Source organism: Marmota monax, unplaced genomic scaffold (assembly GCF_021218885.2).
Source record: "Marmota monax isolate L192 unplaced genomic scaffold, Marmota_monax_Labrador192_F-V1.1 WCK01_AAM20220418_F8-fsc00463, whole genome shotgun sequence".
Classification (NCBI taxonomy): Eukaryota; Metazoa; Chordata; class Mammalia; order Rodentia; family Sciuridae; genus Marmota; species Marmota monax.
The window spans coordinates 38,272-110,360 of record NW_026692818.1 but is presented as its reverse complement, the minus strand read 5'-3'; the positions used below and the strand labels follow the sequence as shown (position 1 = coordinate 110,360).

Sequence of the window (72,089 nt, the reverse complement as noted above, 5' to 3'; positions counted from 1 at the left end):
TCCATGGAATGTAGCTTCGTGCCTTTTGTGTTGATTCACCATCATATACTTAAATTTTAAATATTATTTCCAGTGCTAATGAATGATTAATAACCTTTCATGGGGCTGGGGTTGTGGCTCAGAGGTAGAGTGCTTGCCTACCATGCATGAGGCACTGGGTTCAATCCTCAGCACCACATAAACATAAAATAAAAGATATTGTGTCCACCTATAAGTAAAATAAATATTTTTTTTAAAAATAATCTTTCATGTCATCAAGAGGAGGACATACCAAAAATGAATTGTGAAATGCTGTCCCTATATAGCTAAAAACAATGTACATAGTTCACTTTCACATAGACATGTGCTCTGGTAAAGTGGGGAAACCCTTTTTTGAGTTATGCATCACATTCAAGGCAATGTTATGTGTAGATTACAGATTGGAATGCTTAAAAAATGCTAACCTGACCTCATAAAATTGACAAACATTAAAAGAGTAATAAAACATTAGTTAATTTATTAAATATATAGAAAGCACCTGAAATGTGCTGGACACTGTTTTAGGTGCAAGGACAGGATGGCTAGGTGCCAGGGGTAGCATGAGGTATGACCGGCACCTGAATTAATTGTATCTCCAACATTTCTGTGCAGTTGACTTTTAATGAATTTGGATCTGGGCCAAAAGAACATATATGTGTTTTCCTCCAATATGCTCATCTGCAAGGTATAGATGCACAATATGTTGAGAGTACTTTAGAACTTTACAGATGAGGATATGAAACAGGTTGGTCAAGGAATATAAGGATGTATTCAAGGGAGTGACTATACAGATGACTCATGGAATTTAAGGTGAGTAAGGAGGAATGTGACTGCAGGAAAGAAGAAAAGATTACTGGATTTAGGGGCTGAAGACTGTCGAACTTAAAATATCAGAAAGAGTAATCGATGAAATCAGTCAGTGGTAGCTAGAGTGTAGGATGCTTGACATTGAGATGATGAAGGGTTGGAATTATTAATAATGACAAAGTCTAGTGTTACAGTAGGAGAAAGTGGCTAAGGTAGGATGAAATGATTATCAGATAAATGAATCTTATGGAAGAGGGTAGGGGAAGTAAAAGATGTTCAAGAAAAGGGGCAAGCATAGTGCCTGTTGGAAAACACTGTGGCACATTGGTGGAACTGAAAACTACCCAGGATGATCAGATCTGAGGAACAGTAAAGGTCAGACTGCAGAACTAAGCCACAGATAGATCCTGGAGGGTTTGTAAGCGTATGTAATTAGAAGATATTAAAGTGTTCCAAATAGAGATGTTATGTTATAACATTTGGACTGTTTCCAACTTTTGAATATTATGAATAAAGATTCTATAAACACAGGTTTTTGTGGGAATATGTGATTTCATTTTTTTTCTAGAAAAAATGCCCAGATGTGCATCTGTTGGTTTACATGATAGGTTCATATTTAATTTAGTAAGAAAGTGACACAATTTTCAACATGGCTGAAGCATGTTACATCTTGGCTAATGTTAAATTTGTGATCCAGTTTCTCTGTATCATTACTAGCATTTGGTGTTGTCACTATTTTTTTATTCTAGTCTTTCTGACAGATGTGTGGTGATATCTTTCCATTATTTTAATTTGCACTGTGATAATGAAAAACGATGTTGAACATCTTTACATGTGATAGTTTGCTATCTGCATATCATTTTCTGTTCATATCTATTTTTGTGTTTTACTGATTGTTTATTGGACTTTTTGTTTTTATACTGTTGAATTGTGAGAATTCTATTGAATATGTGGTTTATGAATATTTTCTCCCAGGATGTAACATATCTCTTTTCAATCTTTTAGTGGAGTATTTTGCAGAGCAATATTATTTTGGGGGTTTGGTAAGGTCATTTTTAAAAATTTACTCTTTATGGGTCATGCTTTTGGCTTAAAGTTTAAGAATTCTTCACCAAGCTCTAGATCCTAAATATTTTCTTCTGTCTTATTTAAGAAATTCATGTTTTCCTTTACATTTAAATATAATTCCAAGATTAACTTTTATTCATTTTATTTATGAAGTAAAATTTAAGTTGAGTTTATTTTTTTCTTTATTCTATTGATATCCAATTGCCTTGGCACCATTTATTCAGAAGACAAATGTTGAATTATTTGGTAATTTTTCAAAACTTGAGTGTATTTGTGTGGAACTACTTATGGGTTGCTCCATTCATCATCCCTTTGTCAATACCATACAAGCTTGATAACTGTAGCTAAATAATAATCTTTGACAATGAGTAAAAATATTTCTTTCAATTTATTCTTTTTCAAAATTATTTTACTTCTTTTCTCTTTTCACATGAATTTTAGCATAATCTTATCTAGCTTTACAAAATATTTCTGGAGTTTTGATAGAAATTACGTTAAACCTGGACCTCAATTTGGAAAGAATTGACATCTTCAATCCATATTGAATCTTTCAATACATGAACACAGCATTTTATTTTTTGACATAAATCTTTGATATCTTTCATTGGTGCTTTGATGTTTTTGGTGCAACTTGTGTACCTCTGTCATTAGATTTACACCAATATTTCAATTTTTTGAGTGATTTTAAATTAAGTTGTATTTTAAAAGTAAATTTATACATGTTCATAGTATATAAAAGGAGATTGAGTTTTGTGTATTTGTCTCAGATCCTGTTATGTTTCTGAACACAGTTATTAGTTATAAGAATTTCAATGTAAATTCCTTGGGGTTTTCTATATAGAGAAAAATATAATATGAAAATAAGTGCCTTTTAATTTCTTTATTTTCTGTATATATATTTTCTTGCCTTGCTACATTGCCTAAAACTTTGAGATCTGTGTTAAAAATGACTGAAGAGAGAACATATTCTTTCCGAATTCCTGATGTTAGAAGAAGGCATTTAGTTGGAGGATTTTTAATAGATGATTTTTGCCAAATTCACATAATTTTCTTCTATTTCTAGTTTGCTGAGAGGTTATTTTTTTAATTTTTGTATCATGAGTGGGTTTTGGATATTGTCAAAAGATTTTCTGCCTCAACTGATATAATTTTAACTCTCTTCACATATAATGGTTTTTAATGACTGACTTTCAAATGTTGAAACAGCCCTGTATACTGAAATAAATTCCAGTTGGCCTGTGTGTGTGTGTGTGTGTGTGTAAGGTGTGTGAGTGTGTGTTTCTTTTTACACTTTTGAGACAGGGTTTTGCTTTGCTGCACAGGTTGATCTGAAAACTCCTGGGCCCAACCATTTCTTCTGCTTCAATCTCTTAAATGCTGTGATTACAGGTATGTGTCAATGTGCCCAGCTATAAGTTCATTTGATACATTGCATTGTTTACTAATATTTCACTGATCATTGTTTCTATTATATTCATTAGAGCTATTGTTTCAATAAGACTCTCTGATTGACCCAGCACTGTTTATGAAAAGGAACATCTTTTTGTCATTGCAGTGTTTTTGTAAAAAATTATATGAATATTTGTGTGTGTGTGTGTGTGTGTGTGTGTGTATTTGCTTTTGGACTTCCTATTACGTTGTCATTTGTTTATTTGTCAATCACTGCACAAGGTCCACAATGTCCTACTTACTATAACTCTATTTTAGATGTTGATCTTGATATCTGATGGTGTGAGTCTCCAGCTTTATTTTGTTACTACAAGGTTGTTTTGGATCTTCTCTATCCTTTGCATTTCCATGTAACTTTTGGAATTTACTTGCCAATTTTGTTTTTTAAAAAATGTTCCAGGGGCTGGTATTATAGCTCAGTGATGGAGCACTTGCCTAGCATGTGTGAGGCACTTGGCTTGATGGTCAGCACTGCATATAAATAAATGAATAAAATAGAGGCCCATCAACATTTAAATTTTTTTTCATGTTCTGGAATTTTTATTGAAATTACATTGACTGTCTAAATTAGTTTTAGAAGAGTTGAAGTTTTCATTATTTTGTGTCTTTCAATCTGTTCATGAATATATGAAATTATTCCTTGCTTTTATATAATCCTTATTTTTTTAATACTCTTTAGTTTTTCAGAGTGATGTTTTATGGTTTTCTGTATAATGGTCTTATAGAGATTTCTGTAGATTAATTCCTATGCATGTGTTTTGTTTTTTTTTAATTTTTTAATATTTATTTTTTAGTTTTCGGTGGACACAACATCTTTGTTTGTATGTGGTGCTGAGGATCGAACCCGGGCCGCACGCAGGCCAGGCAAGCGCGCTACCGTTTGAGCCACATCCCCAGCCCGCATGTGGTTTCTGTTTTTTTTTTTTTAATGCTATTTCTCTCTTTAGGTTTCTGTAGTTTTCATTGTATAAATCATTTACCTCTTTTGTTAGGTTGATTCCCACTATTTTTTTTTAGGATATTGTGAATGGGGTGGTTGTCCTCATTTCCATTTCAGAAGATTTGTCGCTGATATACAGGAATGCCTTTGATTTATGTGTGTTGATTTTATATGCTGCCACTTTGCTGAATTCATTTATTAGCTCTAGTAGTTTCTTTGTCTAACCTCTTGGGTCTTCTAGGTATAGGATCATGTCCTCTGCATATAGTTGATAATTTAGGTTCTTCTTTTCCTATCTTTAAGCCTTTAATTTCTTTCATATGTCTAATTGCTCTGGCCAGTATTTTGAGAACTATATTGAATAGAAGTGGTGAGAGAGGGCATCCATGTTTTGTTCCAGATTGTAGAGGGAATGCCTTCAATTTTTCTCCATTTAGAATGATGCTAGCCTGAGGCTTAGAATAGATAGCTTTTACAATGTTGAGGTAAGTTCCTATTATCCCTAGTTTTTCTAGTGTTTTGAACATAAAGGAATTCTGTACTTTGTTGAATGCTTTTTCTGCGTCTATTGAGATGATCATATGGTTCTTATCTTTAAGTCTATTGATGTGGTGAATAATATTTATTGATTTCTGTATATTGAACCAGCCTTGCATCCCAGGGATGAATCCTACTTGATTATGATGCACAATTTTTTTGATATGTTTTTGTATCCAATTTGCCAGAATTTTATTGAGGATTTTTGCATCTAGGCTCATTAGAGATATTGGTCTGTAGTTTTCTTTCTTTAAAGTGTCTTTGTCTGGTTTCGGAATCAGGATGATGTTGGCCTCATAGAATGAATATGGAAGAGCTCCTTCTTTTTCTATTTCCTGAAATAACTTGAAAAGTATTTGTATTAATTCTTCTTTAAAAGTTTTGTAAAACTCTGCTGTATACCCATCCGGTCCTGGGCTTTTCTTGGTGGGTAGTCTTTTGATGGCTTCTTCTATTTCCTCCATTGATATTGGGCTGTTTAAATTGTGTGTATCCTCCTGACTTAATCTGGGCAAATCATGTGACTTAAGAAATTTATCAATGTCTTCACTATCTTCTATTTTATTGGAATATAGGGTTTCAAAATAATTTCTAATTATCTTCTGTATTTCTGTAGTGTCTATTGTGATATTGCCTCTTTCATCCCGTATGTTAGTAATTTGAGTTCTTTCTCTTCTTCTCTTTGTTAGCATGGCTAAGGGTCTGTTGATCTTATTTATTTTTTCGAAGAACCAACATTTAGTTTTGTCAATTTTTTCAATAGTTTCTTTTGTTTCAATTTTGTTGATTTCTGCTATGATTTTAATTATTTCTTGCCTTCTGCTACATTTGCTGTTGTTTTCTCTTCCTTTTCTAGGGTTTTGAGATGAAGTGTGAGATCATTTATTTGTTTTTTTTTTCTTTTTTTGTGGAATGAACTCCAGGCAATGAAATTCCCTCTTAAAACTGCTTTCATTGTGTCCCATAGATTCCGCTATGTTGTGTCTGTATTTTCATTTATCTCTAAGAATTTTTTTTATTTCCTTCTTTATGTCTCCTGTAACTCATTGATCATTCAGTAACATATTGTTCATTTTCCAAGTGATGTAGGAATTTTTTCCTTCTTTTATCATTGATTTACAGTTTCATTCCATTATGATCAGATAAGATGCATGATATTATCTCCACACTTTTATATTTACTAAGGGTTGCCCTATGGCATAATATATATTCTATTTTTGAGAACGATCCATGTGCTACTGAGAAAAAAGTATATCCACTTGATGATTGTGGATATATTCTATATATGTTGGTTAAGTCTAGGGTATTGAGTTTTATAGTTTCTTTTTTCAAATTTTGTTTGGAGGATCTGTCCAATGGTGAGAGAGATGTGTTGAAGTCACCCATAATTATTGTGTTGTGGTGTATTTGATTCTTGAACTTGAGGAGAGTTTGTTTTATGAACGTTGCAGCATCATTATTTAGTGCATAAACATTGATAATTGTTATGTCTTGTTGGTGAATGGTTCCTTTTAACAGTATGTAATGTTCTTTCTTATCCCTTTTGATTACCTTAGTCTTGAAGTCGATTTTATTCGATATGAGAATGACCACTCCTCCTTGCTTTCAAGGACCATGTGAGTGGTATGATATTTCCCAACCTTTCACCTTCAGCCTGTGTATGTCTTTTCCTATCATATGAGTCTCCTGAAGGCAGCATATTGTTGGATCTTTTTTTTAATCCAGGTTACTAGCCTATGTCTCTTGATTGGTGAATTTAATCCATTCATGTTTAGAGTTACTATTGATATATGGTTGGTACTTCCAGTCATGTTTGATTATTTTTCTTTTTTTAAAATTTGTTTTGTTTCTCCATGATTAGCTTTTCTCCCCCCCCCCCCACTCTCGCTCTACTGAGGTACTTCCCACTGTTGGTTTTGGTTGTTGTTTTTCATTTCTTCCTCATGTAGTGTTTTGCTCAAGATGCTTTGCAATGCTAGTTTTCTGGCCGCAAATTCTTTTAACTTTTGTTTATTGTGAAATATTTTTATTTCATTGTTGTACCCGAAGCTTAATTTTGCTGGATACAAAATTCTTGGTTGGCATCCATTGTCTTTCAATATTTGAAATACGTTGTTCCAGGATCTTCTTGATTTCAGCATCTGTGATGAAAAATCAGCTGTTAACCTTATTGGTTTACCCCTGAATGTAATCAACCTCCTTTATCTTGTAGATTTTAATATTTTCTCTTTTTTCTGTATATTGGATATCTTCATAACAATGTGTTTGGCATTGTTCTACTGTGATTTTGTATGCTTGGTGTCCTGTATGCATCTAGAATTTGTACATCTGTTTCCTATTTTATATCGGGAAAGTTTTCTACAATTATTTCATTCAACAGATTGCTCATTCCCTTGGTTTGGACCTCTATACCTTCCTCTATCCCGATGACTCTTAAGTTTGGTTTTTTATGTTAATCCATATCTTTTGGATGTTTTTCTGGTGATTTCTTACCAGCCTTTCTGAGTTGGCTAGACTCTTTTCAAGATGATATATTTTGTCTTCATTGTCTGAAGTTCTGACTTCTACTTGCTGCACTCTGCTAGTGATACTCTCATTTGAGTTTTTAATTTGGTTTATAGTTTCCTTCATTTCTAGGATTATTGTTTGATTTTTTAATAATCTCTATCTCCTGGTAAAGTTGCTTATTTGCTTCTTGAATCTGTTTATGTAATTCATTTTTGTTGTGTTCTTTCATTGTTTGAATTTGCTGTCTCATGTCCTCTTTAAGATTCCATTCCATCTGTATAAGTTATTCCTTGAGTTCTTTATTTGACCATTTTTCTGATGCCTCTAGGTTCTCCTGTAGATTTAGGCTGTCCTGCATTGTTTGTACTCATTTTCTTCCTTGCTTTTTCATGCTGCTCATGTTATTTCTGATTCTGTTTGACTGCTGAGTTTCTGTTTACTCCTATAAATTTATTTTGGTTTTGTGTATCTCGGAGTCTTTCTTTTGTGATGGGAGACTATGACTAGAGATGATGAATTTTATTGCAATTTAAAGCAGATTCATTTGTTTCATAAAATGCTTATGGATTCTGATGGCCTATAGCGATATGCAGTTTGGTCTTGGGACTTATGTTTAGGTCGAGTGATGTGATGGTATAGAGGTTGGTATATCTTGGCAAACTTGGAAGATTGCTCTCCAGATGAGGGATATTAACTTGAGAATGGTCCAGAGTACTTGGCGGTAGCTAGGGAATTGGTAGCACTATATAATGCCTCGGAACATTTACCTATACACATTTAGTAAATTACACATAAACAGCATCATAATGCTTGGGAGGAATGGAATTAGAAGGGGAGGGAAAAAGTTGCTAAAGAGAATGAGAGTAAACACTAGAATTCAAGAAAACGGGAATAAGGAAATTGAAAAGAAATGAAAAGACAAAAAAGCAAAATAAAAATAAAAATTTAAAAAAAATAAAAAATTAAAAATAAATAAAAAAGTGCAGTCTTTGAGTTTCATTAACTTCTCTTCCAGTAGGTGGAACTATGCCCACCGGGCCAGGCTTCTCCTCTGGATACACAGGAACCAATCCCTGTGAGGTGACTCCTCCTCCCCAACTGGGTGGCTCTCCAATCCTAGGCGCCCAGGGCCTTTCCTGGTCTCCAGTCACTTCCCCACTTTTCTTCCAGCCAGGCCCCACTCACTGGTGATGTTCACCATGAAACTGGCTACACGCTGGGTCTGCTGCTCCCGGGAGCCCTATTTTCTTGAATGACTGGGCACATTCTCTTCTGTTTACCATTCCCCCAGACCCTAAGGTTTTGGAGCATGATGCTGGGAACTGTTAGCTTATTCTGCCTGCCCTCCGGTAGCCACGCCCCCGGGAGCTGGCACAAGAGACCTCTGTTGTCAGCGCTGGTGGCAGCGGTAGCCAGGGGTCAGGTGCCACTCCTGACTCCCTCAGTCTGACAATCACACTTATGGGAGAGTTGGGGGGGGGGCCCTTGAGATTTCCCAGCTGTGTGGAGATGATGGGCCTGGTGGTCACACACTGAAGTCACTAGTTTCAATGAAGCTATTTCCTCCGCCAAATTCTGGTGATGACAGTTCTCTGCCATGGTGGTGTCCAATGCTAAGGGGGGCCGTTCATTCTCTTTGCCGGGTGTCCGATGTGAAGGGTGGGTCCGGTCTGGCTCTCCCAGGTCCCATCTCAATTCTGGGCCCACTGCCTATGAAGGCTCTGTTGGTATCACCTCAAAAGTTTCACAGAGGACCTGAAGAGTTGTTTCTCTATTCCACGGGAGCGTCTGTAGTGCTGAGTTACGGCGGCTTGGCGGCAAGATGCAGACAGCCAGAAACTGCCTGAATTCACCCGCTCCAGGCTCGGTGTGGGTTCTGAGGGGCGCAAACTGCTCGCCCCAGGTCCACTTCAGCCCAGCATTGCCAAGTGATCCTGAGCAAACAACATTCAATTGGTTTAAGACTCCCTTTGCCTGCACAGCTGAAGAGGTCACAGAATTGATCTCCCAGCGCCCACCACCGTGTTGGATCTCAATCCTTATTTTTTTAATATTCTTTATTTTTTCATAGTGATGCTTTATGGTTTTCTATATAATGGTCTTATACAGCTTTCTGTAGATTAATTCCTATGCATGTGTTGTTTTTAATGCTATTAAAATATCATTTAAATTTTATTTTTATTTTGTTGCTAGCATATAAAACATTACTGATTAGTGCTTAATATGTTTATATTATAGCAAAATTCCAATTATATGGGAATATCATGTGTAAAAATGATAGTTTTATTTCTTATTTTATAGTTTAAGGTCTTTTATTATTTTTTTTTCTTGCTTTATAGCATTGGCTGAAACTTCTGGTACAGTATTTGAAGTGATGGTAACATGATTTTTTGTCTCATTCCTGATATGAAACTTTTCATATTTACACATTGAATATGATCTTTTATTTTAGTTATTTTATAGTTCTTCTTTATTAATTAAAGTAATTCCTCTTGTATTACTAGTTTGCATGGACTTATTTTTTAAAAAAGCATGACTGGGAATTGAACCTATGAAGTGTATAGCAATTATGATGTTCTTTTCTTTCTCTAATATGGCTATTGTGTTTATTAATATTTGAATATTAATTTAGTCTTGCATCCTGAAATATATTTCATTTGGTTGTGATATAGTTTCAGTTTTATTAGTATGTATACTGAGTATATATTCATATATGCATTTGTATATATGTTCATATGTATATATATTTCAGAATTCGTTTTGTTCATTTTCATATGTATATATGTATTTCAAGATTTTTGCATTTATATTCATGAATCAGAATAGTCTACAGTTTTGTTTCCTAGTACATTCTTTCTCAAGTGTTAGTCAAAGTTACTATTTCCTTGTAGAGGAAATGCAGAAGGGCTCCCTTTTTCTTTGTTTAAAGGAATTTGTGTAGATTGTATTAGTTTCTTCCCTTTTTATTAGAATTCACCAGCAAAATTTGGACTTGGTGTTTCCTTTTTGGAAAGATTTTAAATAACAACTTCAGCTTTCCATACAGGTTATCAAAATATTCAAATGTTTCTTTTACCTAGAGTTTTTTTTTTTTTTATAAATTATTTTTGTATTGAGGTAATTCACAAATTTCACCCAAACTGTTAAATTGATTGGTAGAAATTTCTTGTAATTACACCTTTTAATTTTTGACACTGATAATTTGTATAATATTACCTTTTAATTTGGCAATGTTCATCTTACTGAGTTTATCACTTTCAAATAACTGTTTTAGATGCATTGAATTTTTTTCTATTGTACTTTTATGTTTATTTTTAGTATTCACTCATTCATTTATTTAGCTTCTTGAAATAAAAATAGACTTTTAAATTTTATTTCATTTTTAATTAGTGCATGATAATTGTGTTTATGGGGTACACTCTGTGATATTTTGATGTATGTATACATTATATAATGATCAAATCAGAATAATTAGTATATCATTCATTTCAAATGTATATATTTTTTAATCTGGTATTTTTTTAAACTTTATTTGCTCAAAATATACAGTAGAGTATTTTTTGATATATTTATACAAACACAGAGTATATCTTAGTTTAATTAGGATTCCAGTCTTCTCGATGCACAGAATAGGGAGATTCACTGTACTGTATTCATATTTGTATATAGGAAAGTTATGTCAGATTCACTCTACTGCCTTCCCTTCATTCCCCTTTATCTAATCCACTAAACTTCTATTCTCTCCTCTTGTTGTTTGTTACCTACCATATTAAAAAGTTATATATCAAATATATGTCTTTTTTATTATTTTCTAATTCCATCATAGTCAAAGAACAGTGTTTGGTGGTATAATATTTTCAAGCTTTTTGAAGATTTGTCTTTTTAAAGACAGCCTATGTTTGATATTGTTCAATGTGTGCTTGACAATCATGTGAATTCTTTTCTTGTTGAATTCATAGTTCTACCTGCGTTAATCAAACATGTAAGTTTTGTTGTTCAGATTTTTACACCTTACTGAACTTTTGGCTGATTCTTCAAGTATAGATGAATGGTAAAACTTATTATGATTGTGGATTTGACTCATTCTTTTGTTGTTATTGTTAAATTTTGAAGCATCCATTTCTTAGCTTGAGGGTTTCATTTTCCGTTGAGTCAGGGGTGATTATTTTCTTTTACAAATGGCAGTTTCCTTTGGTGTTGTATTTTCCATGCCTTTTCTCACCATTTCCCTCTGTGTTTATGCCATTCCTTGTCTTATTCTTGCCAGTTCCTATCCATCCCCAACAGAAATTTCCATTAATTGTGGGGCTCTTTCCTTCTAGGTTTAAAAATTGGAGGCATTTTCAAAGTTTTTCTACTGTTAGAACCTCTCACTATTTTGAGGTTTCCTCTACTACACCCATGACCTCACTGCCATGCTGCAATCTTATGGCTAATGATGCAAATTCTGCTGTCCCCCCCCCTACTTAGAGAATATTTGAATTTTGTGGGCTTTTATGTCCCTTAGTTTCACTGATGGTTTAAGTTGTCAGAAAGGATGTATCTATCTCCTGTGAAAGTTTTGCACCTTAGAAGTGGAGAAATTCCTATTAAATTATGGCTATATTACTGCTAGAACCTGCAATCACAAATTGAATAGCTATTTCCTTTGTATGTTTAAAACTTATCCAAACTCTAATTCTAATGTTATACATGAGATTATGTTCAGGTCCTATATATATAAAAAGTTCCCTTTATCCATACCTGATCTACTCATAATATGGTGCTTGTATTAGTCTAATGTCATTTTATGGATGTACTAGGTATGTTGATCTTCCTTAATTGTGTTTTATGTAAACAAGCTTTACTATTTTTTTCCAGTGCTGGGGATAAAACCCAGGATCTCTGGCATACTAGGCAAGTGCTCTACCACTGAGCTACATCCCATCCCTTTGCTGTTCTTAAACATTACTGATACTGTAGTTCACCCCTAGATTAATTCAAATAGTAAACTTGCTTAACTTAAGCCCCACAGTTTAAAATTAAGCATTAGGAAAATAATAGCTAAGTATTTTTTTTTTTCTCATTTTCTCCCCAGAGTGATGGAGAATGTCACTACAGTGGATGAGTTTCTTTTACTCAGCCTGACCAGTGTTCAGGAGCTGCAGCCAGTCTTCTTTGTGATGTTCTTAATTATTTACCTGATCAACTTGGTTGGAAATGGAGCGATATTAATGATTGCGATTTTGGAACCCAAACTTCACTCTCCTATGTATTTCTTTTTGGGAAACCTTTCTTGTCTGGATATTTGTTATTCTTCGGTGACACTGCCCAAGGTGCTTATGAACCTGCTCTCCACTCGCAGGGCCATATCTTTCCTAGGCTGTATCACTCAGCTACACTTCTTCCACTTTCTGGGAAGTACTGAGGCCATCTTGCTGGCACTGATGGCCTTTGACCGTTTTGTGGCCATCTGCAACCCACTTCGCTACACTGTCATCATGAACCCACAGCTGTGTGTCCTGTTGGCAGCTGTGACCTGATTCATTAGCTTCTTCAATGCTCTGATGCATTCTGTCATGACTGCACGCCTGGACTTTTGCCATTCTCTGAAACTCAACCACTTGTTCTGTGATGTGAAACCCCTCCTGGAACTGGCCTGCAGTAACACAGAACTCAACCAGTGGATTCTTTCTATTTTCACAGGGAGTGTATCCATGGGAGCTTTCTTACTCACTCTCCTCTCCTACTTCTACATCATTGACTTCCTTGTGTTGAAGAACAGGTCCTGCAGGATACTCCATAAGGCTCTGTCCACTTGTGCCTCCCATTTTATGGTGCTGTGTCTCTTTTATGGACCTGTGGGTTTTACATATATTCGTCCTGCTTAAGCCACATCCGTGTGTGAGGACCAGACAGTGGCAATCATATACAGTGCAGTCACCCCAGTGCTGAATCCACTGATAAAGAAGTGATGTTGGCTCTGAAGAAAATATTTGGGAGGAAGCTATTTAAAGATTGTCATTAGCACCTAGGGGACTAATGAGACTTATATCTGTTTTACATTAAGACTTCCATGACTTTACTATAATAAATGATTGTTTATTTGATTTCTGTTTTTCTCTCAGGAATTTGGAGCATGCATTATATCATGCAATGTAGTAAGTTCAACAAACATAGGAATGAATGAACCAAATTCCACAACTCATAAAAGTTAAATTTCAATGTGGTGGAAGAATATAATAAACATACCCATAAGTACACCTTACCAGGGTAATTAAGACCAATGGAGACTATAATAAAGTAGGATGGAAAGGGAAAAATGACAGTAGGTACCTGATGTATAATAAAGAACTTGTCTGGTTTTGTCTTTGGTTCCTAGTATAGGGCTTCTAAAACCCTAGGAATTTCCCAAGTGGCAACAGTGTCTTACTTATACATGAACCACCTGGATCATACTTGTTTTTCCTCATGTCATGATTTGTCATGGGCCCCAGGTTATCTTAGGATGCGGGCTGACCATGCTTGAGTGTTTACCCGTGTCATTGGAGATTGGGGGCTTTGAATCATGGTGATAGTATCCTGACCTTCAGGAGAGGAGGAGGGAGGTTAAAGATTGAGTTTAGCTATATGGTCAATAATTCAATCAATTATGCCTATGTAAGGAAGCCTAAGTAGATACTTGACACTAAAGTTCAGGCATGCTTCTTGGATGGCAGTATTGTCCATAGTTTTGAACACCAGTGTGCCTGAAGGGTAATGTACCTTAACACGACGGGAGGTGTGTGTTTGGGACCCTCACAGAGCTTACTTGATGTATCTCCACTTTGTGTATTCTTTTCTGTTATAAAACTGTAATCATAAGTATATCACTTTCTTCAGTCCTGTAAGTCACTTGAGCCTGTTCTTAGAGACCTCCAAATTTGTAGTCAGATGTTCATGGGTGAGGATGATCATTTATGATCATGAAACCCACATTTATACCTGGAATGAGAACACTCTTTTAGAGGAATGTGCTATAACCTGTGAAATTTGGTCTAATTTCAAGTAGTTGGTATCAGAAGTCATTAAAGTCTGTCACTCTTCTCTCTTACAGACACCCTGACACCCAGGTTAGAGGGACCTCCCCCATATGTGCACATGGGTGTACTCCCCCATATCCATAAACAATCTTAATTCTTCTATACTTTTCAACCATATGTGATTCTGATAATATGATGATGCTGGCCCACTGGTATGAGCTGCTTATTGGTGGAGAGAAACACTGTATTCCCTTAGAGATGCGATTAGCAGAAAATTTGTCAGACAAAAATGGATGAAATTATTGAAGCAAGCAGCAAAGTTGGAATGACAATCTGGGAATTTTGACCTACATGGTTTATGCTAATGACAAACTGATTATGGGAAAATTTCTATGCAAACATTTATGAATATTGACTGCTTGCTCTGTATCAGGAGTGGATGAGCTGAAAGATGTTATTAACTAATTCAATGGAAAAAAATCACAAATTCTTCCCCACTTAGTTTCTAGTCCTGAGCCAGTAATCAGAGTCTCTCAATTGATGGAGATGCAGGGTACTTGTGAAGGAAGACCTGCAGTGCCACAGAAAGAATATATAGTAACAAAATTGTTCCTAGTTTTTGTCCAAAAGAGAGCTTTGTCTGTTTACCTGAATGACTGCACACTTTGGAAAGAGAAATATTCAGATCTTTTAGAAGCTTTGGTTACAAAGCTTTAACCAAGAAGGCAACAGATAGCACAGATTGTTTTTATGGTCCTCTGTTAGACTGGAGAGTGGGTGTTGCTGCATTAAGATCAGGTGATAAAAAGATCACTTTTCTAAGTCCACCTCACAGTGTGTTCACCATTTCCACAGGACAACACTAGCCATTTCTTGGTTTCTGACCATAGAACTGAGTTGCCTATACTTGGTAGTTGTCATGAGTGATTTGGTGAATGCATTATTTTCAGCACTCATTAGTAAGAAGGATCAGAAGTACTTTGTACTTTTTTGAGATGAACAACAGTCCACATTCGCAGTCTTGTCTCAAGGCCATATTAATTCTCATATTAAGTCAGAGAATTAATAATCCAATGGGCTATTGGTCATCTGAAAATTGAGTCAAAAACATTACTGGATTACTAAACATTACTGGACCTATTGAGCTGGAAGGGGTGCAAGCTTTCATAGGAAATATATACTCCACAGGCAGAGGGAACTCTCTTCTAACTGGTGAAGAGTTTCAAAGTGTAGAGTCATCTGGAGAATGTTACACATACTCTTTAATGAAAAAAACAAGTCATGAAATATGGCACCTTCCATAACCTACAGACATTTTTGAGTTCTGGAGGCAGCATAAGTCATATTTAGGAGTACTTTTTTGGCCCATTTATTGGATACTTAGAAGACCATAAATATTGAGTAGAGCCCAGAATAAAAGAGAGATTTTCAGGCAGTCCAGATTCTACACAAGTGACCATATTGCATAGAGTGATAAGATCTAGGAGATTCCACAGTACTAGTATTATCTGTATGGATAAAAATTCCATGTTGTATCCAAGGAAAGACAGCAGGAAGGTTTGATGTTGGTCAGCTGTTGTCTTTCAACTGCCAAGTACTTCAACTTTAAGTGACAAATGGAGTATCTGTGGGGACAAAGAAAGAAGCTATATGTGGGCCCATTTGCATAAGCTATATCTCAGCAAGGTAATGTAGGTACTACTCCCAAGTATATGACCTGAAAGTAGAGAGAACAAGCTTAGCTTTAGTTTCTTCCTACAGGGTTTGTGTTAGCACCAATTTCTGATGGCTCAGGGAAGGTCTGATGTGTATTATAACACTTCACAGCAAGGAACTCACCTTTCTATGTAGTCACAGGTGTTATCAATAGATATTATTACTTTGTTCCTGCTACATATTTGAGAATATAAGAAGGGATGAAAGTACAAGTGGCCTATGACATTATTACTTATTTTCTCTTGGGTGCTTTGTGCCTCTTGCCTTGCAACTTTAAGTTCAATGAAAGTAGAGTTTCTATCTAAGAATGATAATGTTTCCACCAGCAGATACAACATGATTTTCACTAACCCCAAAACTATAGATGTTATCTAGTCACTTTTCACTATTCATATAGTGTATCAGCAGACAAAGAGTTACCATAATAATAATTGACTTTAATTGTAGAGGTGATAGAATTACTACTGCATAGTAGGGATCACAGCAGTATACTTGAAATCACGGGACCCAGTGTTGAATCACTTGAATTTCTGGTGTGAGGTTTAAAGCAAGAATGACAAAAACTAGCATCCATAGAATAATAAGGGAAAAATAAATAGTGGTTCAGGTCCTTTGGATTACAAAAATAATAAAATAAGATGAAAGCGTTGATAAACAGGAGTGCTGGCATGGTTAAGGGAGTTTAAATTAGTGGTAGAAGAGGGAAATAATAACTATCAGTAATGACATAAGGTTCATCTGTAGGAGTGAAGGCTGTCTTTCTACCTACATGCTCTTTTCTGTTAGTGATTTATTTCCACTAGAAATTGGTGCCTTATCTATACTCTGAAGAATAAGTGAAGTTAAAATTAGGATCTTGATATGTCTCTGAGTGATTCAAGTGGAGAATATGGCAATTCTATTAATTCTCTGCCTATATTCTTTCAGAAATTATTATTATTAATAACACCATTTTGCTTTTTTTCTCTTTTACTCTCAATATCCAGTAACTTCATTTTTTTTATCAGAGGATATACCATGGAAAGCCAGAATCTACACTTCTTTTACATCAAAAGGATGGACATGCCTGAGAATTTATCCTCCATAAGAGATAGGCTTTAAATAGTGAGTGACAATGTGGGATATAAAAGCTTCATTTCCTGATAGGACAACTTAGGAATATGACTCAAACTATCACTAGAGGGATTTTGTATAATTTTGTTTTATACTGGACCCTGTATCAGTCTATTTTATCTTTAGAATCTTTCTAAGTTTTCTCTGAAAACATTTGCTAATATATAACTTTCTAAATTTGAACACAGAATGCATCTTGACGTGGCACCAAGTTGATTGTGGTTAGAATGCGGCAGGCGGAAGAAGGTCCAGCTTCATTTCAGGACATGTCTCTATGATTTTTAGTTAAGTCTGTTGAGGAATAATTTACATATAATAATATACCCATTTTAAGTGTACAGTTTGATGAAATTTAACAAATATATACTTTGATGTAACTACCACCTCAATCAATATTTAAAGTATATTTTTTTAAATACTGTGAAGTTTCCATATGCTTCTTTGCAATCAACCTTCTAACCTACCCCCAACAGAACCTCAGGTGGCCACTAATCTGCTGTCATTATAAATTTGTTTTGCTATTTTACAACAGGAAATTTATATTTGGGTTCTTTCCTTCAGCATGATGCTCTTGAGATTTGTTCATGTTGCTACTTTTATTGATCATTTGCCCTTTCTAAATTTTTATACTTTTATTTTTTGTTAGAAAAAGATCTAAGGGCAAAATCAGAGAACCCATAAGTAATAATTGCAGGAAGCAGTTGCCATCTAGAGCTAGGCCAAAAAATAAGGGAAAAAGAGACCTGCAATAAAAATGAAGAAACATGGAGGAGAAGCACTGCAGAGCTAATGTGCACAGCCCTACCAGGGACTGAACCCGTCTTGGGTTGCTCCTAAGGAACTTGGAAGAGTTCCCTGTTGTGATGAGGGAAGCAACAGAAAAATGTAATTAAATTGCTTTCAATCTACTTTTGTCCTCAGAACTTCACTGGTTATTCCTATTAGAAAAAGTTTATGCAAAATCAAATGGCAAATAATGAAGTTTTCAGAACTCAATCCTAAGTATCACACAACATAGAGAAATGTAGCTCTAGAGCACAGAGACTATAGTTAATCAATCATCACAGACTCTTATATTTCACAGGTTCAGGTGTTACCTGACATACTACTGCACCCTGGGAGAAGAGGCTAGGCTCCATTGCATTCATCTACAAACATTTGTAGTCAAATTGGTAGGAAAACAGGTTTTATTCAAAGTTGTCTTTGAAGGAAAATAGAAGAAATATTTTTAATGTTGTTGTTGTTTCAATTTTTCATTTTAGGAATTTTGGGGGGTGAGGAAAGCTTTTGAAAGAGAAGAGGTGGCAAAGTGAGATGAAAGGTAGGAAGTGTACATATGCAGATTTAGTTAGTGTGTATTACGCAGGATAGGACAGGGAGAAATCTCTGTTATTAGCTTCCTTACAGTCCCCCAGGCCAGGATTCAGCCTGTTTAGCTTTCACTTTCAATATGAGGAAGTGACCCTCAATTTTAGAGGGGCCCTTAATTTCAGTCTGTTTCACAGGTAAAGAATAAAGCATACAGAATTGATCTGCAATTCATTAACACTTCTACTCAGAACCACAACCACTTTGGCTCTTTTATCTTTGGCAAAATTAAGATACATTGACAAGATTAATTTTGAGCAGATTAAAAAAAAATTGCAATCTTTCTAGGAATAAGAAAACTTGAAATATTGGTGAGTAAGCAGTGTCTACCACAGTCCTTCCTGAGCTGAAGTGTTTCTCTAATTCTTTGTCAAACTAGGAAAGCAATCCATGCTATTCAAACCACTTTGAAACCAGGCTTCATATCTTCTTATGGAAGGGAAACCAATAGAAAAACAACAACAAAGAAATGATAAGGAAGAGATTAGAGACTTTGATGCTGTTGGAGAATCCAAGGAGCTCTGGATTCTTGGTTTGGATCACACTCTCCATTATTTTTTAAAAATTATTTTTCTATAGATATAAGGTGACATTAAATATGAAAAGCTATATAAAACACTTCTAGTTGAGCAAAGCAATACACTTCTAAAAAGCAAACAGAATAAGGTAGAAGAGTGAGCACTGACAGGTTCTGGATGGTCTTTAGTGGGCATGTTAGTCAAGATACTGCATCTATTGTTTAATAGCTAGCTGGAGCTACACAAGAAGTGGGTATGGCTGGACTCCAGGATGCCATAAAAAGCCACTGAAGACATCTATTGAAGTGGATACTTAGTGAACACAATGAGCAGGGGATTACAAATATTCGGGGATCTTTTGTCCTACATATTTGATCTCCTTCCATAGCAAGGGGGACATGGTCTTGGATTATCCTGAGATTGAAGGCTTAGGATTATCTTCAGTATAGTAAACACTTTAGTACCATTTTGTATGTAACTTATGTTTTTAGGCAGTATTTAGTAATGAATAATGGAATAAAAAACAGTAACATAGCAGGGTCATGTTTTTTTTTTTTTAATTCTCTTTAAGACCAATGAATAATCAAGTAAATTGTAGAAAAACAACAGGTGTACTAACCCTGGAAATAAACAGGTGGAAAGAAGGCCAATTAAAAATATGTCAAGCAGAAAAGTTCTGTGGGGCTAATTCTACTAGGATCATTATAAAGGAAGTATTTATAGCTATGAGTTTCTTAATGTATACCAGAAGGGAAATTTCATTAGTAGCACAGAGGCACTAAAATAAAGTTTGCCTGGTGGTCAACCCCAGCACTCACGTTAACTTAGGTTGGACTTGTGGATGAAGTCCCCCTGAATGAGATGGTGTTGGAATAGCTTTCAGTCTCAGCTAGCAGCTATGAGCATCTCAGAAGTGCTTGAAATATCCACCTTCCTTCAGGCCTGACAGGAGCACCTGCAGGATGGGGTGAAACCACATTCTCAGCACTTGTGTTTAGCATTGCCAAACTTCCCGGTCAGGAAACTGAGAGTCAGGGCCTTCAGGGCATAAAACCTCTGACTCAGGAAGGGCTAAAGACCCTTCCAGATTGCTTTCTGCCATGACAGCCATATTTAGAGTTTCCTCACAGTGTGGTTATGTTAGGCAGAAGATGATTGGATTATGGATATTGTCTTGCTTATGTATGATTCACAGGCATGCCCTATTCGGACCCTATAACAGTTGTGTGCATTCCAAAATAAAAAGAGCTACTGGACATTGACCTGAGGCTTGTCTCCAGCCAGTTCTCTCACCAGCTCCGGGAGTCTATGTGTTGATTATGCATGTCTACCCCTTGCGGCAAGGTAGCCAAGTGACCATTGACCACAAAGAGACTCAGGAACACGTTCAGGATGGTCATCATAACAGTAATTGAAAGGACAAAAACAACCCTGCTCAACATGAAGGAGGAGTTAAGTGTCAGGATGGTGATGATTACAGAAGGTAGACCCCTATTTTCCTGGGAAACATCAAACAGTAATAAATTTGGAAGAAGCATTATGTTTCCTCCACCTGGATACAATTCACTCTCACTTGTGAGTGCTTTTGTTGTTGCCTGAACTTACTTCACTTAAAATAAAATTCTCTTGCTTGGCTTTTTGTGTCTGACTTTACATTTTCTTTAGTTGGAACACAAGAGATGAGACTTGAAGCTTCTTGTCCCCATTTACTCATGACAATTTTGTGTACCTTAAATATAAAATACAATATTTAAAAAAAACAATTGGGTTTGGAATTGGATTCTATTAATAACTACCTGCATAATCTCAGACAAGCTCCTTGTTTTCTGGACTTTTTTATTTTTTAAATAAATGGGGAGAATCCTTTCTCACAAGATTTCTGGAAATACTAACATAAAGGTATTTTATAAAATACAAAGTGCTCTGCGTTGTTCATAAATATTTTTGTTAAAATTGTGACAAAAATTTTTTAAAATATTATTAAGGTTTATGTGATGTCTCAGTCTCTTAATTCTTTCACAAAAGACTATGACAAGGACAAAATTTAGTCAAGCTCTTTTTTAGATTCTAACAAGGAAAGACTTTACTCCAGTTCCCTGTAATACATTTCTCATTTCTGCCTGACAAATCATCATGATAGGCTTTACTGTTCATATTTCTAACACCATTCTGTTCATGACCACTTAAGTAGTCTCTGAGAAGAGAGGATTTCCCTATAACTGTTATATTCTCAGCCTGAGTCCTTACTGGAATTGCCTTTAATGTTATTATTGTCAATCTCACCTTTTGCTACATGTACCTCAAAACCTTTCCAGCCTTAACCCCCTACCCTGTTTCAAAACTATTCCACAATTGTAGCTGTTTGCTATGGCAATACGCCACTCTTGGCACCCATTTCCTTCTCAGTTCATTTGTGTTTCTATAACAAAATCTTTGAGACTGGGTAATTGAAAACAAATGCATTTTTTTTTCCTTCTTCTGTTTTGGAAGGATGGGAAGTCCAAGATCAAGAAACTGGAAAGTTTGATGCGGATGAAGGCTGCCCTCTGCTTGCAAAATGTCACTCCAGAGGAGACAAATGTGTGTCATCACATGGCAGAAAAATGGAAGGGCAAAAGGTATTAGGACTCCAGCCACTAAGGTCATTCACGAGGACTCCACCCTCATTACTTTATTAACCCCCCAAAAGACAACATCTCTTAATACTATAACATTGGGTCTTAGGTTCTTATGTGAATTTTGAGGTGGGGGGACATACATTGAATCCATAGCATATGATAATATAAAATAGATACTATTTGTGCTTATTATATTAGTGTCAGTACTAATATAATAGACCATTCTCAACTAAATATGATATTATTTTGTTAAATTTACAGTAGTGAAATGTCAGGGGCCGCCCTGCACAGGAGCTAAGCACCACCCCCATCAGCCTTGAGTGATGAAGGTATTGAACTGGCAGCACAAGCTACAAGCTGTGTGAGAAGCAAGTGGGCCTTACCTTTGCTGGGCAAGGAAATGCTTCCTCTCTGGGTTTGAGTGTTGCCCAATGGGACTGGACAACCCCCTTTTCTGCCTTATTTGCATGGAATATTCTATGGAATGTCTTTCCCTAATACAAAGAGGGCTTCCAGGTGCACTCACTCTCTTGTTCTCTTGCCTTCCTACATAGAAGAGGACCCCTGAGGTCGCAAAGCCTTCCCAGTTCCACTTAGTGAAAAAGGTACTTCCATGTCACTGTGGTCTTTTCGTGTCTGCCCAAACCATGCAGAGTGATCCTGATTCATTGCTGCTCAGGCTGTGAGTCATAGTGAAAAATGAGAAATTGGAAATATTAAGCATTTATCTTAACGTTATCTTGTCAGTGAGGATGGGCTGGGATTACAAACCTCAACATTCTGATTATAAATGCTGCTCTCCAAGCTTTAACTTTAAATCTGGAGATTCTACAGGAGATAAAGGAATTTGTTTAATTCTGAAGGCACTTAAAAGACATGTTCACAGCAGCCACAGACCACAGCAGAGACCAATTGCATTAAATGCTTTTGTTTCCTAAAATATTAGTGCACTGTGATGCACTGACAGTGGTCATGGATTTTGTGGGAGACCCAGAGCCTAGCAGAGTCTGTGCAAGTAGTTACATTGGAAACTGTCTATTGGGGAGTGGATCATTGTAGTACATTATGGCACATGGCATGGGACCTCATTAAGAAAGTAAGTAGGCAACTGTGTATTAGACAATTATGTGCTACAAGTTAAATGGGTCCACATTTACATCCACAGGGCTGTAATACTTAATTGTTTTCATTGTTGGGATTATTTCCTTTGAAGAGATCAATAATGCCACAACCCACACCAAATTTCTTATTAAAATAATTCCCAGAAGTTATAACTTTTCTAAAAATTCCTTGATGTAATTAACAAAACTCTGGCAATTAAAAAGAACTCTGCCTCTGCAAGGCAGGATAGATAACAAGCAGCTTTTAAAGAATTGTTCATAATAAGATGTCCCAGTGGGAAGCAAGCTCATGACTTACAGAGGATTCCCATGTTTAACAATGATAGAGTTAACAGTTGAAAAGGAAAATAGGGTTTTCAAAACCCTCCTAGGGGTATATTATGTCTCAGAACATAAAAGCTCCATATCAAGCTGCAATCATTATAGCACACATTGACTTCTTTATAATTTATACATTGAGTTTGATCTGTCCTGTCAGATTATTCCCACCCCTTCCTCATACTGGGGATTGATCCCAGAGGCACTTTTTCACTAAGCTACATCCCAGTCCCTTGCCCATTTATTTTTTAAAATTTTAATAGGGAATCTTGCTGAATTGCTTAGGATGTTACTAAATTGTTGAGGCTGGCCTTGAACTGCTGATCCTCCTGCCTCAGTCTCCTGAGTTGCTGGGATTCCAAGTGGATGCCACTGTGGCTGGCTCAAATTATTCTTGTATTGATAAAAAGTCCTATTAGGAAACAGCCTCTTTGTTCCATTGCTTAATTGGGCTAGAGAATAAATTCTATGCATGGAAGTAAACCCATTCATCTCTAGTCAACTGGTTGTTGATAAAGCTGTTAAGAGCATGTACTAGAGGGTAGTTTTTCAATAAATGGTTCTGGGAAAAGTGTATCTTCAAATGAAGTAAATGAAATTATATCCCTCTGTCTTACCTGGTACAATAATCAACTCAAAGTTGATTAAATATTTAAATATAAGACATGAAACTACAAGAAGAACACATAGGAATGTTGAAAATCTTTTGGATATAATCTGAAAGCCACAGGAAACAAAAGTGAAAATAAGCAAATGGGATTATTAAATGGAAAATGTTTCTGCATGGCAAAGAAAACAACACAGTGAAGAGACAACCTATAGAATGGGAGAAATGTTTGCAAACTATATATTTGACAAAGAGTTGATAGGCAAAATATGTAAGGAATTCCAAAAATTCAATAGCAATATTTAAAAAGATTAAAAAATAAGAAATAGACTTAAATAGACATTTCTCAAAATATACACAAATGTCCAACAGGCATATGAAATGTCCAACAGGCATATGAAGTATTCAGCATTACTAGTCATCAGGGAAACACAAATCAACACCACAATGAGACATCACCTCCCCTTCTCACCTGGGTAAGAATAACCATTATCAATCAACTAAAGATAATAGGCCCTCTCGAGAATATGGGAAAAAGGGAATCTGTTCACATTGTTGGCAAGAATGTAAATTATTGCATCCATTATGAAAGAGTGTTGAAATTTCTTCATCAAAGTAAAAATAGATCAACCATAAAAGCCAGGAATCCAACTACTGGGATGTTTCCAAGAGAAATAAATCTATCTGCACTCCCATGTTCATTTCAACACTATTATAAAAATGGAAATAACCAGTGTCTATCAACTCATGAATGGATGAAGTGGTACCTATAAACATCAGAATACTATTCAACTGTACAAAAAGATGAAGTCTTGCCATATGCAACATGGATGGAATTAGAAAAGGGAAATGAGCCAGGTATAGAAAGACAGGTACCTCCTGATCTTACTCATGTGTGCAATCTAAAAAGTTGAACTTACAGAAGTTAACAATAGAATGGTGATTGTCAGAATCTGGGAGGGTATCAGGAGGTAGAGATGAACAAAGTTTATGAATCAGTACTAAATTAAACAGGAGAAAGATGTTCTGGTGTACTATCATATAGTAGGATGTGTATGGATAATAATTATATGCTGTTAATTTCAAAAACCTAGAAGAAAATACTTGGAAAGTTTTCACTAAAGAAATAATAGGGTTTGAGAAGAGAGATTCTCTTTAGCTTGAGAAAACTATATGGATGTTGTAAATTTATGCATCCATAATTACAAAAGTGTCAGGCTAACTTTTTGATTTTTAAGTGCTTAGGTTAATAAAAAACTATATTTAGTCACCATGGAAAATGATGGAGAAAGAAATTAGAAGGTTAGAGTACTCACTCCAGTTACTTTTAAGGTTTGCTAAAGTGATGGAAATTAAATCATATTTTAATGTTGTTTTAATTTAAATAATTTTGATATTAGGAAGGTGGGTATACGCTCATTTATTAGTCAACTGTTGTTTTTTTTTGTGAATTTTTTCTTTGTCAACTTTTCCAGTTTTGTTTTCCTATTTATGCTTTATGAAAGTTCTTCGCAATTTTTGGTAACCCATTATTATCATGGTTTTTGAAAAATACAGTCTTTTAAACTTCACCTTTTAACTGTGGTTATTGTCTTATTAATATGCTTTTGAATTTATTTGTAGCAAATGTTAATCTGTGTGATCAATTTGTTCTATGTTTATATTCTGTTTCTCTTCATACCTGTAAGTTTAATATGTTTTATCATTCTGTTCTTTTTTCTTCTCTATAAATTTTGCATTCTGCTTTCTTCTTTCACCTTTTAGCCTGAAATTATGATTTGCACCTTTTGTCAGTATAAAGACTTTAAAACACTTTAACACTGTAGAAACTCAATTTGTTTCATATGCTATAAAATATGTCTTCCTTTTTAGCACCAATGCATTTTAATAATATTTTATACAAATTTTATTTAAAATTTTAAGTCATCGACTATGTTTTTTTTTATATTTATCTATTCTTAAAACTCAGAATTTCCCCCTTTTCTTCCAATTAAGCTATATTCACAATCTCTTTTAAGTGAGGGTTTACTGGTTTCAAGTATTATGATTTATATTTTGTTTGAAGATATACCAATTATATTTTTTTATTTATGAATCTTTTGGTCTTTGGGCATGGATAGATATTTACTCTCCCTGACTTCTGTTTCCTGTTGTTGCCAATGATCTCAACTGCCCTACTCTATAATCTGATGCTCCTTTGAAGGGGCTCTATCTTTCATCCTGCTCTTAATATTCTTTCCTGCTTCTGTTGTCTTTCTCTGTTTCATGTTTCTCAGGTCAACTCATGCAAATACTATATGCCCCAAGGCTTCAGTTTAAACTTGTCATTGTTTTGGTTTTCAAAATTTCTCTAGGTGATGATCCACGTTGCATCCAATAGTTATTAAATTTCCAAGGCTAAGGCTGTGTCCTTTCTTTCAAATCCTTGTTTTATTTCTCTTTTAGTGAGCAACATAAAGCTCTGCACAACAATTACTTAAACTTTGGAAAAAAAAAATCCCTAAAATAATACAAAAAATTAAAAAAAATCAATACTTTTGGAGAAAGAAAAAATAGACAAAACAAGGTCTCCAAGACGAGATTCTCAAGACATTTATGCCTGGGACACCACTTGTGAGAGTCAGAGGGTAATCAGCTTATTTATTTTGTTGTCAGACCATGAACAAAGCCAAGTCTTGTGTCATTTATTTTTACACTTAATTGTGTGAAGTTCATAACAAGGCTTTGAGCAACTAAAAATCTCTATTAATTCTATTCAAAGAGACAATCAAAGCCTTACAACCTGATTCTTAAAATTACTTAAGTACAAAAATATCTATATATTGCAAGATATGTAAAAAGAAGAGAGTATTTGGATTTCTTTTTCATTCTTTAAGTCTGGGAAGTTTTCTAGTATTATTTCATTGAACAGATTGCTCATTCCATTGGTTCGGACCTCTATAACCTCTTGTATCCCAATAACTCTTAGGTTTGGTTTCTTTATGTTATCCCATAATTCTTGGATATTCTGCTCATGATTTCTTAACGTTTTTGCTGAGCTGTCTATGTTCTTTTCAAGTTGAAAAACTTTGTCTTCATTGTCTGAAGTTCTATCTTCTAAGTGTTCTACTCTGCTGGTAATACTCTCATTTGAGTTTTTAATTTGGTTTATTGTTTCCTGCATTTCCGTTTGTTTTTTTATATCCTCTATCTCCCTATAGAGTTGATCTTTTTCTTCTTGGATTTGTTTATGTTATTCATTGTCAAAATGATCTTTCATTGTCTTAATTTGCTGTATAATGTCTTCCTTGAGACTCCAGATCATCTGAAGCATGTATATCCTGAACTCTTTGTCTGACATTCCATCAGCTGCAGATATTACCTCATCTAATGTTGAATTGACCTGTATTGTTTGTGGTCCTTTCTTTCCTTGTCTTTTCATACTGCTCATGATTCTTTCTAGCTTTGTGAAACTGTTGTGTTAATGTTTTTCCCCTTATATATTTGTATTGTTCTTGTATAGCTCTAAAATCTCTCTTTTGCGGAGAAAAACAATGTTTACAGTTTCCAATATCAACAGTACATTATCTAAGCACAAGTTTTCATTATTAATACATTTATAGTTAGATTCTAAGTCTATAGATATTTGTTTTAATTATTACTTAAGAATATATTCATTAGTTTCATAAAAGGCATACCATATCTGGTGGCATATAGAAAACTTAATTTCAGAAGAAGGATGTTATATTTAGAGGGAAAGGAGTGAGGGTATGAGGTTAAACTAACTTAGCACCTTTGGAGAACTCTAACCAATAGACTGGTTATTTATGGAAGAATGTATAGACTCAACCTCCTATCTGTAGTTAGATAGTTACCCTATGTACAGATAGCAAATTTAGGAGATTAAAGTGGGATAGAGAGAATATGAATGTAAAAAAAAAATAACAAGGAAGAAAAGATAAATAACAGAAGGGAAAGGAAAGTAAGATAGAATTAAAGAAAAAAATGGGGGGAAGGTGGGGTATATGCAATTCCTCTATATTATATTACTTGGTAATTTGGTTGTTCATGCACAGTTCTTGGTTTCACATATGTTGAAGTTGTGGAAGAGACAGAAGAAATGAGAGAAAGAAAGAGAAAAAAAAATCTCTCAGAACACTGTTTTTCTTGCTTCCAGTAGGTGGCATTGTCTATTCCTAGCTTGAGCCTCTGTATTCAGGGTGGTGGGTATAGCCAGTGTGAAAGGAAATGGGCTTCCACCTGTATCTTCCCTACTCTAGTCTCTGAGGTAGAAACCAGGTGACTATACAGTTATTTTTTTTGTGTGTTGATAGCTACAACCCCAAAAAGCTTGAGGGAAATATTTTGAGTTATTGTAGCTAAGGGTGGGGGAGTTGGAAACCAGGTACCTGGATCAGCTGCAGAACTGTGCTGGTAGCCACACCCCCTTCGATGGGTTTTAAGGGTTGATGGGCTTCCTCCGGACTAGCACATGGGGCTGGACTTCCTCCTCCGGTCTGGCTTGGTGCATGCCAGGCGTCTTCCTCCTCCCCTCAATCAATATTTAAAACATTTTTTTTAATACTGAGAAGTTTCCATATGCTTCTTTGCAATCAACCTCCTAACCTACCCTCAACAGAACCTCAGGTGGCCACTTTATCTGCTGTCATTATAAATTTGTTTTGCTATTTTACAACAGGAAATTTATATTTGGGTTCTTTCATTCAGCATGATGCTCTTGAGATTTGTTCATGTTGCTACTTTTATTAATCATTTGTGCTTTCTAAATTTTTAATATTTTTATTTATTTTTTTTGTTAGAAAAAGATCTAAGGGCATAAACAGGGAACCCATAGGTAATAATAATAATTGTAGGAAGCATTTGCTATCCCTAGAGCTAGGTAAAAAAAGAAGGGAAAAAGAGACCTGCAATAAAAATGAAGAAACTTGGGGGAGAAGCACTGCAGAGCTAATGTGCACAGCTCTTCCAGGGACTGCACCCAGCTTGGGTTTTCCTAAGGAACTTGGAAGAGGTCCCTGTTGTGATGAGGGCAGCAACAGAAAAATGTAATTAAATTGCTTTCAATCTACTTTTGTCCTCAGAATTTCACTGGTTATTCCTATTAGAAGAAGTTTATGCAAAATCAAATGGCAAAAAATAAAGTTTTCAGAACTCAATCCTAAGTATCACACAACATAGAGAAATGTGGCTCTGGAGCACAGAGCCAATAGTTAATCAATCATCACAGACTCTTATATTTCACAGGTCCAGTTGTTACGTGACATACTACTCCACCCTGGGAGAAGAGGCGAGGCTCCATTGCATTCATCCACAAATATTTGTAGTCAAATTGTTAGGAAAACAAGTTTTAATCAAAGCCGTCTTTGAAGGAAAATAGAAGAAACATTTTTCATTGTTGTTGTTTCAATTTTCTATTTTTGGAGAGTTTCTGGCAGGGGGAGGAAAGCTTTTGAAAGAGAAGAGGTGGCAAAATGACATGAAAGGTAGGAAGTGTACATATGCAGATTTAGTTAGCCTATATTAGGCAGGATAGAACAGGGAGAAATCTCTGTTCTTAGCTTCCCTCCATTCCCCCAGGCCAGGAGCCAGCCCATTTCGCCTTCACTTTCAATATGAGGAAGTGACCCTCAATTTTAGAGGGGACCTTAATTTCAGTCTGTTTCACAGGTAACGAATAAGGCATACAGAATTGATCTCCAGCTCATTAACACTTCTACTCAGAATCATAACCACTTTGGCTCTTTTATCTTTGGCAAAATTAAGATACATGGACAAAATTAAGATCCTGGACTCCAGGATGCCATGAAAAGCCTCTGAAGACATCTATTGAAGTGAATACTTAGTGAATATAATGAGCAGGGGATTACAAATATTCATGGATCTTTTGTCCTATATGTTTGATTTCCTTCCATAGCCAGGGGGACATGGTCTTGGATCATACTGGGATTGAAGACTTAGAATTGGCTTCAGTATAGTAACCATTTTAGTACCGGTTTACCATTTTATATGTAACTTATGTTTTTAGGTAGTATTTAGTAATGAATAATGGAATAAAAACCAATAACATAGTAGGGTCATTTTTTTTTAATTCTCTTTAAGACCAATGAATAATCAAGTAAATTGTAGAAAAACAACAGGTGTACTAATCCTGGAAATAAACAGGTGGAAACAAGGTCAATTAAAAATATGTCAAGAAGAAAAGGTTTGTGGTGATAATTCTACTGAGATCATTGTAAAATAAGGATTTATAGCTATGAGTTTCTTAACGTATACCTGAAGGGAAATTTCATTAGTAGCACAGGGGCACTAAGATAAAGTTTACCTGGTGGTCAACTCCAGCACTCACATTAACTTAGGTTGGACTTGTGGATGAAGTCCCCCTGAATGGGATGGCCATCATAACAGTTACTAAAAGGACAAAAACAACCCTGCTCAACATGAAGGAGAAGTTAAGTGTCAGGATGGTGATGATTGTCGAAGGTGGACACACATTTCCCTGGCAAACATCAAAACAGTAATAAATTTGGAAGAAGTATTATGTTTCCTCCACTTGGATACAATTCACTCTCTCTTGTGAGTGTTTTTGTTGTTGCCTGAAACTTACTTCACTTAAAATAAAATTCTCCTGCTTGGCTTTTTGTGTCTGACTTTACATTTTCTTTTGTTGGAACACAAGAGATGAGACTTGAAGCTTCTGGTCCCGATTTACCCATGACAATTTTGTGTACCTTAAATATATAAATACAGTACTTAAAAAAAAAAAAAAAAACAATTGGATTTGGAATCTGATTCTACTAATAACTATATGCATAATCTCAGATAAGCTTCTTGTTTTCTGGACTTTATTTTTAGTTTTTAAATAAATGGGGAGAATCCTTTCTCACAAGATTTCTGGAAATACTAAGATAAAGGTATTTTATAAAATACAAAGTGCTCTGCATTGTTCACATAAATATTTTTGTTAAAATTCTGATAATGTTTTATTAAAATACTATTAAGGTTTATGTGATGTCTGAGTCTCTTAATTCTGTCTTTCACAAAAGACTATGACAAGGACAAAATTTAGTCAAACTCTGTTAGATTCTAACAAGGATAGACTTTACTCCAGTTCCCAGTAATATATTTCTCATTTCTGCCTGACACATCATCATGATAGGCTTTATTGTTCATATTTCTATCACCATCCTGTTCATGACCACTTAAGTAGTCTCTGAGAAGAGAGGATTTCCCTACAACTCTTATATTCTCAGCCTGAGTCCTTACTGGAATTGCCTTTACTGCTATTACTGTCACTCTCACTTCTTGCTACATGTATCTCAAAACCTTTCCAGCCTTAACCCCCTACCCTGTTTCAAAGCTATCCCACAATTTTAGCTGTTTGCTATAGCAATAACCCCCTCTTGGCACCAATTTCCTTCTCAGTTCATTTGTGTTTCTATAACAAAATCTTTGGGACTGGGTAATTGAAAATAAATGCGTTGTTTTTACTTCTCCTGTTTCTGAAGGATGGGAAGTCCAAGATCAAGACACTGTAAAGTTTGATGTGGATGAGGGCTGCCCTCTGCTTGCAAAATGTCACTCCAGAGGAGACAAATGTGTGTCCTCACATGGCAGAAAGATGGAAGGGCAAAAAAGTCTTAGGACTCTGGTCACTGAGGTCATTCAGGAGGACTCCACCCTCATTACTTTATTAACCCCCCAAAAGACAACATCTCTTAATACTGTAACATTGTGCCTTAGGTTCTAATGTGAATTTTGGGGTGGGAGGACATACATTCAATCCATAGCATATGATAATATAAAATAGATACTATTTGTGCTTATTATATTAGTATCAGTGCTTTATCTATCTAGACCATTCTCAACTAAATATGATGTTATTTTGTTAAATTTACAGTAGTGAAATGCCAAAGGCCACTCTGCACACGAGCTAAGCAGCATTCCCATCAGCCTTGAGTGATGAAGGTATTGAACTGGCAGTGCATGCCACAAGTTGTGCAAGAAGCAAGTGGGCCTTACCTTTGCTGGGCAAGGAGATGCTTCATCTCCGGGTTTGAGTGTTACCCATTGGGACTGGACAACCCCCGTTTTCTGTAACATTATCCCCTGCCTTATTTGTGTGGAATATTCTATCAAATGTCTTTTCCCTAATACATAGAGAGGTTCCAGGTACATTCGCTCTCTTGTTCTCTTGCCTTCCTTCATAAAAGAGGACCCCTGAAGTCCCAAATCTGTCTCAACTCCACTTAGAGAAGAAGGCACTTCCATGTCTGTGGTCTTTTCATCTCTGCCCAAACCACACAGAGTGATCCTGATTCATCATGCTCAGGATGTGAATCATAGTGAAAAATGAGAAATTGGAGATATTAAGCAACTATTTTAAAGTTATATTGTCAGTGAGGATGGGCTGGGATTACAAACCTCAACATTCTGATTATAAATGCTGCTCTCCAAGCTTTAACTTTAAATCTGGAGATTCTACAGAAAATTGAGTATGAAATCAAGTAATTTTAAAATTCAGCAGTTTTTCCCAGATTATTTAACAGTAGTGAAAAAGACAATCTTAAATTTGTGAGGTTGGAAGTTGTCTTTGGGACAGGAGAAAAACGATTTTTTTTTTTAAATCTGAAGTCACTTATAAGACCTTTTCTCAGCAGCCATAGACCACAGCAGAGACTGATTGCATCATTGCAACAAAAGCTTTTGTTTCCTGAAACATTAGTGTACTGTGATGCACTGACAATGGTCATGGATTTTGTGTGGAGAGCCAGAGCCTAGCAGTGTCTGTGCAAGTAGTTACATTGGAAACTCTCTACTGGGGAGTGGAACATTGTAGTGCATTATGGTACATGGCATGGGACCTCATTAAGAAAGTAAGTAGGGAACTGTGTGTTACACAATTATGTGCTACAAGTTAAATGGGTACACATTTACAGCCACAAGGCTGTAATACTTAATTGTTTTCATTATTTGGATTATTTTCTTTGAAGAGATCAATAATGCTGCAACCCACACCAAATTTCTTATTAAAATAGTTCCCAAAAGTTATAACTTTTCTAAAAATTCCCTGATGTTATTAGCAAAACTCTGGCAATCAAAAAACTCTGCCTCTGCAAGGCAGGCTAGAAAACAAGCAACTTTTAAAGAACTGTTCATAATAAGATGTCCCAGAGGGAAGCAAGCTCATAATTGGCTCATAATTGCAGATGATTCACACATTTTACAATTGACAAAGTTAACTGTTGAAAAGGAAAATAAGGTTTTCAAAACCCTCCTAGGGGTATATTATGTCTCAGAACATAAAAGCTCCATATCACGCTGATAATCATTATAGCGCACATTGACTTATTGACTTATTTATAATTTATACATTGAGTTTGATCTGTCCTGTCAGATTATTCCCACCCCACCCCCATACTGGGGATTGAGCCCAGAGGCACTTTTTCAATAAGCTACATCCCAGTCCTTTGCCCATTTATTTTTATTTTTTTAAATTTTAATAGCAGATCTTGCTGAATTGCTTAGGATGTTACTAAATTGTTGAGGCTGGCCTTGAACTTGTGATCCTCCTGCCTCAGTCTCATGAGGTGCTGGGATTACAAGTGGTTGCCACTGTGCCTGGCTCAGATTATTCTTGTATTGATAAAATTTCCATTAGGAAACAGCCTCTTCGTTCCACTGTTTAATTGGGCTAGAGAATAAATTCTATGCATGGAAGTAAACCCATTCATCTCTAGTCAACTGGTTGTTGATAAAGCTGTTAAGAGCATGTGCTAGAGGGTAGTTTTTCAATAAATGGTTCTGGGAAAACTGTATCTTCAAATGAAGAAAATGAAATTAAATCCCTCTGTCTCACCTGATATAACAATCAACTCAAAGTAGATTAAAGACTTAAATATAAGACATGAAACTACAAGAAGAAAACATAGAGATGTTGAAAATCTTTTGGATAAAATCCCAAACCACAGGAAACAAAAGTGAAAATAAACAAATGGGATTATAAAATCCAAAAAGTTTCTGCCTGGCAAAGGAAACAACAGAGGGAAGAGACAACTATAGAATGGGAGAAATGTTTGAACCTATATATCTGACAAAGGGTTGATATGCAAAATATGTAAGGAATTCCAAAATATCAATAGCAAAATTTAAAAATATTAAAAAATGAGCAATAGTCTTAAATAGACATTTCTCAAAATATACACAAATGTCCAACAGGTATATGAAAATTATTCAACATTGCTAGTCATCAGGGAAACACAAATCAAAACCACAATGAGACATCACCTCACCTCAGCAAGAATAACCAATATCAAAACAACTAAAGATAACAAGCCCTGGCAAATATGTGGGGAAAAGGGAATCCATTCTCATTGTTGGTGAGAATGTAAATTAGTATATCCATTATGGAAGAGTGTTGAAAGTTCTTCATAAGTAAAAATAGAACAACCATAAAAGCCAGCAATCCCACTCCTGGGATATATACAAGGGAAATAAATCTATGTTGAAGAAACTTCTGCACCCCCATGTTCATTTCAACACTATTACAGAAATGGAAATAACTAGTGTCTATCAACTTATGAATGGATGAAGTGGTACATATAAACATCAGAATATTATTCAACTAAAGAAAATGATGAAGTCTTGTCATATGCAACATGGATAGAATTAGAAAAGGGAAATGAGCCAGGTATAGAAAGACAGGTACCTCCTGATCTTACTCATGTGTGCAATCTAAAAAAGTTGAACTTACAGAAGTTGATGATAGAATGGTGATTGCCAGAGTCTGGGAGGGTAGTGGGGAGGTAGAGATGAAGAAAGTTGATGAATAAGTACAGTCTGGTAAACTTCATCTTTTAACTGTGGCTTATTGTCTTATTATTATGCCTTTGAATCTATTTGTAGCAAATGTTAATTTGTGTGGTCAATTTTTCTATGTTTATAATCTGTTTCTCTTCATACCTGTAAATTTTAATATTTTTTATCACTCTGTTCCTTTTCCTCCTGTTATTCTGGAAATTTTGTGTTCTGCTTTCTTCTTTTATCTTTTAGCCTGAAATTATGACTTGCATCTTTTTTCAGTAGGAAGACTTTAAAACACTTTAGCAGTGTAGAAGCTCAATTTATTTCATATGCTATAAAATATGTCTTCCTTTTTAGCACCAACACATTTTAATAATATCTTATACAAATTTTATTCAAATTTTTCAGTCATTGACTATGTTTTTTTTTTTAATATTTATCTATTCTTAAAACTCACAATTTCCCCCCTTTCTTCCAATTAAACTATATTCTTCAGAATCTCTTTTAAGTGAGGGTTTACTGGTTTCCAGTCTTATGATTTATATTTTGTTTGAAGATATACCAATTCTATTTTTCATTTATGAAACTTATGGTCTTTGGACATGCTATTCTACCTGGATGGATATTTAGTCTCTCTGACTTCTGTTTCCTGTTGTTGCCAATGGTCTCAACTGTCCTACTGTATAACAATCTGTTGCTCCTTTGAAGGGACTCTAACTTTCATCCTGCTCTTAAAACTCTTTTCTGTTTCTGTTGTCTTTCTCTGTTTCATATTTCTCAGGTCAACTCATGCAACTTCTATATGCCCCAAAACTTCACTTTAAACTTATCATTGTTTAGGTTTTCAAAATTTCTCTAGGTGAGGATCCACATTGCATCCGATAGTTATTAAATTTCCAAGGCTAAGGCTGTGTTCTTTATTTTAAATTCTTGTTTTATTTCTCTTTTAGTGAGGAACACAAAGCTCTGCACAACAATTACTTAAACTTTGCAAAAATTCCCCAAAATAATACAAAAAATAAAAATCAATACTTTTGGAGAAAGAAAAAATAGACAAAACAAGGTCTCAAGAGGAGATACTAAAGATATTTATGCCTGGGGCACCACTTGTGAGAGTCAGAGTTACTCAGCTTATTTATTTTGTGGTCATACTATGAACAAAACCAAGTCTTGTGTCATTTATTTTTACACTTAATTGTGTGAAGTTCATAACAACTCTTTGAGCAACCAAAAATCTCTATTAATTCTATTCAGAGAGACAATGAAAGCTTTATAACCTGATTCTTAAAATTACTTAAGTACAAAAATATGTATATATTGCAAGATATGTAAAAAGAAAAGAGTAAGATGAATTGGTCACGGAGAAGATAGTTAAATTGGAATGATTTTTTTTCTTTGATAGAAACAAATTGAGACCATTAAATGGGGTAAGTCAAAGTACTTGGGAAAACTTCTTGAATTTAGTTTATGGAAATTACCAGATGGAACAAGTGGGCTTATGGCACAGGACATCAGTTAGAAAATCTTGGAATTTACTCTTCTATTTAATCCGTGTTTGTTTCAAATAGATATAGCTGTTTATGTGTATTTACATGTGTGTGTTTATAAGTGTTTTTTTTTTTTTTTTTTTTTTTTTTTTTTGTGTGTGTGTGTGCATGTAAATGGTTAAGGTGAATGAATAGCTACCATATTTGTTTTAATATTTTCCATGTACTGGAAATTAAACTATAAAGTTACCTGAGGTTATTTTGTTTGAGTTTCAATACTTAAATCAATATCATGGTAAATTATGATTTTTGACATATGCAAACACATCTAAAGAACAAATTCTGGGAAGTTGAATTGCTAGTTCAAAGTATATGAACATTTTCATTTTTGATAGTTATTGCTAAATTGCCCCTTAGAGATTGAGTCGATTTATAACCCCACCTGTATTACACCACCCTTAAGTTAATACGGTGCATTGTCAAACACTTTGATCTTTGTTAAAATTGTATATCATTACATTTTACTTTGCATTTCTATTTTGCTTTTTTTCACTTTTCTTTTCTGGTGAGATTTCTTCTATTAAGAAATTATGACTTTCTGGGCTGGGATTGTGGCTCAGATGTAGAGTGCTCACCTCGTGCTAATGAGGCTCTGGGTTAGATTCTCAGCACCACATAAAAATAAAATAAAGATATGTGTCCACCTACAACTAAAAAATAAATATTTTTTTTAAAAAAGACATCATAACTTTCTATTTTTTTAATTTTCTTTCATATGGCTTAGATTAAAGGGAATTTATTTATTAATTCTTTTGATTAACATATAGTAATTGTACATATTCATGGGATTTAGTGTGATTTTTCAATGCATGCATACTGATCAAATCCAGGCTCCCTCTAGCCACTGGCTTCCAAGTGCCCAACCTCTTGTAATACTTATTTTATATTCAGGTTGTTTTTATTGGTTGACTTTTTTTTTAAGTGAGGAGATTTGAATCTAGGCTATTGCCATGCTACTACTTAGAAATAATGTGTGCCTATTAAGTTCATTAAAAAGTGTTTTCTAACTTTACCAATGTATCTTTGACATAATTTAATTAGATATACTAATTTCATGCCATAGATGAAGCTAGAGTTAAATCTTGTTCCTTTTTAATATGTTTTCTCTGAATATCTACCTTAATTCTGATGAGCTGCTTTTTAGGGTTAACTGTACAGTCTGAGTAGCCTTTTTACTTCCATACATCAGATATCACATTAACTCAGAACTTGACATGTACTTTCATTTTCCTCAGTTATGTTGCAAATGAATTTACCTCTGGAATGCTGTTCACCACAGTTTATCCTTCTTCTTTTTTTTCCAGATGATAAACTTGCTTCATTTCACCCTACACAGTGTACCAGGATGTGTTTGCTAATTGTCACTGTCATTTTTCCTTGCCCAAAGCAATGGAGAACATCACTTCTGTGAATGAGTTTCTTTTGCTGGGACTGACCCAGGTTCAGGGGCTATAGCTTGTAATCTTTATCATTTTCCTCATTATATACATGACAAATCTATTTGGAGATGGGGCCACATTAGTGATCATCTCTCAGAGCCAATACTCCACACTCCTATGTATTTTTTTCCTGAGAAATCATTCTTGTCTGGATGTTTGCTATTCTTCAGTGACAATGCCCAAGCTAATGTAGAACCTCCTCTCCAGGCACAGGGTCATATCCTTCTTAGGCTGTATCACTCAGCTACACTTCTTCCACTTTCTTGGTTGCACTGAAGGTGTCTTGCTAATCATCATGGGATTTGATCGATTTGTGGCCATCTGCAACCCACTTTGCTACACTGTCATCATGAATCCCCAGCTGTGTGTCCTGTTGGCAGCTGTGGCATGGCTCATTAGCTTCCTCTATGCTCTGGTTCATTCTGTCATGACTGCATGCCTGTACTTTCTCCACTTTCAGAAACTCAATTACTTATTCTATGATATCAAGCCTCTCTTGGAACTGGCTTGTGGTGATGTAAGTCTCAATAAGTGGCTCATTTTCATTGTCACTTGCAGCTTAGCCATGGTGGCTTGCTTTCTCACTCTCCTTTCCTATTTCTCTATAAGTGTCTTTCTTCTGTTGAAGCACCGGTCCTGCAGTGTATTCTGCAAGGCTCTGTCCACTTGTCCCTCCCATTTTATGGTGGTATTTCTCTTTTATAGAACTGTGGAGCTCACTTTATCCCTCCTTCCTGTGCTGCATGTGTAATACAGGAAAAAATTATGGCTATTGTACACATGACAGTCACTCCAGTGTTGAACCCACTGATATACACCTTTAAAAATAAGAAAGTGATGTTTGTTCTGAGCAGAATTTTAAGGAAGAAGCTGAAGCTGTTTGCCTGAGGAAAATCAGGCACAATAAAATACAGAGGAAAACTGTATGCCATTTTTATGACATTTATTTTCTTTCCTATAGTAATTCAATATATTTCTTAAAATTTTATTTTTAGTTGGTAACCAGGTTCTTCATTCATATAATTTCAACCACTATTCATATGATCTTTTAATCATTATTTGAAATATCTTGAGTAAGTCCTGATCCATATGCACAACATACCCCAGTGGAAAAAGGTCCATGAGGCCATTAATGGGGATATGGATCTTACATTTTTGTTGTGGGGCCAGGTAATACATAACTGAATAACTAAATGTGCCTCTGTCAGAAGGTAGAACGTATTATGGAAGGTAAGGGAACAATGAAGGCCTTTCCAAGATGTGACATTCAGGCAGAACACTGAAAGAAATGAGGTGGAGGGTCACACAGATATGTGAGGTTATGCCATTTTATGAAGAGACAAAAGCAAGTAAAATAGCATTGAGACACAGTGTGCTTGTTGTTTTGAGGAAAGCAAGATGGCCAGTGCGCCTGGCCATTGGTGGGTAATGGGGAGAATAGCCCAACATGAAGTTAGTCATCTGGTGGACCCATGACACAGGCATCTTAATAATTTTAAGGATTTGGGTACTGTGCATTGCCGCAGTCTGTCTGGCTGCAGCAAAATAACCAGGGGGTGACGAACAACTTGTGAACGTTGATACAGCAGGAGTAGGAGCCGTTTATTGCAGGACAGGAGCAGTATTTATACATTCCACACAGCTTATCTTATTAGCATAAACTAGATACATCAGTCAACCAATAAGGAATCTCCACACTTAATAGCTTGCTTTTGTTACTTCTCAAACCACTCCCTCTGGCATTTTGCCAGGCACCATTCAGACTTGTTTACGAACTCTAACATTCCCCTGGCAAAATGCCAGGTGTTATTTTTGACTTGTTTACAGACTCTAACATTTCCCCCTTTTGTTTAATTTAAATAACGACCATAGTGGTTTTTGCAGAAACACCATAAATAACCTGCTACAAACAGAAAGGGAGGATACAAAATGCCACAATACCAAGCCAATTGATGGCTCCATGCAAGAAGCCCTTGGAAAAATTATACCAGCAATGACACTGTTAGCAAAGATACCAAGTTACAATTTGTTATAGATTACAGTTTGTTGTCTCAGTCCAGGTAAAGCAGTGTCTCAAATAGATTAACTCACAGTCCAGGTAAGTTCTGCAGGCAGCTAGCTTAAATCACAGTCCAGGTAAGTTCTGCAGGCAGCTAGCTTAAATCACAGTCCAGGTAAGTTCTGCAGGCAGCTAGCTTAAGTTCACAGTTCAGGTAAGTTCTGCAGGCAGCTAGCTTGATCCGAAGTCTCGTCTGGTTCTCAGCCGAAGTCTCCTCCGGTTTTCAGCAACACTGGAAATTCTTCCACCTTGGTCTTTATTGGCACTGGGATGAAGGCAGGAACTCCGGATGGCTAAAGAAAATCCTGTAGCATTCAACTAAGAAAACAGCCTTCTGAACAATTTAGTACATTATCTCAAGGTTTTTTACATTTGAAATAAGCCTTAATAGTGCTCATTACTCATCAGCTTCCAGGTGTGGGAGAACCTTTGTAGCTTAGTTATTGGCATTGAAAATGACCAAACATCAGGGACACCAGTAGTGTCTTCTGCGGCTGTAGCGTCCCGGGTAGCCCCAGATGGCCCTGGGGAGAGTCCCGGACTCAAACTGCTACTGGGCACAGGGAGCAAGAGCCTGCGAGACTGTGCCTCCAGGTCAGGTCTAGACTTGGGCTCGCGGCAGTGGAAGAGCCAGCTCCCCGGCCAGGAGGCGGGGAAGGGCCAGTCGCCACCGCCTCTTGGAAAATCCTTGCTGCGCTGTGACCGGCTTGCACACTCGGCAGCCGCCTCTCCGCTTCACGCACCCTCCGGTAATGAAAAGTATTTAGTAATAGCCTTTTGCTGCAACTTTTTTCCTGATAATCCTTCCTCCTCTGATAATCTTTCTTCTTCTGAACTTTCTGTTTCTTTCTGACTAGAGTTCCTGGGCTTCTATCAACACATGCCCTAACTATTCTTGGTTCCACTGGGGTGCCTTCTTCCCTTAGTAATTTACTTCTCACCCCTTCCATATTTTCGTCACAAAGACAATACAACATTTCAAGACAAAACAAGACACAAACATACTGTATCAATCTTCTCCATTTTCTCGAAATGGCCATTTTTCCTCTCGCCCTATCTGCCTAGGGACGAGCAGATTGCTCCCGTCCTATCTATGGACGGGCAGCTTTTTTTCGTCACTTACCCCCGAGTGTCCCGGGGCTCCCTGTAACAGGCCACCATCTGCCAGAGGACGGCTGCAGCAAAATAACCAGGGGGTGACGAACAACTTGTGAACGTTGATACAGCAGGAGTAGGAGCCGTTTATTGCAGGACAGGAGCAGTATTTATACATTCCACACAGCTTATCTTATTAGCATAAACTAGATACATCAGTCAACCAATAAGGAATCTCCACACTTAATAGCTCGCTTTTGTTACTTCTCAAACCACTCCCTCTAGCATTTTGCCAGGCACCATTCAGACTTGTTTACGAACTCTAACATTCCCCTGGCAAAATGCCAGGTGTTATTTTTGACTTGTTTACAGACTCTAACAGTGCATGATATTGGATGACTTTGAGGCATTTGAACAAAAAAACTGACTTGATATAACTCCTATATTTAAACAATCACATTAAATTCCATGTGGAGAATAGAGAATCAGTTAGAATGCCCTTAATCCTTTGGGTAAGAATTGAAGATAATGCAGGCAAAGGTGATGGTGGTGGAGATATGAGAAGTAGTTAGATTCTGGATTAATTTGAACACAAAACTTTCAGTACCTGCTGAGAGCTTAGATATATTGTATGAAGTCAAGAGGCACCAAAAATCATTGTTAATTTGTATTTATCTTTATTAACTGGAAAAATGACCATGATATCAATAAATTAGGCTATGAATATAGCATAAGTATGATTGATATAGGTTTGAGTTAGCTTTGCACATCAGGGGAATAATTTGAATGGAATTATTTCTTCCTATTAATTAATGCTTTTTATGCCTAGAATAATATAGTTTTAAAACTTTTATTTTCAGATTAGCATGTAGGTTTTATGGTCTTTAAAGGCTTTAAGATATTGCTATCAAATTATCAATCTATTTGTAATAATTTAGATTTTTCTGAGCATGACTATATTCAATTTTTAAGGTAATAAGAACAGTAAAATGCTGGGTTTTTTTGTTTGTTTGTTTGGAGCAACATATACTTTACTATGAAGAATTAACTCGGAACAGAAACAATTAGCAAATAAGAATATAGCAGGTGGAATATGTTACAGAAGGTAATTGGAGATGAAATCTACAATGAATACAAGTTGTCTAAAGTATAAGTAATATCCTACTTGACAGTTGATACTATAGCTCAAGTGTACTGTGCCACATTGTAAATGATGTGAAAATAATCATGGATGTTTGCAAGAATGAAATTTTTCAAGTATTTTCTTTTGATCTTTGGATAGTTCTTAAACACACTTGTTGCATCATCTTTACATACACAGACAACCCATCCATACAAAATTAAATGTTTTACAGTTCTGTCTTTCTACCCCTTTCCCTTTGTCTCATTAACCATATTCATTTTTACAAAAGTTGTAGTCTAAATTTCTGTTAATAACCTGATGTGGAAGTTTCTAGTTAATTTTTGAAATTGAGGGACTTTGTAAAGACATGGAAATGTGATTTCTAGGAATCAGTTTACTAAGTATATCTGTGTGTATCTGAACTAGAATGACAAGAAAATGTTTATGTATAATAAAATATCCACTTCTACCTAACTCTGGTTTCTTTGCACATCAATGAAAGGCCTGATAGAAAAACATAAACATATATTTTGAGTGATTTTAAACAAATTATTGCTAATTTTTGTCACATTTTAATGACATATTATACATAATGCATTTATATATTTTTATATTACATAACATATTATACTACATAATACATTACATATAGATATATAAAGTATATTTTCATTTGAGATTTATGCTTTGAAAATGTAGTCATCAGGATTGCACCAAGTTGGTACAGTAGCAGGTTCCCTGATATGTATCTCCCCTCACCAATATTAGTTTGAAGTAATTCAAGGATAAAAGTGCCTTTGTGGGAGCTTTGGGACCAAGATGGTTTTGAGTTCAAGACAAAAAATAAAGGGGTTATTTTGAGAAGTCAAGCCTATGCCCAAATGACCACAGGATTACTGACTAGGTCTCTCTACAGACCTGGAGAAAGCCCCATCCCGTAGCCCTATTCATTCTTGGTTTGCCACTACCATCATCTGCCAAGGAACCCAGCAAGAGATCATACAAGACTATGATCCAGGAAACAGTCCCACTGACCTTGGTACTGGCTGTGGATCTAGGAGCTACCCATCATGACCTGGCTCCAGCATCTCTCAGCTGCCAGGAATTGGATGAGACACACATACATCCATGTTCCAATAGAGGTCTTATGACTTCAATTTGACTGTAGATCCTGAAAACCCTCTGTAACTAGGCTCTAGCCACTTTCAACTACATACCTGGAACATTCCTTCTTGCTTAGGACCCACCAGGAAACACTTATTCATACTCCTAAGGAAGGCTCTAGACCTTTGTCTTACTGCAGGTCTAGAAATAATTTTGTAGCTTGGATCCAGTACCCTGATACTCAACACATGCAGAGCAGCATTTATTTTTTCGGGTTTTTAAAATAATTTTTATTTTTTAAAAGTAAATTGGACATTACAGGAAAAAAAAAACACAAGCAAAGAACAAAGTCATCCAGTTGCAAGAAGCTTGCATATATACACAATATCCCATTTTGTGTGATTGAGATTGTGGTGTGTATTATGCTTTTCCACACATCAGGAATATTCACCAATTCAAAATCCCAAAGCTACATGAGTATTTTTTGATAACCAAGAATACACTACACCAACTCAATCTGTTATCCTTTCTTGGGGACTAAAATTTCACTGAAGACAGAAATGGCAACAGGCCTCTAGATAAACATATTGGCAGAGTTACAACTAAAACAATTCATTCCCTTAATGCTCAATTTTAAATGAAACAGCAACAGGATACACCAAGCTTGTTTCATTAACAGATTTCTACTACTAAAATATTAGCAAGAGGAGAATGCATTGTTCCCAGTGAATTAAAATATTCCTATTATACAGCCAGAAGATGCACACACACCAGTGGCTCACATCAAAATGTAAATCTTTGAGCACTTGCTTCCATCTTTCTGTGTGTTTCCCTGTGCCCCTCTGCTGCCAGCCTAATGAACAAGTCCTGATACACAATGCCCAGAGATAAAACAATTCCATGTCCAAGATGCATCTTTTCTATCAATTATAACAAAAAGATATTTACAAGTTGGCTAATTCACTAGCACTACTTTTTATGATTCACTGTCACCTCAAGCATCTAAAAAGCTTAGATATTGTGAAATGAAGTATGAACTTTGTGCACAAAAACACAATTTACCAAAAATGTACATATAGATATATGGTTATAATCTAAACCTGTCTTCCAAATATGGAGACTTTAGCAAAGAGCACTTCCCCTCCCCCTTCCTCTTCTCCCTCTTCACCACTCCAGTGACTAAATTCAGGACTATCCCTAGCTCCAAGAGCTGGATTAACAAGGGTCACTCTCAGAAGACAGTTCTTTCTAAAAACTAACAAAAGGACATTTATATAGGGTTTGTTTTGCTATTGTTAACAAACTTTGGGCATTAGGACTTATCCTTTAGTACCCAGCAAGATTAACTAAAATGCACATATAACAATGGCTAGACAATCTGAACTAATCTAAAGCACCCATTGCTTCTCTATGCATACTTTCTCCTTCCCCTACCCCCGACCCAGTGAACCTTCAACCTACCCTCCAAGACATCAAGTTCAACAATTCCATTCCCCTAAATGGCAACCATTCCTAAGTAGTAACAAAACATACTTAAAGGGCATTACTTTAGCTCTCTACTTTTCCCATGTGTTGTGCACTTTTCAACATCTAGAAACACTAGATGTTCCCAACAAGGACTTAAATTTCCAACTATACATACAGTAGCACTGAATAAACTGCAACACTTACTTAACAAAGGCTATACTTTGAAGCAAAACTCCCCCCCACCTTTTTTTAAAGGCTAGAATTTGAAAGTGTCTTCCAAACAGTAACATTCTGGCCTAGAACCCTTCCCCTTCTAGTCTTATCAACCAATGGGTCAGTATATGCATCTGTAATGCTTAGAGATGACTTTTAACAAATTTCACTTTCTAAGTGGTTTTAATTAGTCTTTCCTATGAATTTAACAACATGTACTCGGTGTGTTAGTTTACTAACTCTACTTTTGTCATACACCTCTTTAGCATCTAGATAGACTAGATGTAAATCAGGACTCATTCGTCCTTTATATACACTATTTACACAGAATAGTAAAACAAAACCCACAAATATAAGGGACAATGGTCAATTCTGCTTCACAGAAAATACACTGGTATAAAGCCCTTTATATTTTCTTTTCCTTCTTCCTCCCTGAACCAGCACAGATATAATATGTACTGTTCAGAGAAGTGTTTTGATCATTCCATTTCCAAAAGACAGATATTTTCTCATGAATTAAAAAAAAGATATATAACAAAATGTTTTATTTACTACCTCTACTTTTAACATACTTTGTGCACTTCTAAACATCTAGAAAGACTAGATGTTTCAAATAAGGACTTAAGTTTGTCCACTATGTACATAGTAGTGTTAAATAAACTACACACATGTAACAATAGTTACATCTCAAAGTGTCTTCTAAGTAGGATCATTCTGGCCTAGAATCCTTCATTTCTTCTACTTCTTTCTCCTGTTGTCACATGTGTCACATCTGAGTGTCACATGATATGATGTTACAATTTCACTTCCAAAAGTCCTTTTCAGAAGACTGCCTTTCTATGAATTTTAACACAAAGTGTACAAAATGTGTGAGTTTACTAACTCTACTTTTGTCATACATTGGCAAACTCTTTAATATCTAGAGACTAGATATAATAAAATTAGGATTCCTTTGTCCAGTATATATACAATATATACAGTACAGCAAAGTTAAATGAAATGCACGGTACAAGGCAATGGGTAAGCTGAAGTTTTCTAGCACACTCTAACAATGTTAAACACCTTTTGCAACTTCTTCCCTCCCACCTCCCTCAACCCAATCAACAAGTACAACAGACAGTATTCTGTTAAGAGGTGGTTTAACAATTCCAAACACAATATTTCTCATCAGTTTTTAAAAGCTATTTACAAAAAGTTTCAATTCTACTACTTTTACTTTTAAATATATCAAGCACTTCTAAATATATAGAAGGACAAGATATTCCACATAAGACCCTGTCCACTATTCACACAGCACTGGTAAATAAAATTGCACGCGTAGCAATGGTTAAATATGAGGTATCTTCTAATATGACCATTTTGTCCTTGAACCTCTCCCTCCTCATTTCCTTCTATTTTCAGTCCAGTGGACAAGTACAGGCATATGTAACACTTAGAGATGGTCGAACAAATCCATATCCAAAAGTCTTTTTACAGAGGACAAGCTTTCCTATGAATTTCAACAAAAAATGTACAAAAGGTTCTAATTTTACTAACTACTTGGTCATATACTGGAAACCTCTTTAACATCTAGAGACTAGATGTTGCAAAATTGGGACTTATTTGTCCATTATATACACTATATACACAGCAAAAACAAAATGCACAAAACATAGAAAACTGATGTCTGAAAATGTCCAAATATGAACACACTAACCTTTTGCAATTGCTTCCCTCCCACCTCCTCCACATCACTGAGCAAATACAGACAGTACTATACCGCTCACAGAGGTGGTTTAATAGTTCCATTCTCAAAAGACTATTTCATATGAATTTTAGCAAAAAGATATTTACAAAGTGATATTTTACTACCTCTACGTTTAACATACATCAGACACTTCTAAACATCTAGACAAGACTAGATGTTTCAAGTAAGGACTCAATTTGTCCACTGTGTACATGACAGTCTTGAATACACTGCACACATGTAACAATAGTTCTAATTTGAAAATGTCTTCAAAATATAAGCATTCTGGCCCTTCACCGACCCAGTGGGCTATACTGCTCAAATTTTCAGAAGACAATCTTTCCTAGGATTTTAACACAAAATATTCAAAACTGGTTTACTAATTCTACTTTTGTCATACACTGGCAACCTCTTTAACATCTAGAAAGGCTAGATGTAGATTAGGAGGACTCATTTTTTCCTTTATATACACTATGTACACAGTAAAGTAAAACAAAACCCATAGACAACTCTTGGCTCTCAGTAAGCACACTGGCACGGTGCTCCCCAGGACCAGCACACAATTGTGCTATTCAACAGGGGTTTGGCTATTGCCCCCCGCCCCCCAAAAAAAGAAACCATTTCATAAGAATTTTAACAAATAAATTTACAAAATGTGTCATATATTTTACCACTTCTACTTTTAACATATATCAGGCACTTTAGAACATCTAGAAAACCTAGATATTTTTTTAAAAAAGTATTTAGCATTTTCAACTATATATACACTAATGAGGAATAAAATGCACATGCAAAACAATGGCTATTATACGAAAAATGTCTTTTACGTAAAACCAGTCTGGCACAGGATCTCCTTCTCACGGTCTTCTCCATGTCCAACGACCCACTAAACAACCATGGACGAGCGTCGCTCCTAGAGGTGTTCTAACAAATTCATTTCAAAGTCACTTCCAGAAGGCATTTCTGATTTTTTCAAACAAACGGACATGTATAAGACGTTATTTTCTAACTCTATCATACGTCAGGCATCCTCTTTACATTTAGAATGTCCAGATGCAGCACAAGTTTTAAAAGGTTGGGGGGTAAGTTGAGAGCAGCTTTTTCATATTATATACACAGGCCTTTTACAAAGGGCCAGGAAATCTTCCCAAAGGGTGGTGGGCTTTTCCAACTGGGTAGATGCGGCTTGTGACTCTACCATTTCTCTCTTTGGTAGAACAAACACCAACCGCCAGAGGCTGCTAACCATTCCACCCGTCGTCCTCTTCCTGGGGCTTTGCTCACCTTCCAGGACGGTTCCGGTCTTTGTTGGCCAAGACAAAGTGCGGTCTGGAGGAGCCGGCACTGAGCGCTCAGGGAGAGCCCCGCGCGCGTGGTCGAGCTTTCAGGCGTCCATACTCCTTTTTGGGACTTGAAGCCCCTGCCGGCCTCCGCGGCGTTTGAGCCGCAGCCATTCTTCTCGCCATGCCACGCCGGCCGCCACCCAAAGGCGCCACGTCCCAGGTGGCAGCTTCAGCTGGGACTGGCACGATTGAGCCAGGAGACCCGGCAGCCCTCAGGGTCCAGGGCCGACAGGTCGCTGCCGCCATCAGGTCATCCATCTGGGTGTCAGGCTCACCGGTCCTTCACAGTCAGGGCCAGCCAGTGGGCACTCCCAGCAGGAGCTCCGGGGATCTGCAGGAAAGGCCATGTCCTGTCCTCCGGGGGGGGGACCCCCAGCTCAACCGCTGGCCTGGGTCCAGGGGCCCCAGAGGGCCCCAGGGGAGCAGGCCGCACTCCCCCGGGCCCCTCCCTTCTCACCACGCTCTCCACAGAGCAGCATTTGTACTGCTTCTCAGCAAGATGGACAAGACAGAATTCACAGAAATTCAATATTGGACAGTCAGAGACTAAGAGATCCAGAAATTTGAGTATTTTTAATAGAGAAAAATAAAGAGTGCATTGCAGTCATGTCAGTAGTGACAATGGCAGCAGGTCACTGCAGAGGAGAGGGGTAGCACAGATAGAGAAGCATAGCAGACAAATTTGGTGTAGGAAAATTTGAAGAAGAGAAAAACAGTATGAACTCAGTCAAATCAAAGGCTATACAGTGAGCTGGTGTTTGAAAACTACTTCATGTTTCTCAGCTGGTCAGCAGAAAGCCAAGGTAGGGGGCCATCTTGAGGAGGTCACACTGGAGATTTTTGATGCAGAAACCCAGGAGATCATGGCCAATGTTGCCACATTATCTCAACCAGTTTTTACTGTGTGGCCTAGAATGTATGTACCTGGCAGCATGTAATTGAAACGGGCACCAAGATGATTGTACCCACAGGGAATTCACATTGGAGACATGGAGGAGAAATCAACTTGCCTTCCCTTTTAGTCTGGGAGCTCACACTACCAGCTGATGAAGGGTAGGAGACTAAACAGGTGAGTGTGGTTACACTTGAAATTGAGCCTGGAAAAGCCATAATTAGGGTAGAGGGTGAAAGAACTGTGCAGGGTTTGTTACCCCACCCAGTGAGAAGAATTCTTGGGTGGACCCTGAGATTCACACTTCCACCAGAGAATGGTCTCTGCCCAGTCACAGGGTTGGGTGGATCTAAATTTCTTTTGAGTAGATACCACATTACAAAGTTCCTAAGTTTTGATTAGAGTTAAACCTCTCTGGAACTTATCATTTAGAACTCTGAACCAACCTCAAGCTGATAGACTATCTGGGCAAATCTCCAATTGACAGTACTTCCTATCTGTCCTACTTTACACTAGTGAGAAGGGAAGCCAAGACCATTCAGCCATTTTCTGTTCAAGCCACTCCAGCATGCAGGTTGGTGAGCAACAGAAAAGGAGAAAGAGTTTGACAATCCCCAGTCCTTTGTCTTTCTAAGGCATACATAGCCCAGAAAGAAATGGAAAGCAGAACAGTCTGGCACAGTCAGTGAACATCCATCCTGGTCAACAGTTTTGACAACAACAGTTTTTTTGTTAATTGCTGAACTCACCATTCCTGTTTCTGTGTTAATTATTATATTTTATTTCATAGTAGGCACCTGGTGTTTATTTGAATCTTGTATATCATTTTTTTACCCTTATTTTTACTGTTGTTGCTTCTGTTTATTTCCCCCTTTCTGTGTGGTGCTGGGAATCTACTGTTAATACTGAGTTAATGGAGTAGAAACTTGGCTGCTGAGCTACACTCATAACCAGATACAACCACACCTCAGCCAAGAGACAGCACACCTTGATCTAGACAACTATCCCCACTCAAATTTTAGCAATATTTCAACATGAATAATAGGGGAGAGAAAAACTCCAAACTGATGACCAGTTCTCAAGTTGGAATGGCTAGGGGGCCTTCATGTCCCACTAATGGACACCCATACTCCTAGAGCAAACAGAAGGAAACAACCTGAAGTCTGAGGACACCACATTGATGAAGGGGACCCAGTCTAGACTGTTCCTATACCCTTTTGGAGTATACAGAGTTGTGCAGTCTAGAACAATTGCAGAGTGTGCATCTCATATACCCTGCTGTATAGAACACAATTGCCTGATCTATAGGAAGGCCCCTACACTTGTGAGACATTAAAAAAAAGGATCCCCAAGCTCTGACACAATACATACTATATCAAGGTAAACTAGACTAAATTTGGGGCCCCTCTAAATGGAGAGAAACTTGTTCCTATTGAGAGTGAAACCAAGCCCCAAAGACCTGATGGATGCCAAGAAGCTGGGAGTGGAGATTGCACTCTGTCCCCACCTATCTAGCACATGCTAATCATATCTACATATGCACACTGCCTACCTTCTTTCTCACTTTTCTATAACTACTGCCTCTTCTCCTTTAAAAATTCTGCTCATCTTCAGGTATTTTGAAGATGAAACCTTTAAAATAATAGTTTTATTTTGTCTTCTTTCAAAACTGGCTTTGAATAAAATCATTTTCCTACCAATTTGATTTCAAATATTTCTGGAGCAGTGAGCAAATGGAAAAGGCTGTCCCTCTGGGGGGGGGGGTCACTCTGAGGGGAGTAGCAGCCTGTTGACACTCACAGAGCAGCTTGATAGCCCTCAAGAGGAATATCACAAGCATGCCTAGGGGTTGTGTCATGAGCTGTGTGGGATTAACCTTTTAGCAGGCACATTCAGAAAAACAAACAGAAAGAAATAACCTGAAATCTGAGGACACCATAGCCTGGGATCCCTGAATAAAATGACTCTTAAATCAAAACTTAGTAGTCCCTAGATAAAAAGGGCTCCCAACCAAAAAATGGCAGATCTGATGCCAATATTGATCTGATGCCAATGATTGTAACCTAGCCTTTTCTTCCCCAGGCTGGTACTGATGCCACCCAGTAACAACCATTGCCTCAGAAAGAAGTAGAAATAAATTAAACTAAGGAGGCAAAAGACCTCTCCAATAAAAATTATAGAACACTGAAGAAAGAATTGGAAAGACTTTTCATGTTCATCGATAGATACAACTAATAATGCTAAAATGACCCAAATTCCAAAAATCATCTACAGATTTAATGCAATCTCCATCAAGATACCAATGACATTGTTCATAAAACTAGCAAAAACAGCCCTAAAACTCATGCTCAAGAATAAAAGACCAAGGTGATTCTAAGCAAAAAAAAAGCAATGCTGGAGGCATCACAACTGCTGATTTCAAATTATACTACAGAGCAATAGAAACAACAACTGCATGGAATGAAAAAAAAAAAAAAAACATGGATCAATGGAATAGAACAGAAGACACAGAGACAAACCCACACAAATAGAGTCATCTGGCCCACAAAGCCACCAAAAATATACACTGGAGAAATGGCAGGCTTTCTAACAAGTGGTGCTGGAGAAATTGGTTATCCATAGTAGAAGAATGAGTCCTATCTCTCACCCTGTATAAAAGTTAACTCAAGATGGATCAAAGATTTAGAAACTATGTAACTTTGGACAAGGTCAACACTCTATAGGCACAGGCCTACAGTTTAGGAAAAAATGTCAAGAGTTAATCAATGGAATGACATCAAATTAACAAGTTTCTGAATAGCAAAAAAGAAAAAAAATCTTTACTAAGTACTGTTCAAATGCAAATTAATATCCTTCATACAAACAAAACACTTACCACAAAAACCTCCAAATAAGCTAATCAATAAATGGACAAAGGAACTACACAGACACTTCTTAAAAGAGGAAATACAAATGGTCAACAAATATATGAAGAATGTTCAACATCTTTAGCAATCACAAAAGTGTAAATCAAAACTACACTGTGATTTTATCTCACCCCAATAGAATGGCAACCATCAAGAATACAAATGATAATAAATGATGGAAAGGATGTGGAGAAAAAGATACACTTACACATTGTTAATGGAGTTGTAAATTAGTGCAATCACTTTGGAAATCAGTATGGTGACTCCTTGGAAGGGAAACACGGTATCCAGTTATACCTCTCCTCAGTATTTATTCTAAAGAATTAAAGTCAGCATCTGAACACAATTCTCAACAGCTAGACATGCTTGTGTGTTTTATTCAGTCCTAAAGAACAATGAAATTATGTCATTTGCAGGAAATTGAATGGAATTTGAGAGCATTGTATTAAGCAAAGTAATCCATACCCAGAAAGTCATGGATCATATGCTTCCTTTGTCTCATAAGTAAAAACCAGAGAGAAAAAAGAAAAAAAAAAAAAGGAAAAAAAAAAAAAAAAAACAAGGGTCAAGGGAGGAGCTCATAAAAATAGAAATGACACAATTAAAGTAAAAGAAGAGGAGCAAGGGGAGCAAAGGGAAAGGAGAGGCACTAGGAAATGGAATTGACAAGATTATTTTGTTCTACTGTGTGCACATTTGAATATATAACAACAAATCTCACTATTGTATATATTTATATCAATAAAATTATATGTGTAAATTGATAAAAAGGGTATATGATTCCAGTCTCACATCTCATACAAAAATAAATTCTGGAATATTGTATGGCTCAATGTGTGAAAGCATTATAAAGGTCTTTTAAAAGTGACACAGGGAAATATCCTCATCATATTCATTTAGGAAAATACTTCTTACTGAGGCCACAGAAAATACTGATAGCCACTTTCCATTTATGAATTTCTCTTCACCAAGAGTTGTCACTAAGAAAGTGAAGAAATAAGCCAAATGGTGGGAGAAAGTATTTGCAGCATATGTTATCAACAAAGAATAATGAAAATAAAGTATAAAGAAATCCACATTACTCATCTCTAGAAGATATGGAATCATAAATTCTGACAAAATTCAAGTGTTGATAAAGAGGTGGAGCACCAGCTAGCCTTACATAGTGCTATGGAAATTTAAATGTAGCAAAGCAGCTTGTAAAACACTTCTTACTGAATACACGCCTTTATTGCAAACTATTCTCTAAACACTCAGTTTGTACTATGAGCACAACATATATTGTAGAACATATAATATATATTAATGCCGCAGTCTGGCTGGGCACAAATGCCGCAGTCTGGCTGGGCACACAATCACGAGCCACCACACAGCTTGTAGATTCAAACAGCAACTCTTTATTCCCGAACTCACACCAGCCGTCTACAATCACGTTCTGGGGAAATCCACGTTCTCTGCCCAAATCCACCTCCACTGGGCTTCTATCTCCAAAATATACTGTCTGAATCCCGTGAGAACTCAAGGGGAACTCAGGCAGCAGGATACACCCTATTCCCAGCAGGAATAATCTTAAACCTTAAACCTGGAACCTAAACTGGGAACACCCTAAACACGATTATCTTAAAACCGGGAAGACCCTAATCTGCCTTGGTCCTTGAGCAAGGTCACCTACATTCAATGTCACTGCAACATGGGGTACGCTGGCAAGGAAATTGTCATACCTACTTGGCTAATGGCTCCCAGCATATTACCTCTTTTTTGTTCATTGCTATGACTTACCTGAATTATAGATTTTCAGATTAAATATTTTTAAAGACCTTGTATTTAATTGCTGTGTAACAAATTCTCCCCAATTTTTACAGTTTAAAACAATAAATGTTTATTATCTCAAAATATCTAGGGATCAGAAATCTGAATGCAACTTAGCTATAAGCTTCTGACTCAGAGTTTTCTCACAAGCTTCAAAGGTTTTGGCTATGTCTACATCATGTCAAAACTCAGTGGTGGGATACATTGGTGTCACTGGGCCTCAGACTCTCTGATTGTTGATCAGAGACTCAGTTCCTTGTCATTTGTACCTCTCCAGAGGAAGGCCCACCACATAACAGCTGAGTTCCTTTAGAATGATTGAGCAGGAAAATGTTCCCAAGATTGAAGCTATAGTCTTTGTAACTAACCTTTGAAATGACATTTCACTACTTCTGTCATATTCTATTTGCTAGAAGTTAAATAATAATAGTATCTTCTTGGCCTTTTGGCTAAGATCAAGTGTAGCATTTATTCTTATCAATTTAAAATATGATATGATAGTAATTGGAGTTTTAGAGCAGTGGGCACTTGCTTTGTGCACTCCATGAATAGACCTGATATTGCAGTACCTCCAGGAATGGTGCAACACACCCCACAAAAGAAGTTAAATTACAAATCCACTCTATACTCAAAGTTTAGACATTATAAAAAGTGATGAATGCTAGGAGGTGGGGATCATTGGCGAACAACTTAAAGTCTGTTTACCATACTATTTTTATGAGGAAAAGAAATAGTACTGAGCTGAATTTATTTTTTAAGAATAAATTCATTTGATCAAATTATGATATATGTATCTATAAATATACCACAGTGAAATCCACTGTTCTGAATAAGTAATGTGTACCTGTATAAAAAAAAAAAAAAAAAAAAAAAAAACTTCTGTAAAGGAGTCATTCTTAGTTACATTTATTTGCCATTCATAATAATTTATCATACATTTACTTAGTTTTTCCTAAACATATCAATTTATAAAAGGATATTTGATATTACTGATGTAATATCAGAAGTAATTTATATGATGAATTATAATAGGAAAATTTTCTAGTTCACTAAAAATCAATTACATGGAAAATCAAATTTTCTCTCATATCCATAGTTTTCAAATGTATGTAAACAAATCTATGCAGAGATCCCTAAATTAGTAAACTATGTTTTTTTTTTTTTTGTATCTGGCTATTTAATTTGTATACAATTACACAGTGTTTCATAAGTTCTTTTCCTAGACAAGTTGCTCTCTGCCTTTGTATTTTGTCATCTCATAACTGTTCAAAATTCTGTGACTTCTCTTGTTTTGGATCCTCTATTGCCCACCCAGTGATAATATTAGGCTTTGCCCAAGGAGGAGTGTTATTTTAATATCATTAGCATATGGTGATACCACATGCCAAGAAGGACAAAATCGGGATTATAAACGTGGAAAGAAGGATCAAATGTGTTTATGTTGAGAGGCTTAGGGGAGATTTTGTACTGCTAATTCTCAACCTAGGGTAAGAATAAAGTTGAGGTTTCTGAAATTTATTCTTAGCCTTAGATAAAAGATTACTACTACTTTCAGTCAGTTTGCATTAAGAGGATCTTAAGGGCAATTTTTGGAAAAATGTTGTATTGGGGCAGCATTCATGGCAGAAGTGGAACGAGGAAGGGAGGACAGTGAAGAAGAAATGGAGACTAACTTTGGTCTCACCCTGTGGGAATTCTGGAGCATTCTGCATCTCAGAATTGGTTTCACCTTGAGGTACAGGAACTAGCCTTTGTCACCCTCTCAGTCAGTCAGTCATTGGTCTCTCATTGATTGCCTTGGAGAAAGGGAAAAGCTCCTTTTTTGAAAGTCCAGAGGAGGAGCAGCTATGATCAACATTTTAAAAAAAATCTATCAACATACTAGTAGACTGCAAGGAAGAAGTTATAATTGATCTAATTGTCATAAAAAAAAGAATTGATAAAAATCAACACATGTTTAGTATGACAAAAATTTTAATAGAATAAAAATAAAAGGAAATTTAACTATGATATTAAGTGTTTTATACCAAAGAAATTGAGCAACCATATGTAATGAGAAACCACAGATACATGCCTTTGGGCCAGTGAGAGTGAGAGGGTAAGAATGTCCACTACCATCGTTACCACTTCATGTACTTTGCAAGTATTAATATGTTCTATAAGAAAAAACACAGAAATATACAATGAATGAATTAAAAAGAAATAGATAAAATTCCTTTGTACATGCCATGAGGCTTTATATAGAAAAAACAAAATAGAATTGGCAATAAACTATTCAAGTAAAAGGTGTTCACCAAAGTTGCTAGATAGTGATATAATCAATAAGATAGAATTTATAATAGCAACAAAAGTTATATAGTATTCAGAATAAATTTAACAAAGATACATAGACCTCTATTGTGAAATATTAAGTATTTTAAAGGCATAAAGGAAGATTTGAATAAATTAAGAGTTATGCCACAATTTTGGTCAGAAAGACATTTAAATGTGTCAAATTCTCTTCCAAATAATTTATAAATTCGATTAAATAAGCTTTTAAAAATTTTATAAAAGCAATAGTTTTCATAATTTTCAACATTAATTTTGAAAAAACATTAAAATGATAAAATTTTGACTATGATATTAACATATTAAAAGCTATTAATATAAAGTCATGTTCAAGAAAAATAGATTTTAGAAAAGTGTAGAAATCATTGTTTAACAAGAAGGATATTACAATGAATGGTCAATGTTTAGGAGTATCTAGGAGCAACCAGATCACTAAATACAGAAAAATAAAATTAGAGTCTTGAGGGCTACAAATTAATCTTCATTCACTTAAAATAAACTCTAAATGGATGAAGAAAAAAACATCTTGAAATTTATAACTATAAAGTTAAAATAAGACCATAAAAGTATATATTTTAAAATCTATTGTTAGGGATAATCTTTTAAACAAACTTTGAAGTATCACTCATAACCTGAGAAATTATGGATCTTATTATGACAAAATTAAGATTTTCTTTTTTATGAAAGACATTCTAGATAATGTACAGAGTACTGTACTCCTGCAAAAGAACAAGAAAAAACAAGGAATCCAAATAACTGAAAAAAATCTTCTGGATATATTCAAAATCTCTGGTAATCTGAACAAAGCAATAATGAGTCACTACTTAATATTCATTAGATTGACAAAAATTAGAAAATTAGATAATGCCAAGTAACTTTAGTAAACTTGTATATTACTGGGGATGGTACAGATACAATTGAAGAAGATGATTAAATTTTGAAGATTAAATTTATATAATTCATCATTTGTTGAAAGCCAAATTTGATTTTTCCTGACTTTGCATCTACTTTTGAAAAAGTGTCCTCTGATTATGAGGCACTTCCAGGCTGGAAGATAGTTACAAAAATCCTAATATTATCTTTATCTTCCATGTCATCTGTGGAGAAAAAGAGGACAATAAAATACCATATCCCAGGCTGGGGTTGTTGCTCAGAGGAAAAGTGCTCGCCCAGCATGATTGAGGAACTAGTTTTGATCCTCAGCCCACATAAAAATTTAAAGGTTTTGTCCACCTACAACTAAAGAATAAATGTTTTTAAAAAATACCATACCCCTGAAGTGCTCTTCTCTGGTTTCAAGAACCTAGCCAAATTAAGAAAGCCATAAGAATGAGTCTAGGCCACAATTTCTGGATAAATATTACCTTAAAGGACACTGGCTTTCCCTCAAGTATGCTAGAAATTAGGGCCAGTTGTGCTATCTGTGGAAAACTACATTCTTGCATATATTCCAAGTTCCTTGGGATGCTGGTCATAAAACTGGACAAAGCAATCAAAGCTGATTATATTACTGCTTCTGTAACCTAATAGTTTAACCCATAACCTCCCTCCCCACCCCTGTGATAACTGGTGTGGAAAGGCACTGTGGACAGGAAAGTGCTTGCCCAGTTGGCCATCGGACATTGAGAGGGATTGGGACACTATTTTCATGTGAAACACTGTGTGAAATGGAGATGCACCTGTCCAGCCTTTCACCTCTGGACTTTATGGAAAAGCTCCTGTCTAGCCCTTCACCACTAAATCTTCCTGGTGAGTATTTTTTGATAAATCTTATGTCTCATATCCCATTTCCTGGTGTCTTCTTTGGTCTCTTGGTAAGCAATTTCACTGCCCTAGAACAACTGAGCTGTAGATGGTATAGCTTCCCAAGGTAATAAACTTTCCACAGTATATGCACTCAGATACAACAGAATTATATTCTAAAGCCATAAAGGTGCCATTAGAAGTTAAATTGTTTTGAAATGGCTTAAAATCATAGCAAGAATATGGAGAGGGGAATTGATAGTGATGATGGAAGGATAAATGGCCAACAAACATTATGCTTCAGAATAACTTTTAGTTACATTTTTTGCACCCCTTATCAATAAATTGAAAGTCTTACATGATGTTAAAAATATCACACCTCCATTTCAAGTGAGATCTCAAGAGATAGACATACTAGGAATTTTATCCAAAGGAAAGGTACTAGTTCACCAACCTACATGTAACTCATAAAGAGGTGGATATTTAGGAGTCCAATTTGGTGGCTGAAATACATCTCTCTATGTTGCTCTCTCTCTCTCTCTCTCTCTCTCTCTCTCTATATATATATATATATATATATATATATATATATATATATATATATATATAAAATCAAATATACTAGTTTGCTATGTAATCTCTTCCCACTTCCAGAAGGAAATGAAAGTGATTCCAAAATAAAAAAAAAGGAATGGGGATATAATTTAAGGTGGAAAAAACAAAAAACAGAGAGCTTGGCATCTACCCCTGGAAATTGAGAGTCCAAAGGTGAGTGCATTGTGTGAGTGCAAAGTAGCAAGAAGCCAGAGAACTGCCTTTTCTCTGATGATGGAGAAAGGATGCAGGTTGCTTATCATTGGGCAGATATGGCCCAAAGAGGTGTGATCCACCTGGAATAGTTTTGATTTCAAAGACTTCCTGAAACAGACCTATTTTAGAGAGGCTGAGTGTCTGAGCTATGTGAATTTGAGCTTAGGAAGGGACTGCTCTGATAGTGTGCTGCAAATGTACCTTTCCTCTTGCTCTGCCTGTGATGCCACACAGCACCTGAGATGGGTGTGACTTGCCAAGATGTCAATCAATCTGCTGACCACATGACATTACAAAGCAAGACTCCATCTTTGAAACCTTATTCCCTGCCTTATTTGGTGAAGAACATTCCATCGAACCTCCCTTGTGTGTGTCTCCCCCATAAAATAAAAAGAATCCAGTGGCACACTCCTTTTCCAGTGCTGCCCAGCTGACCCTTGGTGTCACTGAGCACTCCCACCCTAGACCTTAGAAACTCAGGTTCATGTGCTGTGTGGTTTCTTCACCAACTTCTTAGTTATTGATATAGCCAGCTCCTTTGAACCCAGCTCATCCCACCAGCCTGGCCAGCTGGTGACAACCTATAATGGCAGCAAAGTGGCTGGAGATAAAACAAATTCTCAGGACTGAGCAGGAATCAGAGTTATCAGTTTCAGGACCTCTGTGCTCAGAGTTCCCAGAAGTGTGTCTTCAGGATCTTTGAAAGATTCCCACAAGATACGGAGATCTTTCACATATATATGGCCTTTCACATATGTATGCTCAGCTCTAGTCCCACCCACTGGCATGCAGGGATTGAGAAGACTCTCTGTACTCAGATGGAAGTCAGCTGACAGAGACTCTGCAGAGACAGTTATTATGTGCCACTCCTTGCGTTCATAAAAGCAGTTCCACATCAGGCTCTAGGTTGCTGAATGGTAATCTTTGCTATGTAGTTTTGATCATAGGTAAGTAGTTTTTAATTTCTTAGTTATAGTTCATTGCTTTCAGAAATAATGTTTTGCCTTGCTTTTTGGATGACATACTAAGTGTGTGTGTGGAGGGGAGATGGAAGTGTAATGACACAAGGAGATGGAAGTGTAATGACATCTCCTAATGCCTCTGATTATTTCCAACCCAGGTCTCACCACTCTGGTGTGAAGTTCCATGACATTTTGTCTGACTAAATTACAGAACTCAATGAGCTTGTCTTGCTCATTCTTGCTTCCTTCTATTTTATTGCCCACACATTTTCCAGAAAGACCATTTTAGAACATGGACATCTTACATTCTTGAAATATATTCCAATTGCTCTTAGAGTCTAATAAAATATTTCACACTCTTGAAATAGATTCCAGTTGCTCTAGATGATTCTAACCTTATCAGAGCAGCCTCCTGCCTTTGCGCCTTTTCTTCCAGGCTTCTTGGATTTCCTTTAGGTCTCACATTACTCCAACCTCAGGACCTGTGCATATGTTCTTAATTGTGTATGGAAAGTTTTCTACATTCACCTTGCCTTAACTACTTAACTCCTGTTAATTATTGAGATTGCAAGACACATTTTCTCTTGAAAATTTTTGGTAACTAGGTTCCATACTATTCTATCCCTTCTGTTTTCTACTTTTAAATAATTATTATAGTTTTTATTAGATATTTTTAAAATTATACATAATAGTCAATGTGCATATTCCTGGAGATAACATTAAATTCTGTTTTTCTTATTTTGTCTTTAGTATACTTTGTCTTTAGCCATATAATTTGTAAATTATATGGCTAAAATTTAAAACATATAAATTATATATACACCACATAATTTATATGTAATTTATACATTAATACTTATTATTTTATCTTTGGAGCATACTGCCATATAATTGTTGAATAAAATGAGCAGAAAGGGTTTCCCAGGAGTAGGAAGAAATGTTAAAAAAATGAGAAAGGGGAGGAAGATATTAGGAAAAGAAAAGGGGATAGATTAGGGAACAGGATTTTGGATTGAGAGAAAATTATACTAGAAAATTTATTTGGTTCTAGTAACAATGTGAGATACTATATTATGAAAATTTAAACCTTCATCTAATTTGTCATCTACTTCCACTGAAAATGTCCACAGTAGTTCACAAGCAATGAGAACATCAATTAAAACAAAAGTACAAATGTACTACATTCCAAACTTGAAATTAAATGTATATTTTTTTTTCTGTAGGCCAGGATAATCAATAAAGCATATATTTTAATAAATATACAATATGTACTTTTATTTATAAACATGGTATTTTATTTATGTTTTTGGTTTCTATAATTTGTATGAGAGCTCAAACTACAAAATTAACTTTTTCCCTTGAGCTTGAAACTGAATTTTTTTTGTGTGTGTGTATTTTACTGGGTATCAAACCCAGAGTTTTGCACATGCTAGGCAAGTGCTCTGCCACTGAGCTATATTCCCAGCCAATAACTTGAACATTTTTAAAAAATTATTCTTCAATTATTATACATATTGATAGAATACATTGTGGCAATTAGATACATTTACATAATAATTATCCCCACAATCTTACCAAACATTTTAATTAACTGACTTAAGCTAAACTGTGGAATAACATCCTTAGTAACAAAAACACAAACGTTTAATGTTCATTTGGGCAGGAAGGTGAACAACTGCACTGGATCTTTATTATTTAAACAAACACATTAAAGTGAAAGACCAGATATTTGGTAACAATTAGATTTAATCATCAAGATGCTGTGGCATAAATTATTAACATCTGGGAGCACAAGTCATAAAAGTTTGTGACTACATAGTTAAAATAATTTAATTGTATGAACTTAAATTTCATTAAAACCAGAAAAGTATTTTAAAAGAGGATTCCATTGTCATTAAAGGGAATCAAATTTTCTACCAATCAATGTATGTATATTGAGATAAAAATGTATTTTCACCTAGCTAGCTGCATAAACTCTGCCATATATTTTCTTGCTGGAACTCTGTTTTCATCTGGAAAATGGCAATGATGATATTACTTATCTCACTGGATATGTGTAGAGTAAATGAGATGACATGTAGAAAGTGCTTAGAGATTATTGGTAACCTTCTCCACTCAGCACTTAAAATGATTTGTCTAAACAGCAACAGAATCTTGAATAAACCTAATGGCTCTTGAATTTTCCAGACAGATGACCTGCACCAGTGGGTCTCTTTGAAAATTTGTAGAAATACAAGTAACCTGACCCCAAATTCAGAGAATCTAATTCAGCATGCTTATTATTGAAATTTATTATAAGAGAAATAAGTAAATAAAAAAATACAAATGTTCACCACTAATAATAGTGGCTTTTCTTAAACTGCTTCTAACATTGAGCAATCTTCTTGATTAGAATCTGAGATGTAGGTAACAAACAGGTAAAAATGATCCATAGTTGCATGTTAACTTTTACTTTTAGACTACTGAAGATTTTCTGTTACACCTAATGTCAGACGAACTTTCCTGACTTATTTCAAAGTCAGGATGCTGTCACTCTAAAGATGATTAATCCCTTATCATTTATGTAAATTCTACAGAATTAAGATAAATTATTTACAACTCAAAGGTCATGTTTAATAGGGTTTATTGCCCTGAAAATCTATTACAATGCAATGCTTAAGGAAAAAACAGGTTAAAATACATACTTTTCTGATCCTCATTTTGAATATTTACATATGGAAAACTGATCTGAAACACAGACACAAAACATTTCTGTGAACATAAGTATTATATTTATTAAAAATTTCTTTTTGGGCTAGGGTTGTAGCTCAGTGGTAGCGCATTTGCCTAGCAAGTGTACGACACTGGGTTCAATCCCTAGCACCACATAAAACTAAATAAACAAAATAAAGGTATCATGTCCATCTACAACTAAAAAATATTTTTTTAAATTATTTTCTATATTTTCAACATATTCTAAAACAAGCACATTAATTTGAATCAGAAAAAAAACAAGTTTTGTTCTGCATTTAAGGATGAAAAGGAGGAGCAGAGATAGCTTTGCAGAAGGTAATGAAGGCCAGAGAGGTTCTTCTGTAACTATTTCTGCTACACATGTCTACACATCACCAAGAAAATGTAAATAGGGTCGACAGAGGTATTATTAACATAGAATCTTAGGATGTACATTGCCCTTTTGTGATTTGCTTTTTTTAAAGAGAGAGAGAGAGAGAGAGAGAGAGAGAGAGAGAGAATTTTTTAATATTTATTTTTTTAGGTTTTTGGCGGACACAACATCTTTGTTTGTATGTGGTGCTGAGGATCGAACCCTGGCCGCACGCAAGCCAGGCTAGCACGCTACTGCTTGAGCCATATCCCCAGCCCAATTTGCTTTTTTTAAAAACTTTTTTTAGGTGTTGATGTACCTTTATTTTATTTATTTATATGTGATGCTGAGAATCAAACCCAGTACCTGACACGTGCTAGGTAAGTGCTCTACCAATGAGTTACAGCACCAGCCCTTCTGATTTACTTTTAGTTAAAAATGTTCAGTGCTGTTACACCTAAAATCTTATACAGGGAGATGATTTTCAAGTGAAACACTGAAAGTTTTTACCTATGTGTTGAGTGGCTGGTATGAGTCATAGTATATGACTGTTGCTCCTGTGGTTTACTACCAGATATAGATATAGATATAGATATCTGTACCATTTTGCTTTCCTGTTTTTCAAGCCATTGCTACTGTAGCATATGATTATTGTAATCTATGCTTCTCTTTGCCCAACTCCTCAGAGGAAACCAGACAACGTTATGGAAGGAAAGAATCAAACAGCTATATCTGAATTCATCATCTTGGGATTCTCTGACCTGAATGAATTGCAGTTTTTACTATTTACCATCTTTTTTCTGACCTATATATGTACTTTGGGAGGAAATATATTCATCATCTTGGTGACAATGGCTGATCCACACCTACATACACCCATGTACTATTTCCTAAGGAACCTGGCCTTTCTTGATGTCTGCTATACCACCACCAATGTCCCACAGATTATGGTACATCTTGTATCAGAGAAGAAGAGCATTTCCTTTGGGGGATGTGTAGCTCAACTTTTTGCATTCATTTTCTTTGTAGGATCAGAGTGTCTCCTCCTGGCAGCAATGGCATATGATCGTTACATTGCCATCTGCAAATCCTTAAGGTATTCAGTTATTATGAACAAGGCCCTGTATAGCCAGTTAGCAGCCTCATGTTGGATTGGTAGTTTCCTCAATTCAGTGGTGCATACAGTACTGACATTCCATCTGCCATTCTGTGGCAACAACCAGATTAATTACTTTTTTTGTGACATACCCCCTTTGCTGATCTTGTCTTGTGGGGACACTTCTGTCAATGAACTGGTGTTGCTGTCCAATGGAGTCTTCATTGGTTGGACTCCTTTACTGTGCATTGTCCTTTCCTACCTTTACATAATCTCCACCATCTTGAGGATCCACTCTTCAGAGGGGAGACACAAAGCCTTTTCTACATGTGCATCCCACCTGGTCATTGTCCTTCTCTATTATGGTAGTGCCATTTTCACATATGTGCTGCCCATTTCATCTTACTCATTGGAGAAAGACAGACTGATTTCAGTATTATATAGTGTTGTTACTCCCATGCTGAACCCTATAATTTACACATTGAGGAACAAGGACATCAAAGAGGCTATGAAGACAATAGGGAGAAGGTGGCAGCCACCAAGTCTTGAGATGTAATGTTAAGGATAAGATTAAGGATAATCATTATTTTGATATGTAATCTCAACATAATAATCATATATTAGAATTTAAGTTTTTCACCAATCAGCTGTTTCTCCAGACACTCAAAAACTTCCTGAAATGCTGGGACAGAGATGAAAGTATTGGCACACTCCACCTCAAACGTACATGTTCTTGAGCTTGCTTTCTTTTTCCCCCTTGTTTTGGCACTAGAGATTGAACTCGTCAGTCCTTTATTTTTATTTATTTATTTTTTTTTGAGATAGGGTCTCACTAAGTTGCTAAGGGCCTCACTAAGTTGTTGAGGTTGGCTTCAAACTTGCTATCCTCCTGCCTCAGGCTCCTTAATTGTTGGGATTGCAGTTGTAGGCCATTCTACCTGGCATTATTGAACTTTTGCTAGTTCAGCATGAGAGACATAAATCTATTCTTTTTTTTTTATTTTTTATTTTTTTTTTAATTTTTTAGTGTGGGTTGTTCAAAACATTACAAATTTCTTGACATATCATATTCCACACTTTGATTCAAGTGGGTTATGAACTCCCACCTTCACCCCATACACAGATTGCAGAATCACATCAGTTACACATCCATTGATTTACATATTGCCATACTAGTGTCTGTTGTGCTCCGCTGCCTTTCCCATCCTCCCCCCTCCCCCCTCCCCACCTCTCCCCTCCCCTCCCCTCCTCTCTCTCTACCCCCTCCACTGTATAACCCTGAGGGTCTCCTTCCATTTCCATGCAATTTCCCTTCTCTCTCCCTTTCCCTCCCACCTCTCATCCCTGTTAAATGTTAATCTTCTTCTCCTGCTCTTCGTCCCTACTCTGATCTTAGTTACTCTCCTTATATCAAAGAAGACATTTGGCATTTGTTTTTTAGGGATTGGCTAGCTTCACTTAGCATAATCTGCTCTAATGACATCCATTTCCCTGCAAATTCTATGATTTTGTCATTTTTTAATGCAGAGTAATACTCCATTGTGTATAAATGCCACATTTTTTTTTATCCATTCATCTATTGAAGGGCATCTAGGTTGGTTCCACAGTCTTGCTATTGTGAATTGTGCTGCTATGAACATCGATGTAGCAGTGTCCCTGTAGCATGCTCTTTTTAGGTCTTTAGGGAATAGTCTTTAGGGTCAAATGGTGGCTCCATTCCCAGCTTTCCAAGAAATCTCCATACTGCTTTCCAAATTGGCCGCACCAATCTGCAGTCCCACCAGCAATGTACAAGTGTACCCTTTTCCCAACATCCTCGACAGCACTTGTTGTTGTTTGACTTCATAATGGCTGCCAATCTTACTGGAGTGAGATGGTATCTTAGGGTGGTTTTGATTTGCATTTCTCTGACAGCTAGAGATGTTGAGCATTTTTTCATGTACTTGTTGATTGACTGTATGTCCTCCTCTGAGAAGTGTCTGTTCAGGTCCTTGGCCCATTTGTTGATTGGGTTGTTTGTTCTCTTATTGTCTAATTTTTTGAGTTCTTTGTATACTCTGGATATTAGGGCTCTATCTGAAGTGTGAGGAGTAAAGATTTGTACCAAGGGTGTAGGCTCCCTATTTACCTCTCTTATTGTTTCTTTTGCTGAGAAAAAACTTTTTAGTTTGAGTAAGTCCCATTTGTTGATTCTAGTTATTAACTTTTGTGCTATGGGTGTCCTATTGAGGAATTTGGAGCCCGACCCCACCGAATGTAGATCGTAGCCAACTTTTTCTTCTAGCAGACGGCGCGTCTCTGATTTGATATCAAGCTCCTTGATCCATTTTGAATTCACTTTTGTGCATGGCGAGAGAAAGGGATTCAGTTTCATTTTGTTGCATATGGATTTCTAGTTTTCCCAGCACCATTTGTTGAAGATGCTATCCTTCCTCCATTGCATGCTTTTAGCCCCTTTATCAAATATAAGATAGTTGTAGTTTTGTGGATTGGTTTCTGTGTCCTCTATTCTGTACCATTGGTCCACCCGCCTGTTTTGGTACCAGTACCATGCTGTTTTTGTTACTATTGCTCTGTAGTATAGTTTGAAGTCTGGTATCGCTATACCGCCTGATTCACACTTCCTGCTTAGCATTGTTTTTGCTATTCTGGGTCTTTTATTTTTCCATATGAATTTCATGATTGCTTCCTCTATTTCTACAAGAAATGCCGTTGGGATTTTGATTGGCATTGCATTAAACCTATAGAGAACTTTTGGTAATATCGCCATTTTGATGATGTTAGTTCTGCCTATCCATGAACAGGGTATATTTTTCCATCTTCTAAGATCTTCTTCGATTTCTCTCTTTAGGGTTCTGGAGTTTTCATTGTATAAGACTTTCACCTCTTTTGTTAGGTTGATTCCCAAGTATTTTATTTTTTTTGAAGATATTTTGAATGGAGTGGTTGTCCTCATTTTCATTTCAGAGGATTTGTTGCTGATATACAGGAATGCCTTTGATTTATGCGTGTTGATTTTATATCCTGCCACTTTGCTGAATTCATTTATTAGCTCTTATAGTTTCTTTGTAGAGCCTTTTGGGTCTGCTAGGTATAGAATCATATCATCTGCAAATAGTGATAATTTAAGTTCTTCTTTTCCTATTTTTATGCCTTTAATTTCTTTCGTCTGTCTAATTGCTCTGGCCAGTGTTTAGAGAACTATGTTGAACAGAAGTGGAGAGAGAGGGCATCCCTGTCTTGTTCCAGATTTTAGAGGGAATGCCTTCAGTTTTTCTCCATTCAGAATGATGCTAGCCTGAGGCTTAGCATAGATTGCTTTTACAATATTGAGGTATGTTCCTGTTATCCCTAGTTTTTCTAGAGTTTTGAACATAAAGGGATGCTGTACTTTGTCGAATGCTTTTTCCGCATCTATCGAGATGATCATATGGTTCTTATTTTTAAGTCTATTGATGTGGTGAATAACATTTATTGATTTCCGTATATTGAACCAGCCTTGCATCCCAGGGATGAATCCTACTTGATCATGGTGTACAATTTTTTTGATATGTTTTTGTATCCGATTTGCCAGAATTTTATTGAGGATTTTTGCATCTAGGTTCATTAGAGATATTGGTCTATAGTTTTCTTTCTTTGAATTGAAAAAATTGACAAAACTAAAAGTTGGTTCTTTGAAAAAATAAACAAAATAGACAGACCCTTAGCGATGCTAGCGAAGAGAAGAAGAGAGAGAGCTCAAATTACTAGCATACGGGATGAAAAAGGCAATATCACAACAGACACTTCAGAAATACAGAAGATAATGAAAAACTATTTTGAATCCTTATACTCCAATAAATTAGAAGATAGTGAAGTCATAGATAAATTTCTTAAGTCATATGATCTGCCCAGATTGAGTCAGGAGGATATAGAAAACCTAAAGAGACCAATATCAATTGAGGAAATAGAAGAAACCATAAAAGGACTACCAACTAAGAAAAGTCCAGGACCGGATGGGTATACAGCAGAATTTTACAAAACCTTTAAAGAAGAACTAATACCAATACTTTTCAAGCTACTTCAGGAAATAGAAAAGGAGGGAGAACTTCCAAATTCATTCTATGAGGCCAATCTATTCTTTTTAGATGTTTTCTTCTTATCTATGTTTTCCATTCTTTATCCTCTTTCCAAAGATGGTGGCTCTCTTCCATGTAATATTTGTTTGATGAACTTCATCATTTGGTACTTTATTTCCTATATGTGGAAGAATGTGAAAGAAGCTTCTCTTACCATATTTCTCTTTTCTTACTACTTAACTGATGTTTTTGTCCTTTTTTGGGTTCTTTTTAATAAAACATCATCACTAATATATAAGTTCACATTATTCTCATTTTGACAAAGAAATACAATCATGATGAAATGGTGTCTTATCTCCAGATCTGTTGGTAATGAATTTTAATTTTGTCACCTGCTGCATGGGCTAAAGCCAATTTATCTTCATATTAGAAAGAAGATACAGTTTCTTCATCCCAGTTTATATTTCTTACTCTATTCAAAAGGTGAAATATCCCGAGAAGAGTTTTCTAGGAATAAGTCCACATGACAGATTACTTAACATAATCTTAACATTAGGAATATTTTTATAAAAATTTAGAAAATATAATCAGATAAAAAATATAGAAAATTTATGTTTTATAGGAAGGAATAAAAATTTTAGTAAGATGATAATTAAAGTTAGAAAAAAATAGAAATTACATGTTTAAAGTATTAAATTACTGCTTTTATTTTTTATACTATTTAAAAACACTTCTGGTTTGCACACTATTCCTTTAACTATGATTATTTGTTAATTGCTGTATTAAGTATTCTGTATATTACCTATCTTATAACCTATGTCCTGTAGAAACCCTAAGTAATCCTTACCTAGGTAGGGCTTGGTTCCTGGCTATACACCACCACTATGACCATTTCCTTAATTTCCAACTTATATCCTACCAATCATTTAAACAAAAACTTCTCTATTATTTATAATTTTGTTCAAAACACACTTTCTCCCAATCACTCCATCTGGAAGTATTTTCTCTTCCTTTTTAAGCCACAGGATACTATGCAAGATGGTGGGGGTTGAAGTGGTAACAAAATTTCCCAGACTATGCCATTTCAATTGCATCTTTTTACCCCCTAGTAATCATTGATAACCCCAATTATCACAACTTATTAATAACAATCATCAATTTATTATTATCTGATTTATGCATTCTATTCACCTTTTGATTGTTGGGGTCAAGAGTAATTCCTGGCTTATAGGAGCTTTCAAAGAAATTCTATTGATAAAGATTAAAGTACCAGGCTATCATGACATATAGTATAGTATTTGTGCATGAAGTCTTTACTGTCTTGCTGTAAACACACTTCTAAGGAGGCCACAGCTTATAAAAGTATATATCTTGGTATTCCTCACAGTCCATAGTTCGATGTTTTATTCACTTTTGGGTAATATTACAGGATATTATGCTTTTTGGGTAGATGAATAAAGCAGTTAGTGATGGATATAATTTAGTTAGTTATTCTATTGGATTTTTTTTCGTTATTGAGCTGAGTTTTTTAGTATTTTGTTGAGAATTTTTTGCAACTACATTCATCATGGATATTGACTTACAACTTTCTTTTCTTGCAGTGTCCTGGTATGGCTCAAAGCCAGTATACCAAGTATCAAGATAACACAAGCTCTTTAAATGAGTTAGGAAATATTCATTTTTCTTAAATATTTTATAGGTGTTTGAGGATTGTTGTTAGTATTTCCTTTTAAAAGAGTTTAATAGAACTCAGCAGTAAACTATCAGGTCCTGGGCTTTTCTTTTATGGAATTCTTTTGATCACCTTATTTGTTATTGATCTGTTCCAATTTTCTATATCTTCATGATTCAGTATTTGTAGTTTGTATGATTTTTAAAAATTTATCTATTTTTTGTTTTATAATTCCAGGTTTAAAATTATTCAGAATAATCTCTTATGGTCCTTTGTATTTATGTACTATCAATTGTAATATTGTCTTTTTCATTTTCATCCTTTTTCTTAGTCTATATAAGAGTTCATGGATTCTATTTTCGAAAATACCTATTCTTAGGGGTTTTTTCTGGTATTTTAAACTTTCTTGTCTTTATTTTACTTATGTTTGCTCTGGTCTTTATTATTTATTTCCTTCTGAGAACTTTGAACATCTTTGTTACTGTTCTGTAGTTCTCTGAGTGATAATATTGTTTATTTGGATCTGTCTTTGATACAAGTGTTCCTCGATATGAATTTTCCTCTTAGAACTACTTTTTCCCCTTTATCTCATAAATTTTGTATGTTGTTCTTTGATTTTCATTCATCCTAATATTTAAAAAATATTTTTAAAAAGGTTATTTGCCTATTGTTTTTATGAGAAGCATGCTAATTATTTTCCATGTATTTGTGAATTTTCTGAAATTCCTCTGTTGTAAGTATGTAGTTTTATCCCTCAAGAAATATATTTTTTGTGATTTCAGTTTTCTTAAATTTGTTGACTTGTTCTTAGGCCTAACATATAATGTATCTTGGAGAATGTTTCTTGTACACTTGAAAAGGATGTGTATTGTGCTGATGTTGAATGGAATGTTCTTTATATTTTTGTTAGCTCCATTTTATCTAAAGGTTACTTTACATCCTATGTTTCCTTATTCATTTTCTCTCTGTTGATCTGTTCTTACTGACATTTGCTACTGTTAAGGTATTACAGCCTCTGTCTTCCTTTTAGTCTAATAACGTTTGCTTTACACATATGTAGGTGCTTTTATTTTGGGTGCATATAATTTTATAATTTTTAAATTATCTTGATGAATTGACCCTTTATCATTACTTTTTTTTCTCATTTGGCAATTTTGACTTAAAGTTCATATGATCCAAGTAAAGCTACTCCTGCTCTCTTCTGATTCTTATTAGTATGAAATATCTTTTTTGTTTTTTGCATCCATGCACTTTCAGTCTATTTGTGCCCATATACATAAATTGAAACTCTTGTAGGCAGCATGTAGAAGGGTCTTATTTTTGTTGTTATCCATTCAACCACTCTTTATCTTTTAACTGGAAAATTTAATCTATTTATATTCAAGGTTATCATTTGATAAGTATGAACCTACTTCGGCATTTTTTAAATTATTTTTCTGGTTGCTTTGCAGATACTTTTTTATTTATTTCCCTCTTGCCTTTTGCCTTTGTGATTAAGTGAATCACTCTAGAAGTATACTTTGATTCCTTGCTTTTCATATTTTGTGTTTATATCACAGATCTGTACATTCTTGATATCATGAGTCTTAAAAGAAATCTTCTATAACAGACTGTTTTAAGTTGATAGTGGCTTAAATTTGATTGCATAAAAAAACTATGCTAAAGAAAATCCTTTTAAAAATAAACTGTAGTTTTATTCCACTATCTTAGAAAGTTAATGAAAAACACTACTTTTTTTATAGTTTTGCCTTTTAATGTTGATACTAAAAATATATGATTGAAACACCGTTATGACATTATTAGGCTATTCTGAGTTTTTATTTATTTTTATACTTTCCTATATTTTCATATCATTCATTAATTAAAAACATAAAACAATGGGCAAATAAAATTAATTAATTAATTCAACTAGCAGTACTACCTTTAGCATTTTTCATAAGGAAGGTCTGGTGGTAATGAACTCCACCCACTTTTGTTTCTCTAAAGGACAGCATTGAAGACACAGTAATCACAGTATATATATATATATATATATTTTTTTTCTGTTAGCACTTCAAATATGTTGTCACATTCTTTTTTTGACCTATGAAAAATCCATGCTAGGATTACTCGAACTTCCTAACATGTCATTGGAGTCTTTACTCTTGCTTTCAGAATCCTCCCTTTATGCTTGATTTTTGATAATTTGATTATTACATGTCTTGGTTAGTTTTGTGTGGATTGAATCTAATTGGAGAACTTTTATCTTTATGTACTTGGATATTTATCTCCCCTCCCCCCAAATTGGAACATTACTATTATTTAATTTTCTTGAGGTTCATAGAGCTTTCTTAACAAAATTATTTCAAATTATTTGTTAGGCTGTTCATATATGTCCATGTTTTAGGGTCAGCTACTGGAAGATTACTATAGGGTTTTTTGTTGTTGTTGTTGGCATTTTATCTCTTTGATGTGTGTGTGTGTGTGTGTGTTTCTTGTTTCCTTACATTGATTTTTGCACATTTGAAGATTAAGTAACTCATTCTAGTTTTTGTAGGTTGGCTTTGTCTGGGACACCCTTTAGCAGTCAGCCTGTCCAGAGGTATTGTCCCATCCTTCTAGTTTTGTCCCAAGGTTGGAATTGCTTCTGGAGTCCTTGGGCAGGATGGCCTGTTGCCTGGGTTAGCAGGTACATGGATCCTCTGGGGTGAACCTGATGTATGAGTGTGTAGGGATGGCCCTGGAGCCTGGTTTCAGGGGACCGCAGACTGAAGCCTGGTATTGAGATGGGCATTAAGACTGAATCTTCAGAATATTTCCAAGCTGCTGGGATGGATCTGGTGCCTGAGTCCATTGAGCTGGGTCTGGACTCTGAGTTCATGGAGGCTGAATTGGCACAGGGGTAGACCTGGAGCTTGAGTCTACAGGGGTAGATGTGATTCCTGGGCCCATGGTGGCTGGCCTGGAGACTGATCTGCTAAAACATACCTGGACTCTAATTCCTCTGGTGCCCATGACCGTGGGACCAACCTGTACCTGTTGGAGCAGGTACAGAACTTAAGATCATCAGGGTTTGACCTGGTCTTGGGATCCTCACACTGCTAAGAATGTTATATGGTGCTAAGA

The 72,089-nt window shown here is 35.8% G+C and overlaps 1 protein-coding gene and 3 pseudogenes across 1 annotated transcript; all 4 read left to right on the top strand.

Moving 5' to 3' along the window:
• The first annotated feature begins 12,408 nt into the window (after positions 1-12,408).
• On the top strand, positions 12,409-13,334 carry LOC124095340 (olfactory receptor 12D3-like; annotated as a pseudogene).
• Positions 13,335-37,443: 24,109 nt separating this feature from the next.
• On the top strand, positions 37,444-38,381 carry LOC124095339 (olfactory receptor 12D3-like; annotated as a pseudogene).
• A 15,278-nt stretch (positions 38,382-53,659) lies between these two features.
• On the top strand, positions 53,660-53,821 carry LOC124095359 (U2 spliceosomal RNA; annotated as a pseudogene).
• Positions 53,822-62,862: 9,041 nt separating this feature from the next.
• On the top strand, positions 62,863-63,810 carry LOC124095338 (olfactory receptor 5V1-like). The gene has a single exon (XM_046448467.1). It carries the CDS (start codon positions 62,863-62,865, stop codon positions 63,808-63,810), a length of 948 nt encoding a protein of 315 aa, XP_046304423.1.
• The last annotated feature ends 8,279 nt before the right edge of the window (positions 63,811-72,089 follow it).

Excerpts from the sequence above, each read along its gene's own strand:
- LOC124095338 (XM_046448467.1), top strand. The coding sequence starts at position 62,863 with ATGGAAGGAAAGAATCAAACAGCTATATCTGAATTCATCATCTTGGGA.